We start from the raw sequence: 72,089 nt of genomic DNA on the forward strand, positions 1-72,089 counted from the left end.
CATAATAAATGGTTGAAACAGCAGGGCTTTTTCAGCCTGGGGAATACTGCCAGCTTCAACAATCTGAAGAGTTCTCCTGCAAATGACAGGGCAGACTTGTTCCATTTGCTGCCCCAGAGGTCGGAACCAACGGGTGGAAATTGCAAAGAAGCAGAATTTGCAGAATGGTTACGAGAAACTTCCTAGCAGTGGGAGGTGTTGGGTTGTAGACCAGACTGCCTGATAGGTGGTGATGCTCTCCTTTGCAAAAGGTGCTTAAGCAGAGATTGGAGGGCCACCTGTAAGAGATACCAGAGTTGCACAATACCTGCACTGGGCAGAGGATGGGTCTAAGGTCACTTCCAAACCCATAATTCTAAGTGATGCCTTTGATTCATTGAGCCCATATTCCCATACACTCCCAACTTTCCCTATTTATCAGGGTTCACCCCTTTTTTCTGGAAAGGTCCCTGGAAGTTCCCTATCCCTGGTTTTTGCCATGTTCAAACGCCAGCTGAACCACAGGTGAAATGTTCAAGGAGCCCAGGAAAGATGTCAAGCACACGCCACAATGAAACTCACCTTGAAGGCTGAGAAATCAGAATGGATGGTGGTGGGCATGTTTGGGACATCCTTTGAATGCTTCAACCTCAAGCTGAACCCATTGTTTTCAAGAAGACCTGAGAAGATGTACTCCATAGACCAATATGATATGTGTTTTGAACATGGAAACAGAACTGTGGAAACAGTGTATGTTCAGAATTAAACCCTCTTGGAAGGCAGAAAAGTGTTCTCTCTCTCTCTCTCTCTCTCTCTCTCTCTCTCTCTCTCTCGGCTTTTGGGTAGAATATTACCAACATCCTTATATCTTCACAAGTGAAAGAATTGAGGATTTCGCTTTAAGAAGAAGCAAACCATCTATTCAGACCAGGGATGGGGCAACCTGTTGTCCACTAGATGTTGTTGGACAACAGTCCCCATCATCCTTGATGGTCGGCTATGCTGGCTGGGGCTGAGGGGAGTTGGAACACAACAACCTGCAGAGAGCTGTAAGTTCCCCATCCCTGATTTTGGGAGAAGGTGGTTTTCAGAGGGGCCCCCACCGCAGCCTGGGAAAGTGAGGGAGAGAGACAATGAGAACCATATGAAACCAGGGAAAGGGGAACTATATAAAAATGGTGGAGTGATTATCTAGGGGAGGTGGCAGACAGCTGGAAGAAAACAGAAGTGAATGACAGGTGTGCCCTTGGCAGGCGTGTTTGCTGCGTTAGAGACGCTTTTCAACGGAGGGAGCCAGGAAGCCACTTGCACCATGAGTGTGGGGAAGAGAGGGAGATGTTCTGCAGCATGCAGGATGGATGGACTGAACCTAAGGGAGTCAGGTTTTTAATGGAGTTGGACTAGGGACATCTCAAGTGTCCTACCAGATGACAGCCGCAAGGAAAGAAAATAGGGTTTTCCACAAATCAAGTAAGTCAGAATAGTTTTAAGAGCCACTGGATTTAAGGAACGTAGGAAGAGCCCTGATAGAGCCAGCCAATGACCAATCAAGTCCGTTGTCCTGTTCTCACAGTAGCCAACCAGATGCCTGTTGGGAAGCTTGCAGGCGGGACCTGAGTACAGTGGTAACTCTAGTTACGAACTTAATTCATTCCGGAGGTCCGTTCTTAACCTGAAACTGTTCTTAACCCGAGGCATGCTCTTACGAATGGGGCCTTTTGTTGCCACTGCGCCACCGGCACACAATTTCCATTCTCATCCTGGGGCAAAGTTCTCAACTCGAGGTAACTCTTCCAGGTTAGCGGACTTTGTAACCTGAAGCGTTTGTAACCTGAGGCGTTTGTAACTCGAGGTACCACTGTACAATAGCACTCTCCCCTGGAAAGCGCTTGTCCGGTTCTGGACAACACAATTTAAGAAGGATATTGACAAGCTGGAACGTGTGTAGAGGAGGGTGACCAATATGACCAAGGGTCTGGAAACCAAGCCTTATGAGGAACGGTTGAGGGAGTTGTGTATGTTTAGCATGGAAAAGAGGAGACTGAGAGGAGATCTTCAGATATCTCAAGGGCTATCACACAGAGGATGGAGTAAGCTTGTTTTATCCTGCTCCAGAAGCTAAGACCCTAACTAATGATTTCAAGTTACAAGAAAGGAGATTCCAAATGTACACCAGGAAGAGTTTTCTCACAGTAGGAGTTGTTCAGCAGTGGAACCACCTCCCATAAGACTCTCCTTCCTTGGAGGTTTTTAAGCAGAGGTTTGATGGATGCTTTCGTTGAGATTCCTGCATTGCAGGGGGTTGACACTTAGGGTCCCTTCCAATTCTACAATTCTATGATTCCCAGCAATTGGCATTGAGAGAGACACTGTCTCCAACCGTGGATGTTGAACATAGCCATCCTGGCTAGTCGCCATTGCTAACTTTATCAATCTAAGTTCATGATGAGACCTTTAACCAGGCTGGGGAGGTGAGGGAGCTTTTTCCTGGCCCACATATGGTGGGCAGTGATCACTGGTGTGAACAAAGCCCAGTTTGCCCAGGTTTCCTCAAGGTAATTCACTGTGCAATCCAACTGATGTTTACTCAGAAAGAAACCCCACTGAGTTCATTGGGTTTACCAGAGAGGAATCCCCAGTGAGGCTTACTTCTACAGAAGTATGCTTAGGGATGGCCTGTGTTTTGGGTAGATCTCTCCAGGACAGGGATCACCAATGTGACATCCACGGGTGCCCATTGTCAGAAATGAGCCAGCTCCAAGAGAAGGCTTGCAGCCAACGGCAGAAAGCAGCCAGGAACAGAGAGGCTTAGATGTTAGTCAGGCAGGGGAGAGCTGGCAGCTGCAGACTTCGGCTCTTCTTGACCTTGACGGGCAAGCTGATAAGGCAGTAGCTGAGAGCAGGCAGGAACACAGCCAAAGCTCGCAGAAAGCACAAAAAGGCATGAACAATCTCAGATACAGCCTTTCAGAACGGGAAGAGGTTGGAGCTGATTCACTAAGTCCGAAGAGTTGGCGAATGGGAGGGCTGCTAGATAGGAAGCAAAACAAGAGACGTAAGGATTAGAAGTTCAATATCTTCTGTAGACACAGGAAGGAGTCTTCAGAAGGGTCATCTTGAGTAATGATACCAGAGGCTTTGTTAGAGCCATTCAGAGATATCTGTTTGTTTTTGCAATAAATCCTCCTTTTTAATTACCTATGCTTACTGTGTGATCAAGCTGGGAACCCATGTGCCCGCCAGTAACTCCTAGGACGCCTGCGAAAGGTCTAAGTGAATATCCCATCAAAAATCTACAAAGCACAAGAGGTAGTTTGCTCTTCCTGCTCAGTTCCTGTTTGCACTTGTTCAGCCTCTTCTGCATCAAACCCCCCCCCCTAAATATAAATTAGTTTGGAGATGGTATTTAACACCAGTCAGATTAAATCAAATAAACAAGGAATATTCAGTTTCACATTGGAGGGGATGCCAGGAAAACGGGAATTACGTTCACATGTGGTGGGGGATGTAAATATGTACATTTTTTTCTGGCAAAGGGTGCTTAAGGAGATAACAGAAATCACTGGGTTAAAGCTACGATGGGGTGGAAGGTTCGTGGGCTAGGAAGGACTTGTTCACAAATTTATTGACAGCTGCACAAATTATGATAGCTAGGAAGTGAAAGGGGCAAGCAGAATATAAAATGGTACAAAGAGGTGTGGGGTATAGCTATTAATGATAAATTAACATGTGCCATTAAGGTAAGGCAGGGAATACGCAGGAGAAATGATTTTGAGGAGATATGGAAGGTGTTTGTAGGATTTGTACTGTTAAAACGGAAAGGGGTCAAACCATCGCAAGAGGTGTTGAAATTTTGGGAGGTTGGATAGTTACAATGGAATGGTCTTGGTGGTGGGGTGCACGTTTAATTCTTATTTATTTATGATTATTACTTTGTCAAAATAATAAAATAAAATAAAATAAAATAAAGAAGAAGCAAAAACATGCCTCCATGTACCATTTTGCAATTCTGTCTCTTTTCTCGCTCTTTTAGATGTGCCAGCCATTTTGTGACTGGTGCCCATGGCACTTTCTCAAAATTAAAAATGTGCCCACTGGTGCCCAAAGGTTGGTTGGTTGGTTGCGCTAGTGACTCATAATATCTCCCTGTTTGTCGTCATCTCTGATGCCTCAGATCAATAGGGCGACAGAAGAGAAAGAGAGACCAAGAGAGATTCCTTTTGGACACCCTTTCCCAATCCATCCATCCATCTATCTATTTACCATATACCTACACAAACAAAACACACATAAAATGGACTGTTTCAAATCTAATAAACAGGATTGCTTTTAAACCATCAAATGACTGAACAAAGTGCTTTAGGGCAATTACAGGGGTTGTGAGATTTAGTCAATCCCTGGACCCTGTTTTGCAGTTGGGTCAAAGAGATTAGCCAAGCTGCGCAGGCAGCTTTGAAGGATAACCAGGGGGGCAAAAGGTCTTGTGTCAAAACCATGGTTCCAATTTGTGGGTCTCCTCAAAGCATTTGTTCAGTTGCTTGCGCCCACCCAACCCACACTGATCCTGTATCGCACATGTACGCACCTCTCACCTTCACCACAATCACAGGCTCAGACTGAAGCTTAGAAACCAGACTCTATTGATTAGAGCTGATTTGCTGATTTGCAACTTCTGACCTCTCGGGGTTAGATCGTGAACTCTAACCAAAAGCGAGTGCGTGCATCTGCGTGGAAGATTAACAAGAAGCCAAAGGGCTGGGGGAGGCAGAGACAGAGAGAGGGGGGTGGGGATAGTTGAAAGAAGAAGGGAGTTAAGCAAGAAAATATTTATTACCAAGCAGTCCCATAGCAACTTGGAAACCAAACACTTTGGTAAGCAGGTGAAGATGGTAAAGTGACTCATCGCCCAGATTTTGCCTGTGGGCATCACTCACGGCTGACCAGGGATCTGAGGAACCTGCAATTCCAATATGTAGGGTACGCCCACAGGGATATCCTGCTTCACTAAGAACTAGGGGTGAGGGAGAAATTCGTTTCGGTTCATATTTAAAGGCAAACTAAATTGCACTTTCCGGAACAATGCACCAAACTTCAAAATCTGCACTTCTCTGAATTTTGTGATGCCATTGTCCAAACATGTAATGTGTACAGAAACATGTACATTGGAGTATAATGACTGCATATAAATGCAGGTGGCACTGTGGTCTAAACCACTGAGCCTCTTGGGCTTGCTGATCAGAAGGTTGGCGGTTCGAATCCCCACAATAGGGTTAGCTCCTGTTGCTCCTGCCAACCTAGCAGTTCAAAAGCATGCCAGTGCAAGTAGATGAATAGGTACCACTACAGCAGGGATGTAAATGGCGTTTCCATGCGCTCTGGTTTCCATCACGGTATTCTGTTGCACCAGAAGCTGTTTAGTCATGCTGGCCACACGACCCGGAAAGCTGTCTGTGGACAAACGCCGGCTCCCTCGTCCTGAAAGCGAGATGAGCGCCGCAACCCCATAGTCGCCTTTGACTGGACTTAACCGTCCAGGGGTCCTTTACCTTTTTACCTTTATAAATGCATATACCATTGAAAATAACATGCAGAAAGAAACACATTGTATTAGGTGAAATTGCTTTGCAAAATGTGTACATTAGGCAAAACTACATAGAAAAATATCTGTCCTGGGATAAATTCACGATAAAGCACATAATACAAACTAATTTGGAAATGTGGAGAAGTGAATTTAAGATTGAAAAATGAGAATCTTGAGAGAAATCAAGTTTGACAGATTCACCCATCCTTACTGAGAACAGAGGATTACATCATTTGACCAGGCATTAACTTTGAGCTATGGCTTACTCTCAAATAGGTTATGGTTTTCAATGCCAGGGAGCCAGACATGATGTATGGAGTGAGTTTTTCAGCAAAGGCAGGCTGTTTTCCTGTTCCATTGGATAAAAACAGCCTACTAGGTCTGAGAGGGGAGAGCAGGCATCTTCCAAGTCAGAAAATAATTTTAACTGGAATCAAATTGACACCTAGAACACATTCAGTACCTTTGAGCATAGAGGGCACCTGGGCATGTGAAGAGTGCTTTTCCCTCACACCAAAACAAAGCAAAACAAAAACAAGACACCTATTCTCATTACAGAACATTATTTTTAAGGTTAAATAGTGCGACTTCCAGTTGTTATCGAGCCTCTGCAGGGATTAGATTTGCCGATGTTGTTAAACAAATTAATAACTGGCTTTTTGAAGCTTTATAGATATAGTAAGTTGTCTGGGAAGAAGCTAATACCAAGCACTTGATGTCCCCAACCGATGCCTGCAAGAAAATATGCAGGTTTGCAAAGAGGAGGTGAAAATGAGAAGGGAAAAGGCCGGGTGGTGTTTTAACATCCACCCTAATCTCCTTATCTAAAGGGCCAGCCAAGGAGGTGTGAAAGTTCACTTTCTGGGACCCACCTCTTGGCGAAAGGAAACGAAAACTCATTAGAGTGTTTGTTCTCAAAACAGGCCTCGGGCCATCTCTGCTTCGCCAGAAAACTGAGACTCACAAAGCTGATCCCCACAGATCAGCAAAACGTCCATGTTGCTTAAATGGAGGCAGATGGACTGTATCCATCCAGCGGGCCTCTCTAGGAGTGCCAAAACCCCTGAAGCTGACAGGAGTCAGGAGCTTTGGGGAAGAGTGACGGGTTGTACCCAGATTTTGACAGCTCTGGCTCTTGAGAGGGAGAACAAGGCAAGGCAGTTTTGTGCCTCAAACCGTACCCCAAAGTGGTGGCTGACAGGCAGTGGGGGTGGAATTGTGCAAAGATGCTCTGCCAACTCTAAACAATGGTCTAGGACATGGGTAAGCAAATTAAGGCCTGGGGGCCGGATCTGGCCCAATCACCTTCTCAATCCGGCCCACGGACAGTCCGGGAATCAGCGTGTTTTCACATGAGGCGAATGTGTCCTTTTATTTAAAACACATCTCTGGGTTATTTGTGGGGTCTGCCTGGTGTTTTTACATGAGTGGAATGTGTGCTTTTATTTAAAATGCATCTCTGGGTTATTTGTGGGGCATAGGAGTTCTTTTTTCCCTGCTCCAAAATATAGTCCAGCCCCCCACAAGGTCTGAGGGACAGTGGACCAGTCCCCTGCTGAAAAAAATTGCTGACCCCTGGACTCTAGGAAGAATGAGATCCAAGCAGTGCAGCCAACAATCCCAGCACACTGCCAAAAACATGTAATTGACAGGCTTCCTCGCCGCCATGAGGATGTGCAAACGTAAAGCAGGCTCTCGCCAAATAAAAATGAGCACTTTCAACATTTACATACCTTAAACTTTATCTTCATTTGAGGGTTTTTTTTAAGATGTGCTGAACCAGAAGTGGGGGAACCTGTAGACCTCCAGTTATTTCTGGAATGTAACTCTCCCCGCCTGCCCGCCCCCCCCCCACTTCCCCAGGCATTGGTCATGCTGAATGGGGTTGATGTGAGTTCCTAGAATCGTAGAATTGTAGAGTTGGAAGGGATCCTGTGGGTCATCTAGCCCAACCCCCCGCAAGGCAGGAATCTTTTGCCCAAGGTGGGGCTCGAACCCACAACCCTTAGATTAAGAGTCTTGTGCTCTACCGACTGGGCTATCCACAGGGACAACAGTCCAAGACAGGCATAGGCAAACTCGGCTCTCCAGATGTTTTGGGACTACAACTCCCATCATCCCTGACCACTGGTCCTGCTAGCTAGGGACGATGGGAGTTGTAGTGCCAAAACATCTGGAGGGCTGAGCTTGCCTATGCATGGTCCAAGAGTATCTGGAGGGCTACAGATTTCCCCATCTCTACCCTAAATAGCTTCAGTCTCATGGGAGGTCTTCTGGCAAGAGATGCATTCTCCAAATTAATGACTGTGCTGCAGGCAAGAAGGGCCTGCTCCATGAGGCTCATTCAGCAAAGCTCCAGGTAAGGGTCTCTCTCCTCTCTTTGTAGGTGTAGAATCACAGAACTGGAGAGTTGAAAGGGACCCCCAAGGGTCATCTAGTTCAACCCGCTGGAATCGAAGCAACATATCAGCTGTTTGCTTAAGGCAACTTCTCTAGCCCAGCTCAAAAAGGACTTTTGGGTTAAATTTTTGGAGTGAGAATTGCTTTTTGCTCTCTTCTGGGGTTTTCCCATTAAAAACAACAACACAGAATTTGTTTACTGCTTAATACATTCATATTGTTGATAAAAGCCAGATGTTAAACACAAATTGGGCTTAAATAATTTAATTTATAATTTGAATTATGGTGCTGGAGGAGACTCTTGAGAGTCCCGTGGACTGCAAGAAGATCAAACCTCTCCATTCTGAAGGAAATCAGCCCAGAGTGCTCACTGGAAGGACAGATCCTGAAGCTGAGGCTCCAATACTTTGTCCACCTCATGAGAAGAAAAGACACCCTGGAAAAGACCCTGATGCTGGGAAAGATGGAGGGCACAAGGAGAAGGGGACGACAGAGGACGAGATGGCTGGACAGTGTTCTTGAAACTACTAACATGAGTTTGACCAAACTGCGGGAGGCAGTGGAAGACAGGAGTGCCTGGCGTGCTCTGGTCCATGGGATCACGAAGAGTCGGACACGACTAAACAACAACAATTTAAAAGGATTTTTTTAATTAAAAAAAATCAGCAGTTAAAAAAGCATACATTGTAAAACAAAATTACATATTAAAATGCCAATCAACTTTACGTATCGGGGGTTTGAGATGCACCTGATTTATCTATTATGTTGGGTAAGTTGATGGATGCATTTTAAGTTTTTGTAGCTAATAATCCGAAACCCAAAGAAGAAGAAGTGTGCAATCCAGCATGTGAAATTCAGAAGAGGTTGAGCCAGAGATTCACTATCTACTACTGTGCCCAAGATCAATGAAAGTAAATTTTCGCCGCCACCTGAAAAAAACCCACAAGAAGCAAAAATTAATAATAAGACCAGAGGCCACAGAGAATTGCTACTAAAAAAAGGGAAAGATCATAAACAGGCAGGTTTCATACAGAAAGGGCACAGCTGGCAGCTGTGTGGCACCGCAAGGGGTGTTGTGAAATGGGATTTGTCTCTACAAGCCTCTTGTGTGAAGCCAAGAGTTTGGGCAAGGTTCTCTCTCTACCAGAACTTAATTTAAATTGGGGCTCCTTAGGCCTCAGACTCTGTTTTCAGTGCCGGATCTCAGCGTTGAAACAGACAATGGTTAATGTGGGGTAAGTGGGAGCAAGGCCCCCTCCCTCGGCTGGGCTGAGGGAACCAGCTCCACTTGGCTCCTCCTCTTCCTCAACTGTTTGCAAACAAGTTGGTCATCATGAGAACTTTGCAACTTGAAGAACCAGTGTCTCTCAGTTTGCTTGTTTCCCTCTCCCCTCCTCATCCCGTTTTCCTTTCGTGCCTGTGCTCTAGATAGTCCCTGCCATCAGATCTATCTCATTTGTTACTGGACTTACGCAAACCACTTGGGAGACTGAAAGGTGTGGTTGTTGTTGTTGTTGTTGTTGTTTAGTCGTTTAGTCATGTCCGACTCTTTGTGACCCCATGGACCAGAGCACGCCAGGCACTCCTGTCTTCCACTGCCTTCTGCAGTTTGGTCAGACTCATGCTGGTAGCTTCGAGAACACTATCCAACCATCTCGTCCTCTGTCGTCCCCTTCTCCTTGTGCCCTCCATCTATCCCAACATCAGGGTCTTTTCTCTTCTCCTGAGGTGGCCAAAGTACTGGAGCCTCAGCTTCACGATCTGTCCTTCCAGTGAGCACTCTGGGCTGATTTCCTTCAGAATGGAGAGGTTTGATCTTCTTGCAGTCCATGGGACTCTCAAGAGTCTCCTCCAGCACCATAATTCAAAAGCATCAAAAACACTTTAAAGAAATAAATAGGTTCCATTTCTTTTGCATAATCCAGTTCTGGTGTGTGTGTGTGTGTGTGTGTGTGTGTGTGTGTGTGTGTGTGTGTAGTTGCCTAATTCAGCCTTCTGCCTTCCAAACAACCTTGTGTGGACTTCAGAAGCTGGCAGCCTCTCAAAGCTTCTTCCTTTAGCCCCTTCCCCATTTCCCTACAAATCCTGGGTAAATAGAGTGGCTTTCTGCTGCCCTCTACTGTTGTTTTTTTTTTATCCAAAAACCAAGCACAGGCTGCATTTTTCATTTGCAACTAGGATTTGGGGACAAAATCTGTTTCCATTTGCATTTCAATGTGCACCAAATAATTGGTACTTTCCAAAACAATGCACAAACCAAAAGGCAGCCATACTTCTGTACTTCTCCAAATTTTGTAGTGGAGTTCTCCAACCGAAAGCACGTCTGTGGGTATGCTAGGGGAAAGTGTGCGTAAGAGATGCATATTAGTAAAAATAGCATGACATCTGGGGAAATAGGGATGCGGGTGGCAGTGTGGGTTAAACCACAGAGCCTAGGGCTTGCCGATCAGAAGGTCGGCGGTTCGAATCCCTGCGACAGGGTGAGCTCCCGTTGCTCAGTCCCTGCTCCTGCCAACCTAGCAGTTCGAAAGCACAAAGTGCAAGTAGATAAATAGGTACCGCTCTGGCGGGAAGGTAAACAGTGTTTCCGTGCACTGCTCTGGTTTCCGTGCACTGCCAGTAAAGAGAGATGAGTGCCACAAACCCAGAGTCGGTCACGAACTGGACCTAATGGTCAGGGGTCCCTTTACCCTTTACCTGGGGAAATATTTCGCAAGATGGGTATGTTGACGGATTTTCTCGAGGCCATTTCTCTATAAATAAGCAATTTGCAAATGGATGAAGGAATATTGAGGAGTGGGGAAATGAGAAGGTGAAATGCACAGCATCGTCCATCCCTGTTTGCAGCACAGCGGGGTCAGGGAGTGGTTTAATCTGCACCATATGGGATCTGTGCTTTTTTCTCCTACTAAGCACAGAGGGCATCTTCCTCTCCTGTTGTGGGCAGAGCCGGCCCACGCATGAGGCAAGGCGAGGCAGCTGCCTTGGGCGGCAGGATCCACAGAGGCAGCAGAGTTGGCCTCCTAGGAATGCATCTCCTGCTGCTGCCACTGGAGGCTGGATCTTCCACTTCCTATAGACCCCAACGCTGCCTCTATAGTGGACTCTTGGTGAACAGGAGGTGCTGCTGGTCTCCTCCCACCCTACTTCCCAATACCAGTACCTTGGTTCTCAAACCTAATCCGTTCCGGAAGTCCGTTCCAAAACCAAAGTGTTCCAAAACCAAGGCATGCTTTCCCATAGAAAGGAATGCAAAATGGATTAATCCGTTCCAGACTTTTAAAAACAACCCCTAAAACAGCAATTTCACGTGAATTTTACTATCTAATGAGACCATTGGTCCATAAAATGAAAGCAATAAACAATGTACAGTGGTACCTTGGGCTACATACGCTTCAGGTTACATACGCTTCAGGTTACATTCTCTGCTAACCCAGAAATAGTGCTTCAGGTTAAGAACTTTGCTTCAGGATGAGAACAGAAATTGTGCTCCAGCGGCGTGGCAGCAGCAGGAGGCCCCATTAGCTAAAGTGGTGCTTCAGGTTAAGAACAGTTTCAGGTTAAGAACGGACCTCCGGAACGAATTAAGTATTTAACCTGAGGTACCACTGTACCGCAGTCACACAATCTATCAATCCGTAGCTGAACTGAGTTCCACACAGTCACAAAAATGGAAAAAAGAGCCGCAAAAACAAAAACGCAAAATAAATAGCAAAAACAGACAGACCTCAGCATAACACTCACAACTGAAGTGTGGCACTCAAAACGGAAGCGTAACTCTCAAAATGGAGCACGTTCAACTTCCGAAAAAAGTTCGCAAACCAGAACACTTACAGGTTTGCTGTGTTTGGGTTTCAAGTTGTTTGAGTACCAAGGTACCACTGTATAGATCTTTATTCTCCCCTCATTCCCTTGTAAGATTTCATTATTATTATTATTTTCACCCATAATACAGTAAAATTTGAAACAGGAAAAAAGTGAAAGGGAGAACAGAAATAAAAAAAGAAAAGAGAGAAAGATGAATAAGATAAAGAAAGGAAAAGAAACATCGGCAAAAGATGCAAGAGAAGGACTTCCGATTTTCTATCTGCCGGTTATATATATAAAAAGACAATGATTCAAAACCTTCCATCCATGTGAACATCTGTCTTCTCCACTTTCTGTTAAACAATATTTCTTTTAAGCCAATGTGTCTCGGAATCATTCATTTCTTTTTCCTACGAAAAGTCCAAGATAGGTTCCCTAATTGTTAGTATTAATAATAAATGCTAACCATATTTTATCTTTTAACTTTACCTCTATTAATCTCCACCACCACCCTTACTCCATATTGGATAATACTAAATTCTTCCACCCATATCCACATCAAAGCCTCTCCATTGTGATCACACATTGCGCCAGTTTTCCCGTTTTTGTTTCTCGTTATAATCTGCTAGCTCATGTCCAGTCCCGTACGTTCCGTTTCAGTTCCTGTTGTATTTCATTTCATAGAGTCATAAAATTGTAGAGTTGGAAGGGACCCTGAGGGTCATCTAGTCCAACCCCCTACAATGCAGGAATCTCAACTAAAGCATCCATGACAGATGACCATCCAACCTCCAAGGAAGGAGAAGCCACAACCGCCTGAGGGTCTGGTTTCACTGTATAACAGCTCTTGCCATCAGAAAATTCTTCCTGATGTTTAGCCAGAATCTCTTTTCCTGTTGTGTTTACCGATAGCATCCCAATCTCTTCATCTGGGACTTTTCGTTTTCAATTCCCCCCCCAGTCTCTTTCCAGAGAGAGTACCATCACTTTAAGAGCATCATTCATTCCAAGCCAATCCAATTGGAAAGGAAATTATGTTCCAACCAAAGAAGAATGGCTGAATAAATTATGCGAATACTTGGAATTAGCAAAGTTGACTGATTTGATAAGACAAAAACCAAAAAATATAATCCAGAAACAATGGAAATGTTTAAATGATAATCTATGTAGACAAAGATTAAATGTAAAGTATGGGTTGTGTTTAGAATAGATTTATGGACGATTTAGAAAACTTATTGATTAGAATATTTGTGTGAGATTGTATGGGAAAAATACAGAATAACAGATACAATCTTGCTTAAAATGTATATAGGAAGTGCAGTGTAAGTGATGGAGGTCAATCAATGAAATTTTATTCATATTTTCATATTGAGATATTTGTAGAATAAATTTGGAAGAAATTCTTCCAACTTTCCTTCTTTTTTCTCTCTATTTCTTTTTTTTTTTCTCTTTTGTTCTTTTTTATGTGTGCTTATACATGTATGTATGTATACATGTATTTGCAATATTTTGCTTATATTTTGTAATAATTATGTTAAATAAATTAATTAATGATTTTTTAAAAAGAGCATCATTCTCTGAATTCCCTCCAGAACAGACACAAAGTACTTCCTCTCTGCTAGAAGTAAAGAAAAGCCAGGACTGATTGAAAGGAGTTGGGGCTTAAAGTACAGCGGTGCCTTGGTTTTCAAATGTAATCCGTTCCGGAAGACCATTCAAGTTCTGAAACGTTCAAAAACTGAAAACCCAATAGCCGACAGCTAGGCCTCAGGATCTTGCCCTCAGTGGAAGCTGTGTGGAATGTTTGACTTCCAAGGCATGTTTGAAAACCAAAGCAGGTACATCCGGGTTTACGACGTTTGGAAACCGAAATGTTCATCAACAGAGACGTTCGAAAACCGAGGTACCACTGTAACTGAGAATATGACTCTACAGTCACTGTTATGACTTACTAAGTCAGGGATGGGAAACCTGTGACTCTCCAGCTGTTGTTAAAGCTACAACAGTGTGGTGTGGTGGTTCAGAGCGGTAGATTCGTAATCTGGGGAACCGGGTTCATGTCTCCGCTCTTCCACATGCAGCTGCTGGGTGACCTTGGGCTAGTCACACTTCTCTGAAGTCTCTCAGCCTCACTCACCTCACAGAGTGTTTGTTGTGGGGGAGGAAGGGAAAAAGAGATTGTTAGCCACTTTGAGACTCCTTAGGGTAGTGATAAAGCAGGATATCAAATCCAAACTCCTCCTCTTCTTCTTCTACAACTCCCATCAACTCGGCTCATCAACCATGCTGACTGGGAGCTGATGGGAATTGCAGTCCGACAACATCTGAAGGTGCACAGGCTCCCCACACCTTCTCCTAGTAGAAGAGGTTAAAAAAGAGACAGAAGAATATATAATGTATATTTTAAAAATCTATATTTAAAGGAATAAATAATAATAAGTCAACAGTGGTGAGCCAGTCGTGGCTGCAGGGTCCTTGCTGGGAAGCACAGCACCAAAGCTGTTCTGGGCTAATTTCAGACCCTCCAAGTGTCCCTGTTTTCCAGGGACAGTCCTGGATTTGCAGAAGCCATCCCAGTTTCTGAGCTGATCCCGGAATGTCCCCCTTTTCCTTAGGATATCTCTGTTTTCATCAGAGAAATGCTGGAGGGTATGGAGCTATGTGACCCCCGAGCCAAGGAGATAAGTAACTATACTACCTTCTGAAGAAATCTGACGGCAGCCCTGAAAGGGAAGGTTTTTCAGTAATAATAATTATGTTTTATCGTGTTTTTATATACCGTCGTACCTTGGATCCCGAATGCCTTGGCTTCAGAACAAATCGGCTCCCAAACGATCAAAACCCAGAAGTGAGTGTTTTGGTTTTTCAATGATTTTTGGAAGCCGAACATCCAGCGTGGCTTCCGTGGCTTCCGATTGGCTGCAGGAGTTTCCTGCAGCCAATCAGAGGCTGTGCTTTGGTTTCCGAATGTTTTGGACATGGAACGGACTTCCAGAATGGATTGTGTTCGACTTCCAAGGTACCATTGTATTTTGGAAGCCACCTGGAGTGGTTGGGGGTAAGCCAGTCAGATGGGTGTGTGTAATAGTAGTAATAATAATAATAATAATAATAATAATAATAATAATAATGGAAGAGGGTATCCTATTTTCATCGGAGAAATGTGGAGAAATTTGCAACTTTAACCATGCAAGCATTGGATTTCTTAAAAAAAAATTCCATCAACTTTGCCCATGAGAGGGCAGCACCATCTCAAGGAAAGTAGCGGTGGAGGAAGAAAAGGTGAGATTCAGAGGGAGAAAGGGAGATGGGGAGAGACAGGGAGGGAGAGAAAGAGAGACTTGGACACGGGTCAAACAGGCATGCCAAGCTCATTCTGTGTAACTGGGGCACCTCCAAAAGCATCCTTGGCCATTTGCTGCTGAGCCTTCAGTCACTAATCTCAGCCTTCCTTCACTTTCTGTTTGCTCTCATCTCACTAATGTCTCAACAAATGAAACTGATATGTAGAAAATGTAACTTGAAAAAAGAGACATTGCACATACTTTTGTAAACCAAGAAATCTTTAAAAAAATATATGTTTAAATTAAATTACAAATCAGATCCCTCCAAGAGCCAAGCAGAGAACACAGAGCAAGTCCATGCAGAAGGGATCGTAGGGCAGAAAGCCCTGTGCTGAGAGGTGCCACAACGTGGTGCCCATGGGCACAGCATCACCCTCGAGGCCTCTGACTGGTGCCTGTGAAGCCCCTGAGCTCCCCATACGTGCTGCCCCCCTTGTTTGTGAGGCGATGAGGGTAGTGTTAAGTTGTGGGTGAACAAAGCACACCACACAGCAATTCTTCAAACAGCTATTGTTTATTCACAGGCCAGAACAGAACTGAACTGAAGGGTTCAGCCAGCCTGCTTATATAGAGCTCCACTACAACGCAACAGTAACCAGTTTCTGTAACTATCCAATCACTGAACGTCACTTCTATCCCTTATTTGCATATGTGGTCCCGAGTGAAAACTATCTACAGTATCCCCCTGCTGGCCCAGGGTGAGCACTTCAATACATAACAGGTAGGTACAATTTTCTCCTTTGAAAAGTGCATAGGAGGAGGAAGTTGGAAAAGCGGCGCTCCGTAACACTTCCCCTTTCAGCTCTATGTGCCTTTCGGGGTTCAGATTAATTCTACCAGATCCAGGTTTTACCAGGGAAAGCAGAGGGTGGGGGCATGTGCTTTCTCTCTTTCTGTCTCTTGGAGGGAGGGTGAAGAGACTAGAAGGAGTGATACCCACTGCAACTCACTCAAAAATCCAAATGCGATCCCTGGGCATAAACAAAAGGTTGGTGATGCTTGCGCTAGGTAAGCCTTGAACATCACAACTTGTTTTGGATCTTGGCTTCATGTTCCAGTCTCTACATTATTTTGCCCCAAAACAGCCAGCCACTCTCTCAAGCCACAATTCCCAAAGTGCAATAAAACCAATGAACTTCAAGTTGTGTGTGTGTGTTAACTGCATAACTTTCTGCAAACGTCACATGGTCAGGTTGGAAAGGAACCCACATGGGCCTCAAGGCAGGCAGTCCTTCTTCCCAGGGAATTCTGGGAATGGTAGTTCTGTAGGGGGGGTCTCCTAACCACGCCCAGCACCCTTGACAGGTTGCACTTCCCAGGATTCCTTGCGGTGGTGGTGGTGGGGAGTCATGACTACAGTGGTATCTTGGGTTACAGACACTTCAGGTTACAGACTCTGCTAACCCAGAAATAGTACCTCGGTTTAAGAACTTTGCTTCAGGATGAGAACAGAAATCACGTGGCAGCCGCAGCGGGAGGCCCCATTAGCTAAAGTGGTACCTCAGGTTAAGAACAGTTTCAGGTTAAGAATGGACCTCCAGAACAAATTAAGTTCTTAACCCGAGGTACCACTGTATTTAAAGTAGTATAATACTGCTTTACAGGATTCTTGCCCACAGTAGTAGATTGCGTGGCTATTCCCTCCCCCCCACATGTGGAATAAATAAAGACACAGGACACGAGTATTTTAAGTTAATGGGCGAAAATGGCCACAACTTTATTGATTACAGGTAAGAGAGGTATTGGCATTAGGCATTGGCCCCTAACCGACTATCCGGTCTAACCAGGAAGGGTTAAACACCAACAGGGGGAGCTACCCGAGATGCATATCCCTAGGCGCTCCCCGAGGGGTTACCGCTCGGGGGCGCGCTTTAAGCCCTAGCCTCCGTAGGTTTCGGACGAGGCGTCGCCCCTCGGAGTCCTTTAACGAACTACCCTTCAAGCATTGGGGGAGGTGATGGCGCTCCTCCCCCCCGATCTCATTTGCATGACAATACCCCCGGCCAATGCCTACCGCCATAACCGAGGAAGTTGTGACGAATTGCTAAGAGGTAGGCGAAAAAACCAAGTGGCTCACGAACCAGCCAATTAGCCAAATGGAAAAATTCCTACCCGGCCCCAAGCGGCGACCAGCCGAAGCCCATAGCAAGGTCAATGGCAAACCTAAAGGGTGGTTGGGTGGGAAATCGCGCTAGCTGCAAGGAAGAAAAGGGGCGAGCCAAGGGCTGCCCCGACCTTATGTGGCCTCTGGAAGGCCCGCCCCCGCCGCCAGCCGATTGGCTGGCGCACGGGGGTGTAACTAGGGAATCCCTGATTCCCGCGAGGCTGACGCCAGCCCCGCGGGAGTGTGGGCGGGGTCGTGAGCCCGCAACCCCACCCCCTCATGATGCTCGGTAGTGGCATAAGATCGTCATCCGAACTGAATTCGCCCATTCCCGTCCATTTTAGTTCACTGATGCCCAGGATGTCAATATTTATTCTTGCCATCTCATTTTTGACCACATCCAACTTAACAAGGTTCATGGTTCTTACATTCCAGGTTCCTATGCAATATTTTTCTTTACAGCATTGGACTTTCCTTTCGCTTCCAGGCATATCTGCAACTGAGCGACCTTTCGGCTTTGGCCCAGCCGCTTCATCAGCTCTGAATCTACTTGTACTTGTCCTCCGCTCTTCCTGAGTAGCATGTTAGACGCCTTCCGACCTGAGGGGCTCATCTTCCAACATCATAACCTTTATATGCCTGTTGTCTTTGTCCATGGAGTTTTCTTGGCAGGGATACTGGAGTGGCTTGCCGGTTCCTGCTCCAGGTGGATCACATTTAGTCGAAACTCTAACTATGACCTGTCCATCTTGGGTGGCCCTGCACGGCATAGCTCATAGCTTCTCTGAGTTGTTCAAGCCCCTTCGCCACGGCAAGGCAGGAGGCAGTGGAAGACAGGAGTGCCTGCCGTGCTTTGGTCCATGGGGTCATGAAGAGCTGGACACGACTAAACGACTAAACAACAATACTGCTTTAAATGCATAGTGCAGATGGGGCCTAAGACTCAATGGCCGACCCAGTTGGCTTCCTAATATGGAGCGGGAAGAGGACACCATCTTCTTCTCCTTCAACTCAGGCAGCAAAATGTCTTGGGGCTGGGTGACAAAGCAACTTGACTGATCCTGGGGGGGGGGGAGGGGGCTGCCATTTGCTGCCTTGCTTCGACAACGAAATGAACTGGGGTACCCCTGCCAGCATGTTATCCCCGAACAGAGAGAGAACCGCCAACCCGACAACACTCTCCTCACCTTAACAAAACAGCACTCTGCATGCGCTCATTAATAAATTTAAAAAGGAATCCTCTTATTACTCTGCATGCCTCAAGCAAGTTTTAGCACTCAGGCTGAGAGTACAAATTAGAAAAATTTTGAGAAGGGAGGGATGGGGGAAGGAGTTTTCATAATATCATATATTTCCAGCACAGTCTTAGAAGGCTGAGGCTTCAAACACACCATTTCAAGCACATTTGACACCTCCCTCAAAGGTGCTGAGAATTGTAGTTCTGTAAACTAAAGTTCCCATGGCAAAGGAGGAGAGATAGGCTTCAAACACATGTTGTGTATGCAGCCTTGTAAGAGTTGGGCTTCAGTCTGGAAACGTGTTTCCAAGAGCATGGGCTCATTTCTGGCCATGTAGTAGGGTGCTCATCTGTCCTATGTTTACGGAGCCCAGTCCTTTACTTGAAAGGCTGCCTGGTGCTAAAGAACAGGAGAGATCAGGAGCCTTGAAGCTACTCATCAGCAACATCCAGGTAACAGATGGAGCAGCCACAGAGGTCCAAGTCCTCTCCAGTAGGGATAAGATGTCTCACATTTCTATTTAGAGCAGGGGTAGGCAATCTAAGGCCCGGGGGCCGGATGTAGCCCAATTGCCTTCTCAATCCGGCCCACGGACGGTCTGGGAATCAGCATGTTTTTACATGAGTAGAATGTGTCCTTTTATTTAAAATGCATCTCTGGGTTATTTGTGGGGCCTGCCTGGTGTTTTTACATGAGTAGAATGTGTGCTTTTATTTAAAATGCATCTCTGGGCTATTTGTGGGGCACAGGAATTCATTCATATTTTTTTTCAAAATACAGTCCGGCTCCCCACAAGGTCTGAGGGACGATGGACCAGCCCACGGCTGAAAAAGGTTGCTGACCCCTCATTTAGAGTAATTGCATCGGCATTTGCAGCTATTGGCACATGCAGAATTTTGCAAATCCTCTGGCCCACCGAGCCAAGCTTGTCCCCTCTCATGCTGGCCCATGAGGTCATTTCCTCCCCCCAAACTATGCTCACCTGCCAGTCAGCTGGTGTCTCTGGGTTATGACAGCTGATAGACAGGAGGGCAGAGTTCGGTCCTGCTGGGGTCTGTTTCCCTGCTGGGAACGAACTGGCAAAGCAGACCCCTGATGAGTGGAGGGTTCAATCCTGCTGGGTGGAGGGTTCAATCCTTTCCCTGCATGGAACAGGCTGGCAGGAAGCCTCTCTCCTCCCAACCCCAACTTTGGGAAGCAGGCATGGCCACCTAGATGATTCACCCAGCTTTCCAACTTGTCCGATGAGGCTGAGGGGGGGGGGGAGAGATAAATATCTGACCCGCCAGGCCAAAATCGTGCCCAATCCCTGCAGTAAGGAGTCTGCTGGACATCAAGTCTCTGTTCAGGGCATGGAGAGAAGAGAGCAAGCTATTCCTTGGCGTGGGATGGGGTTGGTGTGCTGTCTGGATGCTTCTTTCCCTCATCCCTTCCCTCAGTGTTGTTGTGACACGTCTGAGCTGGCTGGGGGGGGGCGTGTGTAGTTTAGATATCTTGTCCCCCAAAATAGGAGCAGCTACCCTGCCTCCATCTGAGCCAGGAGCCTTTAAGCCATTATTATTATTATTATTATTATTATTATTAAATTTTGTATACCCACAGGTCTCAGGGCGGTTACAACATCACCACACAGTCAATTTCACAATCCTAGCCATCTCTAATCAGAAGTAAGTTCTGCTGAATTCAGTGGGTCTTGCACCCAAATGAGAGGGGTTAGGACTGCAATACAGAGCTCTTTTGTTCAGAAAATGAGGGAACGTGGGGTGTGGGGGTGTGAAGTGTTTCTGAGCATGTGCAGAGTATCTCTGGTATACAGCTGAAAGCTACATACACAGCGAGAGAGCTGGGCTTCAGAGGCTTCAGGCATCGTTGACTCCGTATGTTCTCATTAAGAACAGCCTCAGAATTAAGGAACGTCTCATTTCCTCTCTCATTTTGAAATTCGTTTTGAGAGGAATGAGTTAACACACACACACACACCCCATTTTCTGTTTACTATAAACCAGTCGAACCTGGTCATCACTGAACGCTTCTCCGAGCTGAAGGGCTTTTGAAAATCTCTCTTAAGGCCACCCAACAGGTGAAATGGTTTGTGATGAAATATTGCACCAGCCGCCGTCGCTGGCTCCCTTTCCAAAGTCTATATCTAGGGACCATCCAAGGGGGAAAGAGCAGCAGGTGTAATAGGCCAGCTAAAAATGGCAGACAGGTATTTGTGTGTTATTTCTGTGACCATGCTGACATAAAATTAAACCTTCCAGAAAAATAAATAAACCCTCGCCAGCTGATATTTGCCGGCAAAGACGGAAAAGCTCTGGTCAAGGCCAGTTTCGTCTTCAAAATACTGCCTCCTTCTCTGCAGTCTCATTTCTAAATTGATGTTATAAATAGACTTGCCAACATTTAGCTGGTCCTTTTAGCAAGCACATGAACAACACCCATATCTTGATGGGGAACCTATACGTCCCCATCATCCCTGACCATTGGTCATGCTGGCCAGGGCTGATGGGAACTGGAGCCCAACACCATTTTGAGAGCCACGGGTCCCCAGTTCCTGCACTAGAGTTCACCCCAAGCTTTCCCTTCAGCCTTGTAAGCTGTGATCTCAAACCGAAGACCCGCCTCTAAGCATGTGCAGAGTATTTTCCAGTCCTCGACAAGGTAGCAGCAAGCAACTCACCGCTCCCTTCCTCCACTCCAATATCTGAGATTTACAGGCAAAAGCTCCCAAATCAGAAGGCAGAGGCTGAAAACGTCGAGAGCTTAAGCAACTGTGCGGTGCAGTCTGGTTTTTATTTGCGCAATTGATGTGCACTCAAACCGAAAAGGGTTTCTGAGGCTTAGCGATGGGGCCGATTCGAAAACTCAATGAGCGCATTTATTGAAAAGCAAGAGTGATGAATTGGTTTGGATCTGGCGTAGGCTAAACCATTTGGGTTTGTATTGCCGGTATATGCTTTTGACTGATTGTCTTTGTAGCGCCGCGAAGCCCTTGGCCATATAATAAAACTTGACTAAATTAAACAACAACAAAAATGTACTATCAAGCTGTGAAGTCATTTGTAATATTCAACGGTCTCTAGAGGTGCGACGCAATTAGGCTGCAGGTAGTTTGTTTGGCTGATCTAGGAATGTTCTCTCTCTCTCTCTGTATTCCTCTCCCAGAGAGTCTTGTGCATTTCACAGCTGCACTGCAGGCAGAAATTAAACAGGGACATCTTTCTCCCCCCCCCAAAAAAAAATCTCCATGTAGGGAAAGGGTCCACCTTCTGAAATTTCACCTGGAATGCAGCTGGGAAATAAACTAAAGCCTGTGCCGTACAAACAGGAAGCTGAATCAGGTTGTTGGTCCATCTAGCAGAGCTTCCTCTGCACCAGGGATGGAAAACTGGTGGTCCTCTGGATATTGCTGACTACAACCCCCACCAGACCCTCCAAGTGTCCCTATTGGTTCAGATGGGTGGAGTATAAACAATAAAATTATTATTATCATTATGGAATAAAAGGTAAAGACCCCTGACAGTTAAATCCAGTCGCAGACGACTCAGGGGTTGCGGTGCTCACCTCGCTTTACAGGCTGAGGGAGCCAGCGTTTGTCCGCAGACAGTGTGGCCAGCATGACTAAGCCACTTCTGGCAAACCAGAGCAGCGCACAGAAACGCTGTTACCTTCCCGCCGGAGTGGTACCTATTTATCTACTTGCACTTTGACGTGCTTTCGAGCTGCTAGGTTGGCAGGAGCAGGGACAGAGCAACGGCAGCTCACCCCATCATGGGGATTCGAACTACCAACCTTCTGATTGGCAAGCCCAAGAGGCTCAGTGGTTTACACCACAGCGCCACCCGCGTCCCATCTATCATTATGGAATAGGACGTATCTATTTTCATCGGATAAATGTTGGAAGATATGCCCCACCATCCCTGTCTGGGGCTGATGGGGACTGGAGTCCTGCAATATTTGGATGGCCACAGAGTCCCTAATTTCCAATTTGTGCACTGTTTCACAGCAACTCTTCAAGATTTCAGACTGAGGCCGTTCCCATCCCTCCCGGAGGACGCCAGGGACTGAACCTGGGTCTTCTGGCATGCAGAGCACGTGATGCACCTCTGGGCTATGAGCCTTCTCAGCTACAGAACATCTGAGCCTGCCTTATACCTAGTCAAGACGGTCTCTTCATCTGATCATGCGGATCCTAACCGAGTGGGCATTATGTTATGTGCTACAACTCTTTGTGGCTTTAAAGGAGGATTAGACAAATTCATGGAGGCTATCAATGGATACGAGTCTTGACTGCTATGTTCTACTTCCTCTGTCAGAGGCAATTTGCCTCCCAATGACAGCTGCTGGGAATCACCAGTGGGTAGAGGCACTGTTGAACTCTGGCCCTGCTTACAGGCATCTCATAGGCATGTGGTTGGCCACTATGAGAAAAGGGAGCTGGACTAGGTGGGCTCTTCTCTGGAGGGCAGGACTCGAACCATTGACTTGGGATCCCTTCCAACTTTACAATTTTATGATTCTGATCTTACTGGGGTATGTATATCTCTGTAGATATACAAATTAATCAACACAGTTGCTGGCGTTTTGGGGTTTTCCCTTGGGACAAGTGGCTACGGGGACTTTCATGCTGAGCTTCTGAATTTTAAAAATGTACTACTCCACTGGGTTAAGGGCAGCCTTTGCCAAAGAACTGGAGATGGACAAGTGAAGCTCTGGATCCAGCCCAAGGGTTTATTTTTCCCATTCAGGCTATCACAAGGCAAGCCTGGTCTCACACCTTCATATAAATTATTTGAGAAAGTCCAAAGGTGGGCTAGAATCAGAGAATTGTACACAAGGGTCATCTAGTCCAACCCCCTGCAGTATAGGAATCTTTTGCCCAACGTGGGGCTTGAACCCACAACCCTGAGATGAAGAGTCTCATGCTCTACCAGCTGCGCTATGGTGGATGCCCCCATCAAGCACGGCAGACAAAACTGATCTGACTCCCTATTATTTATGTGTATTAAAACATAGACACTTTGTCACTTGCAAAAGATGCTCAACCAGGCGTGGTGATGTGGAGGGGGGGGGATCGAGGGACAAAAACACAATTAAAAATCAATGCAATTAAAAGCCAGCTTAAAACATTAAACGAGAACAGAGCAGAACCTTGAGCGGGAGGAAGACAGGAGCTCAATCAATACCAGATCAATCAATCTGGGGGAGCAATTAATACTGGAAGCACATCACATATGGCCACAGCCCAGCGGGAAGTTCTCCTGCGCAAGCTCCATTGAAATGACTGGGAGCTGTGCAAGAGCACAATTTTTCTCGGGTGAGGCTAACCTGGGAGATGGATCGGGACCCTCTGTTCAGAAGTGGGAGGCAGAAAGCAGTGCTCAGATTTTCCCTCCCAGATCCCAGGCGCTGCATAAAGTCACCCTGGGATTCAAGATGGGCAGGATGCAACCGGGATACATCATTTTAAAAATAAAAGACTGGATGTGGCAGATCTGAAGCCTGCTTGTGAGTCATACCGTCTGCCCCAAGGGCTCTTGTCTTTAACCTACACCCAGAGCAGCTTTGCACATTTTCAAAAGGTTCCCCTCTTTCCTTCTTTTATCGTTGTTTTTAATCGAAAGGTTTTCAGGGAGACAAAGGTACATAAACGTCTCTGTTTTCAGGTCAGCTGCTTTGAACCTTCCCAGACCAAGGACACAGCCTTGTCCTTGAAAACAGCTTCTGGGAGTCCGCCCCTGAGTCAGATTAGGAACTTCTCTTTCCTCCTTGCCAAGCATCACCCTGGAACAACAACACGACCCCCCAACACCCCCCCCCCGCCCAGCTTTCACATCCTAAAAGCAAGCTCCGGCCACAAGACCCTGGGGACATCGGCACCCTCCTCGCTCCCGACCTACCTGCAGCCGTTCTTCCCAGGATGCTGGCCTAACTGGGCAAGGCAGAGGCAGAGCGCAGTCTTCTCTCGGACGCTGTTGCCAACTTTGGAGCTCTGCGCTGAGTTTCTAAGTTTGCCAGGCAGGCAGGCAAGGGGTTAAGGCAGGGCTCATCGGCTCCAGTGGTGGCACCTGTCAGTGGGAGGGAGCTAGTGGAGAGAGGGAGAGAGGGAGAAAGAAAAGAGCGAGGGACTGGAGTGAGTTTTGCCAGAGTCTCCGGCAAAGCAGGGAAGCAGACAGGAGGCAGCCCCATGGAGCTCTCCAACTGCAGAGGTTGAGACAGTGGGGCTGTTCCTGCTTCCTTTTTTCCCCTGTTTTGCACATCCATGCCTGGCTGGAAGGAGGCGGCCAGATGGAACCTGGAAAGGGGAGATCCTAGGAAGCCAGAGGCCAGATTATAAACAGCAGCAGCAGCAGCAGCAGAAAGGAGGCACAACAGATTTAGCCAGATATCGATAAGAGGAGGGGAAAGGCGGAGGAGAGGCTGAAAAGAAAATGCAGCTGACACGGTGCTGTTTCATATTCCTCATCCAAGGGAGCATCTATCTGCTGGTGAGTGAGCAACGGACAAGGGAAAGGTGAGGTGGGGGGGGGGGGGGAGAGAGAGAGAGAATAAGGATAGTGGCATGCCCTTGGCGGTGCCTGAGAGCAAAGGGGCGGCTTGTGCAAAGCGCTGCTTGAAATTAGTATGTTCCAGCAGTTTTGCGGTCTGCTGCTTCCGCGTAGCACTTCTTAGCATGCACTGGGCTTTGCCTGAGCTTAGCAATTGTCCTCGCATCAACTTTGCCAGGCAGGGTCGGGGCACAGGAGATTTGGGAGGGGGGATCCAAAGGACATCTAGTCCAACCCCATAAGCCAGGACTATCCATCCATCCGCCTATCAATTAAGGTTGCCATTTTCCTTTTCTTTAAGGTCCTGATCTAGGGTTGTAAACAGGTGCCTGGTTAAGAAAAGCGTCACCTGCCAAATCTCTTCCTTAATTGCTTGTCTGTTTGAATCTCTCATTGCTTGTTCGTTTAAATTAGTTAACCACCCCGGAGGAGAGTTCTCCGGGCAACGTGCAATAAAAGTTCAAAATGAGTTATAAAAAAAATGACAAGGAATGCAGTAAAAAATATACCGCAATAAAACACAAAACAGCGCAGATTTTTAAAGATGAGAAATAAATCCTAACTCCTCCATTTGAGCGTACCTAGTCATTCAGAATGCTTGAACAGTCTTATAAAGCTATCTGATCACTTTTTATCTCATTCTGGGATCGGATTCTGCTCAATAGCAGCTTTATGGCTTTATGTCAGGATGTAGTTAAATGCACTACAGGGAGGAGAGACAGAAAGAGAGAAAGAGAGAGAGAGGGGGGGGGACAATTTGGCTATCCCTGGAACAAACACAAATACACCTTGAAGAGGCAAACAGGTTGCACCACCCAAATAAATAAGCAATTCTAGCTGGCTCAAGTAGGTGAGCCAGGCTGCAAGTAAGGAAACCACACATGACAGGGGGAGAAGGCTGTATCATATATTCATTCGCAGGCAACCTGGTCCTGGGGAGAGAAGTGCTTGCCATGGCAAGCTATCAGATCCTAAGTACAAACAAAACCCATCCTGCAAGTTTCCCCGAAGGAAACTGGAAGGCCACCAAACAAACTAGCTCTACTTATGACAATCCCTTATGGGGCGAGGAAGGCAGAACTCAGGGGAGTGAAGACTCCTCCCAAATCCAATGGGGACACAAAGGGAGGCAGCTGAAGAGAAAATAATAAGAGATGGTTGAGGTCACCCAAGTGAGCTTTCTGACGATGGAAGGATCTGAATACAGGTCCAGAGTCTGTGCCGAACCTAATCGACTCTTGGCTGGTAGCAAATTATCATTCCCCCCCCCCCCCGCAAGATGGGCAGGTTCCCCACTGACCCCTGTTTAAAACGGTTGCCAAAACTTACAAAAACTAATTAGCAAATCAGGCCTTGGAAATGGCATGGGTTCTTAAAAATGCTGCAGCAGCCTTAAGAAGCTTTGTTTCCCTATCAAGCAGAGAAGAGGCTTCCCCCCCCCCCCATGCTATCCCAATGCATGTCTGCAAGGTTCTGGTTGTTGTTGTTGTTGTTGTTTAATCCTTTGCCCGGGGCTCTGGAGCTGTGTATTCAAGAGGCAACCTTTGGTTGGCAGGAAGGGTCTAAGAGAAGACCTCTGCTTGGATGCCCAGAAGGTGACTTCTTAGATCATTGTTATCATCCCCCGGAGATAAAAACAAACACGGATTCTGAGATTCTGCATGCAGCATTTATATTTAAGAACCTGGCAGGGTGGGTTGGCATAGAAGGGTGAATAACAATTGATTTCCAGCGGGGAGCGGCACAGACACACCCTCCATTTAATCTCTGAGCCCATTGACAAACAGAAGTTATCTCACTGGAATTGTGGGTGGCCACAGGTAGCAGACCTCATCTCCTGGAGAAGATACAGTGGTACCTCGGGTTAAGTACTTAATTCGTTCCGGAGGTCCGTTCTTAACCTGAAACTGTTCTTAACCTGAGGTACCACTTTAGCTAATGGGGCCTCCTGCTGCTGCTGTGCCCCCGGAGCACGATTTCTGTTCTCATCCTGAAGCAAAGTTCTTAACCTGAAGCACTATTTCTGGTTTAGTGGAGTCTGTAACCTGAAGCGTATGTAACCTGAGGTACCACTGTACTAGGAACTCTTCCCACTGCCCTTTGGGGTACTCAAAGCTCCTACCAGCTCCCCCACTAATCATTTTGTTGTTCTCTGAACAGAGGGGAGGGGGAAAAACCCCACACATTTCATGTCCACAGGGAAACAAGCCCAGAGTTTTCTTTGGCAGCAGAGTCCCCTTAATCCCTGCCGAATTGGCGCAGACACATCTTCCTCCAAACACTGTGGGCATGGAGGCTGGCAGCTGGTCTGAACTGGGTGGCTTTGTCGCTGTGCTTGCTTCTCGCCTGGTTTCTTCCCCATCCAGCCACCCCACCCCTCATAATGTATTTTCCTTCCTCTCTTTAAAAATATTAATAAATGGTTACTCCCTATGCCAGTCAACGGGGCACTTAAAAATCCGTCTGCATGTCAAGAAATCAAATTAGGATGGTTCTGCAGTTCTCTCCTCCCTACTTAAAAACGTGATTGTGTTTGTTTGCGTTAATTACAGAACTCAGAGTCGGCAGGCACCAGTGTAGGTTGCCTATTATGGTGAAGAGAGGTTGGATAGCTTTGGCCCTCCAGCTGAGCTACAACTCCCATCAGCCCCGGCAAGCATAGCCAATGGCCAAGGATGTTGGGAGTTGTAGTCCAGCAACAGCCAAAGGGGCTATAGGCTTCCCCATCCCTACAATAAACATATAACGCTGCCTTGTCTTCTGGTGCATTCGGTCAAGTATCATCTGTTCTGACTAGCTCAGGGAGTGATGTGTTTCCTTTTCCCTGGGGAGGAATTGTGGTGATCGAAAATTCTTAGGCTTCAACTCCCATCACTCTCGATCATTGGCCATGGTGCTTGGGGCTGATGTGGGTTGTAGTCCAGCCATATTGGGGCTGGCCACTGGTTCCTCCCACTCCCTGTCCTGTACACCTTACCTGCCTCATATTGAACCTTAATCCAATTAGCAAAGTACCGTATCTACCAACTAGCATTCGCTCTCCAGAATTTTAGTGGGAGACATTCTCAGCCCAGTACCCTCCAGCATTCCTCAGATGAAAATGGGGACATATACGGCATGATGAATAAACTGTATTAGTTGATAAAGAGAGATTAACTCTACAGTGGTACCTCGGGTTACAAAATCCTCAGGTTACAAACACCTCAGGTTACAAACACTTCGGGTTACAGACTCCGCTAACCCCGAAGTCGTACCTCAGGTTAAGAACTTTACCTCAGGATGAGAACAGAAATCGCGAGCCGGCAGCGGGAGGCCCCATTAGCTAAAGTGGTACCTCAGGTTAAGAACGTTTTCAGGTTAAGAACGGACCTCCAGAATGAATTAAGTACGTAACCAGAGGTACCACTGTATTTGATCAATTGGGAAATGGTTAAACAAAAGTCCAAGCAGGAATTGAACATGCGCAGTCAACGGAAAGAGAGAATGGATGGGAAAGTATTAGAAATGAAGGAAATGTACTTTACTGTGAGCAGCAAAGGAGGGAGGGGAAAGAAGCATCTTGAAAGGGTGTGTGTGGAAAGTCCATTTTAAAATATGTGTTAAATTGGAATTGATTTGATGTTAATCTGTTAAAAAAACTGGGAAATTAATAAAAATTAATAGGCAAGAAAATAGGGACATGTTCTACATCAGTGTGCCCACTCCCTTGCATCTTCCCGCTCTGAGGCTGGGCCAGGGATGCAGTTGCAGCAGCTGAATGAAGGAAGATGGAGTGAAGTGATCAGCACTCCCTTGGTGCCCCTCACAGCCATGGCGGAGGCCTTGCAGACAGGCCCTGCCCGCTTTGCTCTCCCACCCACCACTTTCTTGATGGGAGACTGATCAACTGAGTAGTAGTAGTAATAATAATAATAATAATAATAATAATAATAATAATAATAATAATAATTTATTATTTACACCCTGCCCATCTGGCTGGGCTTCCCCAGCCACTCTGGGTGGCTTCCAACAGAATATTAAAATACAATAGCCTATTAAACATTAAAAGCTTCCCTAAACAGGGCTGCCTTCAGATGTCTTCTAAAAGTCTGGTAGTTGTTGTTCTCTTTGACATCTGGTGGAAGGGCGTTCCATAGGGCGGGTGCCACTGCCGAGAAGGCCCTCTGCCTGTAGTAGTGGGGAAACAGCGGAAAACTTTCTTTGGGGCATTCGAGTGACCCGGATCTTGTTTTTTCATAAAAACAGGAAGTGACGCCATATTGAGTGTGGCAGGATGAGGGTGGGGAGCAGGAGGCATAGATCTAAGAGATGTGTTAGAAGGATGCACAGATCTGAACTTCTAGTACCACGTTGAAACGTTGGACTGAAGGGAAGGCCCCTTGGGAATTCGGGCTCCGCGTGAAACAAGTGAGAAGCAGGGTTTTCTTGACGGTCCCGACATTTTCAGGGAAGTTGGAGGACATGCAGCCTTGCCTGGAGATACTAGGGACTGGACAGCAGGGCTTTCTGCATGCCCCCTTCGCTGATTCAGAAATACACATGTAATAAGAGCTCCAGCTCCTGGTTTATATAAAGTGGTACATCGGGTTACATATGCTTCAGGTTACATACGCTTCAGGTTACAGACTCCACTAACCCAGAAACAGTACCTCAGGTTAAGAGGTACAGAAATTGTGCTCCCGCGGCATGGAAGCAGCAGGAGGCCCCGTTAGCTAAAGTGGTGCTTCGGGTTAAGAACAGTTTCAGGTTAAAAGCAGACCTCCAGAACGAATTAAGTTCTTAACCTGAGGTACCACTGTAGAGCTTTCTTACCTTCCCAGATCTCGGGGCGAGGCCCTATGTTTGGTGCCCTCTCTCATACGGGTGCAGTGAATTACCACATAATGGAGGATATTTATAGGAGAGGACAGTCCTTTGCCTTGGAATTTTCCCATCTTTGCCTGCTTCTAGAATTTAGAATCAGTTGGAAGGGATCTTGGAGGTAATCAAGGCCAACCCACCCTGATCATTGTTGGATCTACAACACAGGATCCCTGATAGGATGACCACCTAGCCTCTGCTTAAATACTCTCAGTGAAGAAGAACTCAACACCTCCTGCTCCACCGTCAAACAACTCTTACAACTAGGAAGTCTGACACTCCACTCCACACCATGCGAAGAATCCTGGAAACTGTAGTTTTCCCCCTTACAGAGCTTCAAATTCCCAGGAACCTTCGCAAACTACAGTTCCCAGGTTCTTTGGGGAAGTAATGTGCTTTAAATGTGCGTCAAACATTCTTCAAATTTATGGTGTGTGTCTGCCCAATATTTAGTTGAAATCTGCTTACCTGAAAGGTAATCTAATTCCAGAAGGCTGTTAGTTGTTATCATGTAATCTGGCGCTTATGATTCCATATTCTGGTTCATCTAAAGTAAACAAACAGAACACAAAGAAGCATGAAGGGAGGGAGGTCTTGATCAGTCTATCGTATTTTGCATAATTGTTAAGCAGTATTGATTCTTTGGGGGGGGGACTATTTCATGAAAATAAACCGACACCCCATGTGGTTGGCAGCTATAGTTCCCATTTCCCAGCTGTGGAAACTGAGGGCGTTGGACTCCCATCAGCCCCAGCTAACATGGCGAATGGTAAAGGATGATGTAGTCCCAGCAACATCTGGAGGGCCCTGCTGAGCAGAGTTTTTTTTTTAAGAAAAAGAAAAAAAGGTTGGGTTCCTTTCTCCCCTGATGAAGTTTATTATTTAAATGCATTTTCCCAAAATTTGATACATACTTTTGCATTCTGGTCAGTGACCGAAATAAATCAATTAAATTAAGATATATACCTCTTAGAGTTACCTTTAAACATTTCATATCTCAAGACTTCCCAGTCCATCAGCTTCCCAGTCCAGTTCGATATCGATTTATTGCATTAGCCGTGGCCATAGCATAATATACATAGAAATAACAAGATAAAATGGGGGTGGGGAAATAAAAGTGGATGTCGTCCTGGGCGATAATAATAATAATAATAATTTATTATTTATATCCCGCCCATCTGGCTGGGTTTCACCAGCCACTCTGGGCGGCTTCCAACAAAACACTAAAATACAATAATCTATTAAGCATTAATACAATAATCTATTAAACATTCTTTAAACTAAGCAGCAGCAATTAAAAGTAACAGAGTGAGAAGCATTTCATCTCCTCACTTGGGCATGAAACTGTTAAAATGCCCCTCTTCCTATACACAATTACCTGGGAGCAATTTCCATTGAATTCAATGGGTCTACCTCCTGGGTTAGACATGCATAGCCCTGAGTCGTACCCGCAAATAAATGAATTAGAAAACAAAGCTCAGATGGAGGGAATGAGTAATACAGCATTCCCACCGTTTAGTCATCCTGACGACGGTGCCGCAGGCTTCTGCACACATCACCTTGCAAATATCCTGGGCCAACATTTCCCTAACCCCCACACTGTCCTTCCCCAATCCCATGCGGAGCGGGGGGAAACTAAACTTTATGGCAGAGCAGAAATAGTGCAAATTGTTCCATACCAAAGGCCCCACAATCCTATACAGTGGTACCTCGGGTTACATACACTTCGGGTTATATACGCTTCAGGTTACACACTCCGCTAACCTAGAAATAGTGCTTCAGGTTAAGAACTTTGCTTCAGGATAAGAATAGAAATCCCGCTCCGGCGGCACGGCAGCAGCAGGAGGCCCCATTAGCTAAAGTGGTGCTTCAGGTTAAGAACAGTTTCAGGTTAAGAACGGACCTCCGGAACAAATTAAGTACTTAACCTGAGGTACCACTGTACCAATGTTGGGGCAAGCAGGCACTGGGTGGATTGTGACCTATTGAGAAGCTGCTTTCTGCTGTCGGAAGTTTTGCTGCGTCTGTTTATTATGGGTCATTGTGATGGTTGTATTGCAATGTCGTTTTGTTTCTATGTGATGCTATTAGGGTTGCCATCTTTTTTCTGGCAAAATACAGGACAGGGTGGCTTGGTTTGGTGGCGATTTCTTTTAACCTTTCTGGTGCTGAAGTGACTTCAAACCAATCCATTACAATCTTTAGAAAGGTAAAGGTAAAGGACGGTTATGTCCAGGCAAAGGCGACTATGGGGTGCTCACCTTCCTTTCAGGCCGAGGGAGCTGGCATTTGTCCACAGACAGCTTTCCGGGTCATGTAGCCTAAGGTTACCAGACGTCCCCGTTTCCCGGGGACAGTTCCCAGATTTACAAATCAGTCCCCATACAAAATCCATTGAAGTTGAAAAGTGTCCCTGGATTCATTGAAAAAAATCTGGTAACCTTAATGTAGCCAGCATGACTAAACTGCTTCTGGTGCAACAGGACACCGTGACGGAAACCAGAGTGCACGGAAATACCGTTTACCTTTACCTTTATTACAATCGACTGCGGCCTAACAGGATGGCCCCTCTGGAAGTTGTCACACACACACACACGGACGCACACGTGAATTCGTAAATCTGTCTGTGCTTGGCTACCCAGAGCTCAAATACATGACCTTTCTCACACCCTTTCAGACACACACATTGGGAGAGCATCCTTGAAAGAGAAAAGACCTGAAATACAGGACTAAACCGTATCAATACAGGACGTAGCATTTTACACTGAAATACGGGACAATCCTGTATGGTACAGAACAGGTGGCAACCATGCCCTCAACTGTCGTTTGTGAGTCACTTAGAGAGCCTTTTGCCGTGAGCAATTAATACGTGAAATAAATGTGCATAGCTTGGACGGAGAAAACCAGCGTGGGGGACTGGTCAGAGTGTCGAACTAGGGCCTGGGAGAGCAGTTTCCAAATCTGCTGTGAAGCTCACTGGGTGACCTTGAGCCACTCCTTATCTCTCAGCTGGGTAAGACACCTCACAGGGTTAAAATATGAGGGTTAAAATGGGCTGGTGGGCTTCCCACACTGTCTGGGGGAGCCACCATCAGAGCCAACTCCTAGAGTCAAGGTCCCTTCGCGATTAATTCTACAGGGTGGGGCTTATACTTGCCCCGCCTCCAATCTGTTATTCAAGATGGCGCCACTGGTGGACACTGTGAGAACAGGATGCTGGAGTAGATGGGCCACTGGCCTAATCCATCTGGGCTCTTTTTTATGTTCTGATTGATTGATTGATTGATTGATTGATTGATTGAGTTTCCCTGCATGCCGCTTTTCCGCAACAAGCTGCGCCCAAGCGTTCAAAACATCTAGAGAGCAGTGGAAATACAAATATACAAAAAAAATACAAAACAGGTCAGCCGATTTAAAGTAACAAAAACCGTTCAGCAAATGCAGTATAAAGTCAATATTAGGGAAAAAATAAAACCAATATAATAAAGTTTGCAGACAATAAAGTTTCTGATCCTGGTCTTCTTGCACTCCAAGGAGCTTGGTTTAAATGCAGTTCAAGGAGGGGATATTAGATGACATATTACAGCAGGGGTCAGCAAACGTTTTCAGCAGGGGGCCGGCCCACTGTCCCTCAGACCTTGCGGGGGGCCGGACTATATTTTTGGGGGGGGAATGAATGAATTCCTATGACCCACAAATAACCCAGAGATGCATTTTAAATAAAAGGACACATTCTACTCATGTAAAAACACGCTGGTTCCCGGCTGGATTTAGAAGGCATTTGGGCCAGATCCGGCCCCCGGGCCTTAGTTTGCCTACCCATGTATTACAGCCTCCCAGAGGTGGCTGACACAGCACCAAAAGACTAATGTCAGGGAGAGCAATGATGGCAGGTCTCTTTCCCAGCCTCCTGGAAGTGCCAACTGTTGGTGCAGGTCTTATTGTTCTTATCAGGAGGAAAACTATGCATGGCGCCTTGAGATCCTTACAGCAAAGGTGAGGTATAAATTTAATAACGAATGGATGGATGGATGGATGGATGGGAAGCGCAGTTCAGTAGCAGAGCACCTTCTTTATCTGAAGAAGGTCTCAGGTTCAATCTGCTGAGTCTCCAGTTAAAATGAAAACGTCATGGGAAATGAACTTCTTCCTGGGTCCCTACAGAGCTGCTGCCAACCCCAGTCAGGACAGACAGTATAGGGCTGGATGGACTAGTGTAACTGGATACAAAGCAGCATCCTAGTACAGTGGTACCTCGGGTTACAGACTCCGCTAACCCAGAAATAGTACCTAATAGTGTTAAGAACTTTGCTTCAGAATGAGAACAGAAATCGCGGGGCAGTGGCAGCGGGAGGCCCCATTAGCTAAAGTGGTGCTTCAGGTTAAGAACAGTTTCAGGTTAAGAACGGACCTCCAGAACGAATTAAGTTCTTAACCCAAGGTACCACTGTATGGCATTAAGATAAAATATATACCAGTTGGGAGATGTTAGAGGGCAGCTGGCCATGGGACACATTTCACATAAATTTACAATATATCAGTTCTGGGGGAAAAAACCTCTCAGATGGGACTATTTGAATATTTGCAATGTTTTATGTTTTCTTTTCCCTATATATATATTTTACTCTGTTAAAAGAAAACCAGGCAGGGGGTCCCACCAAGCAGAAAATCGAAGACATTTTCACCAGAGGGGGTGGAGGTATAGAAGAGGAATCTGAATCGGTGCAATGAGCCTTTTTAAAGTGTTGGCGTTAGTGTGTGTGTGTGTGTGTGTGTGTGTGTGTGTGTGTGTGTGTCCTATTTGAGTTCCATTCCAGGCAGGCAAATGTCTTCAGATGTATACGGTACAGTAAATGTCAAATGGGAAGGGTATGCCATCTCTGTTTTAAACATCGATGTTAAAAAGACTTTGAAAAGCCAACTGGGAAGTGTCAGAACCCTCTTGATGAGTATTGATCCTTTTCTTTCATCCTCTTTCTAAACTGGTCATCTTTTACTGGTTTAGATGATGATGGTGATGAAATTTGGTCCCCTACCAAGGGCACTGGCTTGTCCTTGAGACTTACCAGTAAATAGCAGTAAGCTTCCTAACGGTGCAGCCCTTATCGTGCAAACAGCTGCGCACAGAAGCAACATGTGGAGACACTGCAGCCACCAAACGGGAGAAATTGCATACTGTGTACGACTCATACACAGGAAGGCTCTGTTTCGACTAGAGTATAGGATTGAGGCACAGAAGTTACATGTTGAGGCTGCAGTGGGCATATTTTCATGCTCTTTCCTCTGTGTGTTGCTTCTATGCACATTTGCAACAGGACAAACCTGCCTGGTGGCTTCTCAAAAACAACCGAAAATCCCACAACCGGTAAATGTCAACATTTACCATAAGAAATACACTCAGAGTTACTACATGTGAGAGCCAGTGTGGTGTAGTGGTTAGAGTGTCAGACTAAGACCTGGGAGAACAGGGTTCAAATCCCCACTCAGCCATGAAGCTCACTGGGAAATCTAGGGCCAGTCACTGCCTCTTTGGCCCAATCTAACGAAGATCATGGCCACTGGGCCCATCACCTCCTGGCAAATAGAAGAGGAAGAAATGGAGGCAGTGAGAGACTTTACTTTCTTGGGCTCCATGATCACTGAACGAAATTAAAAGACGCCTGCTCCTTGGGAGAAAAGCGATGACAAACCTAGACAGCATCTTAAAAAGCAGAGACATCACCCTGCCAACAAAGCTCTGTATAGTTAAAGCTATGGTTTTCCCAGTAGTGATGTATGGAAGTGAGAGCTGGACCATAAAGAAGGCTGATCACCGAAGAATTGATGCTTTTGAATTATGGTGCTGGAGGAGACTTTTGAGAGTCCCATGGACTGCAAGAAGATCAAACACATCCATTCTTAAGGAAATCAGCCCTGAGTGCTCACTGGAAGGACAGATCATGAAGCTGAGGCTCCAATACTTTGGCCACCTCATGAGAAGAGAAGACTCCCTGGAAAAGACCCTGATGTTGGGAAAGATTGAGGGCACAAGGAGAAGGGGACGACAGAGGACAAGATGGTTGGACAGTGTTCTCGAAGCTACCAGCATGAGCTTCACCAAACTGCGGGAGGCAGTGGAAGACAGGAGTGCCTGGTGTGCTCTGGTCCATGGGGTCACGAAGAGTTAGACACGACTAAACGACTAAACAAACAAACAATATACAGAGCTTGATTTATTAATTTAGGCTTCTTGCACATAACACATTTATAGCCCATCTTCCCCAGGAGTATCCTGGGAACTGCAATTTGTGGAAGGTGCTGGGAATTATAGTTCTGTGGGGGTAAACTACAGTTCCTGGGAATCTTTTTTTTTTTTTTTTTAAGGGGGTGCTTTGAATGTGATTTACATGCGTGGTTTATTTGCAGCCCTGGAGAAAGAGAGGTCTGGGGCTCCAGGCAGTCTACCGACCTTGCTTTCTTGTGCAGAACCTCCCTATAATAAGACTTAGGGAATGTTTAGGGAAGCTTTTAATGTTTGATGCATTACTGTATTTTAATATTTTGTTGGAAGCCGCCCAGAGTGGCAGGGGAAGCCCAGCCAGATGGGTGGGGTATAAATAATAAATAATAATAATTATTATTACTTAGCACTGTATAGCAGTTTCTGGTACAGCCCTACCTTGGTTTTTGAACAGGTTAGTTCTCGAACGTTTTGGCACCCAAATGACGCAAACCTGGAAGTAATTGTTCTGGTTGCGAACTATTTTTGGAGGCCGAACATCCGGCAGGGCTTTCTGCAGCCAATTGGAAGCCGCACTTTGGTTTTTGAATGTTTTGGAAGTCGAACGGACTTGCGGAACGGATTCTGTTTGACTTCCAAGGTACAAATGTATTCAAATTGTAATCCTAACAGCATCCATGCTAGGAGGATGGTTGGGGTGGAGAATCTGTAGCCCTCCAGATGGTATTTGGTCTTCCCTTCACCCAATAAATGTGGTCCGCAGTCAGGAATGGTGAGGTATGTCTCTGCTATAAGGTGAGACTCTATTATCCTTCCCTCTCCCCCAGCTGCAGATGGTAGGACTGAGACTGGGAGGGAAAGAGGGGAGATTGCAGAAGGCAACCCTGGTGAGTTCGTGGAAAAGGCAAGATTCAAACCAGGAGCTTCCAGATTCCCAGCTCAGTCTCCTAGCTACTACACCAGCTCTTGGCGGGTGGGAGGGTATGTCCTTGAAACTAAACCTAGTGGGAATAGACACTAAGACTAAGAGGTTCTTCCTGCCAAACCTGCTGCAAGGGCAAAACACCAGAGACTGCAATGCCTTTTCCAGCTCAACAGATAAAGCAAATACAGTGCAGTGACTAAGTTAAATACTCTCTACACTCAGGTGCAGTTTGTAAAATCCCAGAAGGAGCTAAATGCGCTCTTATTTCTCAGTGCATATGGAACTGAACTTCCAGGTTTCTAAAGATCCCATGATTTCATTCTGTTTAGTTCAGTATGGGAATGGATCAATCCATTTTGGTTTCTTTCAGCTTCTCGTTGTTCTTAAATGCAGTTCATATTTCTGCCACAATTCGTTTGGTAAAATCCTAATGATAATTTATAAGCATACTACTGCACCCCCACCCCACCCCCTGAGATTTTTTTGCAAGCAATTTAATATAATACATTTTTGGAAATTGTTTTTGTGAATATACGCACTTCTATGTACACTTTTCTTTAACTGCATGCATTATGTACACATTGCTTGGCTGGAGAACCGCATTGCAAAATTCGGAGAAGTGTGAATTTGTGGAAGGAATGCTGTTTTGGTTCACATATTGGTTTGAGCGTGTGAATTGGGCAGTTTCTCATTAAAACACAAACAAAACTGAATGTTTCCCTTGGCCCTAGTATTGATCCTGAACCGGCTGATTCTAGTAATAAAATAATTAAAAAGAGCATATGGAAACAGAATCATAGACAGATCCATTTCCCACCAGGATTATACAGTGGTACCTCGGGTTAAGAACTTTATTTGTTCTGGAGGTCCGTTCTTAACCTGAAACTGTTCTTAACCTGAGGTACCACTTTAGCTAATGGAGCCTCCTGCCACCGTGCGATTTCTGTTCTCATTCTGAAGCAAAGTTCTTAGCCCGAGGTACTATTTCTGGGTTAGCGGAGTCTGTAACCTGAAGCGTCTGTAACCTGAGGTACCAATGTACAGCAATGGAGGTAGAGGACCTTAAAGATACCTGGGTCTTGCACATCATTTTAGGGTGTGCGTGTTGTGGCTGATAAGTGATATTGAACATGTCCAAAGTACACTAATCTCTTTACAAGTTTTAGGGATGAGAGATTGACGCTGAACACACCCTGAGGCTGCTCACATTGAGCCCTGTTCAGAAGAGGATTCACAATCACATGCATGGTGGAACGCTCTGTCACAAGAGACTAGGGCCCTGTGGGACTTGACATCTTTCCGCAGGGCCTGCAAAACAGAGCTGTTCTGCCTGGCCTTTGGTCTGGACTCAGTCTGACCCTTATGTTTCCCTCCCTTTATGGTCTTAATTTATCAGCTATTTTAAAATGAGGCTGCATTTTAAATTGCATTTTAACCTGTATTTTGAATTGGTGTGGTTTTTTCCTCCCTCTCTTTTTCCCCTGTTGTTTTTACTGTGATTTTATTTTATTGGTGTTAGCTGTCCTGAGCCCGGCTCTAGCCAGGGAGGGCAGGGTATAAATAAAATTTATTATTATTATTATTTATTATAACACCCCTTCTTGGGACATACTGAAATGAACAGGAAAGAACGGCCATTGAAACAGAGTGGTTCCTTCAGGGTAGCCTTATTGAATTTCAAAAATAGCCATTGGAACATGTTAAACACAGTGTGGTTGGGTGCTTATATGGGGTGGGGGCTAGACAAGTTTTTTTTTTTTTTAATCCTGTGGATTAAATATCCTGTGGATATTTGTGGGTTGGATACTCAACCCACCTTGATGCAGTTAGATGGCCATTCAAAATACGCCATACTTTTTTGTGGGGGGGAGGGGCTATTTGTGGACAGTTCCTAACAACTAGACCATTAAGGCAGAGCAAGACAGCTGTCTCTGGCAGATAATTTTAGTCATCACGAAAAGGCAGCAAATTGATAGTCATTTAATTTATTATGGCGATATTTTTACTCCTGAGGAGAGGTGCTTGTGGGCTTTTCCACCTCAGCAGGCATTGAAGTAATTCATCTGGCCTTGGGTGCATATATACATAGAAATATTCTCTCTCTCTCTCTCTCTCTCTCTCTCTCTCTCTCTCTCTCTGTGTGTGTGTGTGTGTGTGTGTGTGTGTAGGGACTCACCCTATTTGTCTGATTGCAAAATTGTTTTAACTAAGAAATACTAATGTTTTTAGTATTATACTTCAATACCTTATGGTGAAGGGCAAGTAAGAAATCCAGTAAATTATTATTATTATTCTATTGATGTAAGAAGGCAAATCCAGCTGCTTGGGAAGCAAAATGTCTTGGGGAGGCTGTGGCCCCACATCCATCGGGTTCTATTCAGTGTAGGCCCATTGAGATGAATTGACCTCAGCTAGGATCACACTTCAAAACGACCTTGACAGATTAGAGAACTGGGCCAAAACAAACAAAATGAATTTTAACAGGGAGAAATGTAAAGTATTGCACTTGGGCAAAAAAAATGAGAGGCACAAATACAAGATGGGTGACACCTGGCTTGAGAGCAGTACATGTGAAAAGGATCTAGGAGTCTTGGTTGACCACAAACTTGACATGAGCCAACAGTGTGATGCGGCAGCTAAAAAAGCCAATGCAATTCTGGGCTGCATCAATAGGAGTATAGCATCTAGATCAAGGGAAGTAATAGTGCCACTGTATTCTGCTCTGGTCAGACCTCACCTGGAGTACTGTGTCCAGTTCTGGGCACCACAGTTCAAGAAGGACACTGACAAACTGGAACGTGTCCAGAGGAGGGCAACCAAAATGGTCAAAGGCCTGGAAACGATGCCTTATGAGGAACGGCTAAGGGAGCTGGGCATGTTTAGCCTGGAGAAGAGGAGGTTAAGGGGTGATATGATAGCCATGTTCAAATATATAAAAGGATGTCACATAGAGGAGGGAGAAAGGTTGTTTTCTGCTGCTCCAGAGAAGCGGACACGGAGCAATGGTTCCAAACTACAAGAAAAAAGATTCCACCTAAACATTAGGAAGAACTTCCTGACAGTAAGAGCTGTTCGACAGTGGAATTTGCTGCCAAGGAGTGTGGTGGAGTCTCCTTCTTTGGAGGTCTTTAAGCAGAGGCTTGACAACCATATGTCAGGAGTGCTCTGATGGTGTTTCCTGCTTGGCAGGGGGTTGGACTCGATGGCCCTTGTGGTCTCTTCCAACTCTATGATTCTATTCTATGATTCTAGTCATCTTCATGAAGTTCAATGGGTTGTATCCAATGTTAGTTCTACTCAAAGTAGACCCATTTTGCTGACGAGCTTTAGGACCATGGATTTCAACAGCTCTGCTCTGGGTCAAATGTTGTTGGATATAACCCATTACACAAGCAAGGAACTACTCTGGCTTTAATGAGTTCCCATAGCCATTCCCAAAGTAAATTTGAAAGGATTTCAATGGCACCATTATCTAAGGGGTGTGTGTGTCCTCTTGCCCTCCAGTTTGCTCTTCAGAAAACACACACCTGAACCCTGAGGATGATGGTGATTGTCATTCCACCCCCATCGTTCAGCCCGGATACTGAGGTCCAGCACCAAGGACCCTCTGGCTGTTCCCTCATGGTGAGAAGTGAGGTTACAGGGAACCAGACAGAGGGCCTTCTCCGTAGTGGTGCCTGCCCTGTGGGACGCCCTCCCGTCAGATGTCAAGGAAATAAGTGTATTTTTTGTCTTTGTTGGAAGCCGCCCAGAGTGGGCGGGGTACAAATAAATAATAATAATTATTATTATTATTATTATTATTATTATTATTATTATTATTATTATTTTATAAGCAGCTATCCTATTTTTAAAAGACATCTGAAGGCAGCCCTGTTTAGGGAAGTTTTTAATATTTAATGCTGTATTGTTTTTAACACTCGATTGGGAGCCGCCCAGAGTAGCTGGGGAAACTCAGCCAGATGGGCGGGGTATAAATAAATTATTATTATTATTATTATTATTATTATTATTATTATTATTATTATTATTATTATTATTATTCCATGAGAAACATTCACATCATACATTTAAAGCGGTACCATGCCACTTTAAACAATCATGGCTAACCCCAAATATATCTGAGTACTGGGAGTAAAATGACCTAAAACAGCAGAACCCGCTAAAACTCTGGGAGTTGAACCAGGAACCCCCAGTCACTGAGGCTGGACTCTCTAGCCTAATGAGATACCTACTTCAAGTGCAAAAAGGAATGTGAATCAGCAAAGCAGAGCCACATTTAAAGCGCTACGATAAGCACTTTAAAGAGTCGCGACTTCTCCCAAAGATTTAGGAGATTTGTATGTTGTTAAGGGTGCTCAGAGCTGTTAGAAGACCCCCTGTTCCCCTCACAGAGCTACAGTTCACAGAATTCCCTGTGGGAAAAGGGTTGATTGCTAAGCCACTCTGCGAATTGTTATTTCTGTGAGGGGAAGGGGGTCCGAACAACTCTCGGCCCCCTTAACAAACCACAGCTCCCAGAATTCTTTGGCGCAAGCCATCACGGTGGCACTGTTTTAAATGTATGACATGACTGTGGCCACCAGCAGTGGTTTATGACACGCGGCGCGACCCATTATTTCTGTCGCTTCTCAGCTTTCAAACCATTCACTGGAGCCGTCAAGCTATTAGAGGTCTTTCAATCAATTAACTGCCTGGCCTTTTACTGATTAATTGAATAAATGTTAGCGTGCCTGTGGCAAAAGCTCAGTGGTGCGCCTGTCTGAGGAAAGAGGCCGTTTCTCTTAACTGTGACAATTCAATAAACAAAAGTCGCAATCCGCCGTCAGAGGGAATGCTTCCTTTCCCTTTACAACGTGGAGGGTGGGCTGTGCCCGACTGCAGTGATACGTCAAAGCCAAAGGAGCAGCTTTAAAAGATAAAAGCAGAGAGACATATCCATAGAGAGGAGGATATAAGCTTTATTTTATTTATTTTTATTTTTTTAAAGGGAGGTTGCTGCTTATTGTTTCACTAAGCATCTTCCAAGTTGTCTTGCTGAGCTTCAGAAAAGTGTCACCCAGAGTGGCTGGGGCAACCCAGTCGGATGGGTGGGGGACCATTGACCATTATTGTTGTTGTTGTTGTTGTTGTTGTTGTTGTTGTTGTTGTTGTTGTTGTTGCTTGAAAAGAGGCCAGAGTTGTTTCACCCTGAAAAACGCCAGGGTTCAAGCCCCCCCACTCAGCCATGAAGTTCACCAGGTTACTTTGGGCCGGGCACCGCCTCTCAGCCGCAATTAATCTCCACAACAACCCTGTGAGGTGGGTTAGGCTAAAACTGTGGTTAATTGGATGTGGTGTCGGGTGGGGGAGGGGGAAGGGAAGAGCATACAAGCTTTTAGCAAGACTAGGCTCATTCCCAACACAATAAACCATAGTTTATCCTAATGTCTCTTTCCAAATGCATTTTATGCAACTTTTAGCACAGTCTTCCATCTCCCATCCAAAGTGAAGTCTAGGTAGCTTCAACTCACTTGCTAACTGTTCTTCCATGTCCTTTAGCTCTCCCTTTTGTACTTTTCTTGAGGCAGGGACCAGTCTGCCTATATATATATATATACAGTGGTACCTCAGGCTGGGACATGGGTGGCGCTATGGGTTAAACCACAGAGCCTAGGACTTGCCAATCAGAAGGTCAGCGGTTGGAATCCCCACAACGGGGTGAGCTCCCATTGCTCGGTCCCTGCTCCTGCCAACCTAGCAGTTCGAAAGCACGTCAAAGTGCAAGTAGATAAATAGGTACTTCTCCGGCAGGAAGGTAAACGGTGTTTCCGTGTGCTGCTCTGGTTCGCCACATGACCTCGAAGCTGTACGCCAGCTCCCTCGGCCAGTAAAGCAAGATGAGCGCCGCAACCCCAGAGTCGGTCACGACTGGACATAATGGTCAGGGGTCCCTTTACCTTTACATACACTTCAGGTTACATACGCTTCAGGTTATAGACTCCACTAACCCAGAAATAGTACCTTGGGTTAAGAACTTTGCTTCAGGTTAAGAACAGAAATCGCACAGCAGCAGTGCAGCGGCAGCAGGAGGCCCAATTAGCTAAAGTGCTACCTCAGGTTAAGAACAGTTTCAGGTTAAGAATGGACCTCTAGAACGAATTAAGTACATAACCAGAGGTACCACTATATATATAGATATATTCAGTATTCCTGAACTTAGGAGTTTAAACTTGCCGATTCATTAATATACATGAATCGCTCACAAGGTACAGCCCAAACTTTCACTGTCAGTTGCTCAACATCTTTCTACATGTGTAAAAAGGCCATTCAAGAAAGTTTCCATATACAGCTGGAAAGCAAAAGCCCACTGCACCTCAATGAGGCAAATCCTCTAGATCAAGCATCCCCAACCTGCGGCCCTCCAGATGTTTTGGCCTACAACTCCCATGATCCCTAGCTAACAGGACCAGTGGTCAGGGATGATGGGAACTGAAGTCCAAAACATCTGGAGGGCTGAAGGTTGGGGTGCCTGATCTAGATAACCCATTATCTGCATTCACCAAGGAAGTGCCCATGAGAACCAGCTTAGCCCAGAAGGTTGCCATAGTGCCCACTTGGCCATCTGCTTCCCTCCACATCAGATAACCAAGGAAAATGCCATGCACAGTGGTCTCCTTGGGCTGCTCAAAGGTCTCTGTTGCACACGTCCACTTCCATTCAGACTGGCTGGAGGGCAGAGAGAGAAGGCTGGCTGTAGCTGCGTGTTTGTGGATTGGAAGAGGGAAGGTAGGAATTCTGGAGCACAGAGGGGCAGGAATGGGGTGGGTGGTGCAAGGTGGATGTGATAGCAACATGGCACAGAGGGAAAGGGTGAAGAAGAGGAGAAGAAGTAGAGTTTGGATTTGATATCCCACTTTATCACTACCCGAAGGAGTCTCAAAGCGGCTAACATTCTCCTTTCCCTTCCTCCCCCACAACAAACACTCTGTGAGGTGAGTGGGGCTGAGAGACTTCAAAGAAGTGTGACTAGCCCAAGGTCACCCAACAGCTGTGGAGGAGTGGGGAAGCGAACCCGGTTCACCAGATTACAAGACTACCGCTCTTAACCACTACACCACACTGGCTCTCTAGAAGCTAGAGTCATGGGAGGAGAGCAGAAAACAGGGTGGATGGGGATTTGGGGGAGCGAAAGGACGTTGGTTGGGGCAATGGGAGGAAGGAGGAGCAGAAAAGAGTGTGTGTTGGATATTTTGGGTGCATGCTTGTGATTGGACAGATGTGGGGGTGCATGTGGAAACATGAGCATGTGCAAGAGAGTGCACAAGTATTCTGAGGGTCATTCCAGTCAATGGAGAGAGAGAAACCAGGGGAGTGAATTTACTTAGAGCTGATTTGGAGAAATTAATTTTTGCCTTCTGGGTGTTCTGGTGGACAGAAAATTGTCCCTAAAAATGAGATGGCAGGCCTCTTTGTACTCAGGCAAGCTACTAGTGTTTTGCAACTGTGGGAATGTTGTGGATAGGAGGAGAGGATATATTGATTAAATATTATCCTTCCTCTCTCACGCTAGTGAGCTTGTAGCAGAGCACATCCCCTTGTACACTGCAGGAAGCTAGTGGATGGATTAGTGAGAATCATTTGAGTTAAGCAATCCAGCCTGGCTTGTCATGGTAAATCCCCTTTAGTTCCCTCTTAAAAAAAATAATGACACAACAGACTTCTTTTAAAAGTAATGAATGTTACTTACATCCAGTTCACAGTATGGTCCTGAAGGCAGTGCTTTAGCTTGTAATAACAGTTATAGAGAAAAGTGTAGGCTCATCCTCTGTGAGGGATGAGCCCATGGGCTGCTGGCTGAGAGCCAGCAGACAGCAAAAGACGTCAAGAGAGTCAAGAGGAAGATGGCTGCATGACTAGCCCCTTGTCTGCCAGGGTCACGCCCATCTCCCTGGTCACACGCAGGGGGAGGATGCTCCAGACCAGGTGTGATAGGGAGTCCTCCTGGCTGGAGCAACATCCCCCTGCATGTCCACTCTGGACAAACAGGAAATGTTGTATTTGACTGCTTCTTCAGTGATGTTACATCCCACAGCAACTAGCCAGTCCACTGCAGCAGATTGCGGTGATGCCCACAACAGATTTTCAAATAGCCAAAGGTGCCCACGAGCCCATAAAGCAGCGCATCTCAACCTGTGGGTCGTGACCCCTTTCACAGGGGTCCCCTAAGACCAGGGGTCAGCAAGCTTTGGGGGGTGGGCTCCTCCGCCGATGACAGCCTCTGCCGCTCGCAAGGGCAGGCATAGGAACCACGCTTAGCAGAGCGGTGGCAGCACAAGCAGCGGTGGCAAACAACTTGCTCCGATGAGGGACTGCTGGAAATGTGCTCTGCCAGTTCAGCCCAGCCCCCTTCCTCATCTCGGCCATGTGCAGCCGCCGCTCGCCCATTGGCCAGGGCCTCAAACCTTAGCAGGCGATTGGCCGGCAATTTGCTACACTGGGAGGAAGGGGAGGTTCCGCTGTGGTGAGGGAGGGGGCAGAAATATCAGCGGGGGGGGCGGTGCCCCCGCCACGAGAAAAATATATATACATATACTACATGTTGTTTTTGTGATTAATCACTATGCTTTAATTATGTTCAATAATTAACAATGGAAATACATCCTGCATATCAGATATTTACATTACGATTCGTAGCAGTAGCAAAATTATTTATGAAGTACCGTATTTTTTGCTCTATAAGACGCACCAGACCACAAGACGCACCTAGCTTTTGGAGGAGGAAAACAAGAAAAAAAATATTCTGAATCTCAGAAGCCAGAAAAGCAAGAGGGATCGCTACACAGTGAAAGCAGCAAACCCTCTTGCTGTTCTGGCTTCTGGGATAGCTGCGCAGCCTGCATTCGCTCCATAAGACGCACACACATTTCCCCTTACTTTTTAGGAGGAAAAAAGTGAGTCTTATAGAGCAAAAAATACGGAATTTTTCACTCCATAAGATGCACCTGGCCATAAAGCACACCTAGTTTTTAGAGGGGGAATGCAAGAAAAAAAATATTATTTAAAGGGAGCGCAGCTCTTGGGGGCATTTCCGGGAGTTGGGGGAAGGGACTGAGGGGCTATCCCAGAAGCTAGAACAGCAAGAGGAAGTGCTGCACAGTGATCCGTCTCGCTGTTCTGGCTTCTGGCTTAGCCACACAGCCTGCATTTGCTCCATAAGACGCACACACATTTTAGGAGGGAAAAAGTGAATCTTATAGAGTGAAAAATACGGTAGCAACGAAAATAATTTTATGGATGGGGGGTCACCACAACATGAGGAACTGTATTAAAGGGTCGCGGCATTAGGAAGGTTGAGAACCACTGCCATAAAGGAAGGCAGGGGAGCGGGTAAGTCAAACAACAACAACCATAAGAAAAGGCAGTGCTTTAGGACATCATGATCTCATCTTGTTCCATGCAGGTGATTTGTGGCCAAGACGAGGCAACAGAGGAAGAGGAGGAGGAAAGTGGGAAGTCGCCCAAAGAGCAACCAAGATCCCGGGTACAAAAGAAAAAAAGCCAGCTCTCCTTGAAACCTTCTGCAGCCCAATCTCACTTCCAGAACACCAGTCTCCTGGAGTTGGCCTCCAACAACGCCCAAGAGTTTTGGGACATCTTAGAGAGCTTGTCCAAGCACAGCCAGGGCGTGCAGCCCCGCGGCCGGAGGGACTCCGTTGGCAACCCCGGCCGGCTCAAGAAAATATTTGGCTGGGGCGATTTCTACTCCAACATTAAGACGGTAAAGCTGAACCTCTTGATCACAGGGAAAGTGGTTGACCACGGGAACGGCACGGTCAACGTCTTCTTCCGGCACAACTCCACCGGGCAGGGAAACATCTCCGTCAGCCTGGTGCCCCCCAACAAAGCTGTGGAGTTTGACCTCGAACAGCAGATCTTCATCGAGGCCAAAGAATCCAAGATCTTCAACTGCCGGGTGGAGTACGAGAAAGTGGACAAAGCCAAGAAGACCACCCTGTGTACTTATGACCCTTCCAAAACCTGCTTCCTGAACCACACGCAGAGCCAGGTCTCCTGGGTTTGCTCCAAGCCCTTCAAGGTCATCTGTATCTATATCACCTTCTACAGCATAGACTACAGGCTCGTGCAGAAAGTGTGTCCCGACTACAACTACCACAACAATGTTCCTTATTACCCCTCCGGGTGACCACCTACCTTTCCCATCTCAGAAGCGTCCTGTATCCCAAGTACAGCTTTGATTTGGGGTTGGGCAAGGAAGGAAGGGGTGGGGCTGCAAGCAGGGAGGAGGACCTCTGCAGCACCAGACACAGTGGCAAAGCCTCCAGCATCTGCTGAAAGACAGGGGGGTTGGGGGGGGAGTTTGAGAGTACCCAAGCAAGCATACCATCCTGGAAACACCTTTCCCACCTGCTCACCCGTCCGCCAGCTTTCATGCATTCGGGGCTAGCCCAAAACATGCAAGTGCTCCAAGTGGGAAACCCAAGTTGCGCTCCTGCCCCCGTCCCTACTGTTTAACAAGTGGGACATTTCCTCCCAGCAGGGATTCTGTTGTGTGAGCCTCAAATGGGGCTTGCGCAGGAGGAAACCGCTCCCTGCTCCCAGACCAAGGCACGGCCTCTCCGTTCCTCAGCCGATGGGTGTCGTGGTCTTGTTGCTGAGCAATAACATGCAGAGCTTAGGGGAGTGGGAGACCAGCCAACCAGAAGAGTCTCTTAGAGGGAATTTGCCTGGAGGCAGAGTCAGTGTCCAAAGTCAGGTCCAGTCCTAGGGTTGGGAGAGCAGCAATCCACGTGATCAGATGGTCCAGGGGTCAGGAAACCTGAAGATCAGGAGTCGAGATGAGCAGCAAGGCAGGGCCAGGAACTACAAGTGCTGTTTCTGGCACCTGACTGCTGCTGGAAGCTCTGCTGAAGAAGGCTGAAGCCAGCAGGTTCTCATCAGCACCTTCTCCTGTATCCTGGAAGGCTGGTCAGCTGCAGATGGAGTCACTCTGCCTTCTCCCCCGTCAGGCTGCCGTTCAGGTGAAGCTGGCTCCTGGCCCATGATACTGGGCGGTGGGAGGGCGCCCAGCTCCAGCAAAGGGGACACTTAGGAGCTCACTTTAAGCTCCTTCAAAGATACATCCACCCCACACCTGAAATCACATATGATGTCAGATGTGGGGTGGATGGTTTCAAGGGGAATGGACTTGCAGGCCAAATTGGGATTCCTGGTGAGCCACAGCTGGCCCATGGTCAGAGGTTCATCACCCCTGGAATAAAGGATGGGTCAGATCACTTAGTTTCCTAGTCTGCTGACCATAATGGCTCCCAAAAGACATCACTTCGGGATTCATGTCCCTTCACCCACTGGATTGGAAACAGGAAAAGTGGATTGAATTACTAGAACATTTCAGGTTCCAAAAGGGCCCTTGCTGAATCATACACCGTCCATTCAGTTCCCTGGTATATAGATGGGAGAGCCTGGCTTCCCCTTCTTTCCCCCATTTAATTTTCCCTAAGCCGCCCCCCTCCTCTGACCTTGTTAGGGCCAAGTCCTAGCCACCTTGACGGATAAGGTTTTCTAGCAGAGGCCTCTGAATACAATTTATCTGCTTCCATAGAATATCCATCAAGCAACCAAGGGCTTGGGGGCTAGAAGCAGCGCAGGAAACAAATGCGACCCAAATAAATTAGTAGCGCTGTCACTCCATTTAGAAGAAATCTCAGTTCGCTTAGTACACGGAACATAAAACAAATGGTCGGCATTTGCATAAAGCCAAGTGGGATGGAGGCATTGAGAGGTGGGGCAGGGATCACAGCGCTCTAACTCAGATCTATCACCCCCGGGGGCCCGGAAACCCCAAATCTAATTTCCGTGGTGATGAGAAGAAAGCAAGGAGGAAGCCAGCTCCTGATTCTGCATCCTCATGCTGTGCTGGCAAGTTGGCAATTTCCACTTAAAGGAAGGCATATGCTTCCTGCTCTCGTATGCCTACTAGAGAGTATGCCTTTTCAAGATTTTGCCACCCTCCTCCATTGTTGCTGGGTGATGTTGCACAGACCACAGCAAACACCATCTAAGGTAAAAGGTAAAGGACCCCTGGACAGTTAAGTCCAGTTAAAGGCGACTCTGGGGTTGCAGCGCCCATCTCGCTTTCAGACCGAGGGAGCTGGCGTTTGTCCACAGACAGCTTTCTGGGTCATGTGGCCAGCATGACTAATCTGTTTCTGGCACAGCATAACGCCCTGACGGAAACCAGAGTGCACAGAAATGCTGTTTACCTTCCCGCCGCAGTGGTACCTATTTATCTACTTGCACTGGCGTGCTTTCGAATTGCTAGGTTGGCAGGAGCTGGGACGGAGCAACGGGAGCACACCCCATCACGGGGATTTGAGAAGGCTAGTGGTTTAGACCACAGCGCCACCCACGTCAGGGGAAAAGAGGGACACGGGTGGCGCTGTGGTCTAAACAACCAAGCCTCTTGGGCTTGCCGATCAGAAGGTCGGTGGTTCGATTTTAGTCGAATTTAGGTTGGACTTAACCGTCCAGGGGTCCTTTACTTTTAAACACCATATAGAAGAGGGAAACAAAATAACAAAAATTCTTCTAGTAGCACCTTAGAGACCAACTAAGTTTGTTATTGGTATGAGCTTTCGTGTGCATGCATTAAGGTATCTGAAGAAGTGTGCATGCACACGAAAGCTCATACCAATAACAAACTTAGTTGGTCTCTAAGGTGGTACTGGAAGGAATTTTTTATTTTGTTTCGACTATGGCAGGCCAACACGGCTACCTACCTGTAACTAAAAGCAGGATGTCTCCTTTGGCTCTCCAGATGTTGAGGGACTACAATTCCCATCGGCCCCAGTCAGCAATAGCCCATGGTCAACAGCTGGAGGTGCCACAGGGACCCCATTTTTGGTGTAAGGAACAAGCCAGCCATATTAGAAGAGGCATCCCTCCTTCTCAGAGAAGGAATAAGGAAATGCTTCTCCCCAGTTCTGTCTTCCTCTTCTAACGCGGTGCCTGGTGTCAGGGTTGCCTCCAGGAAAAATGACAAGGTGGGGCATTTGCCAGCCTCCCCCCCCCCCCCGCCAAGACAAGCAGAAGGCCCACCACCCTCTCGGTGCTACCATTTCTAGCTGACACAGAGTATTCAAAAGAGCAGTTGCCTACAAGAACTCAGTTTGCACAACTCAACTCTACCAGGTTAGGAAGGCAAACTGGAGATGCCATGCCAACCCACTGGAGCTCGTGTGGTCTGCTGCCCTCATCTTTTAACTACATGTATTTTATTTTAAAACCGCCCTGATTCTATTAAAATAATTAATGGACTGGGTGCCACAGCTCTATAAAAGACCTATTATTATTACTATTACTATTATTATTATTATTATTATTATTATTATTATTATTATTATTACTACTACTACTACTACTACTACTACTAATCCTTCACCCTAAGATCCCAGGGTGGGTTACAGCATTAAAAACAATATCAAAAACAACTTAGAACCATAAAAAGAAGGTGGGTCCTACAAACATACACCTCTCAAGTGTTAAAAGGCAGGAGAAAGAGGTACGTCTTCAACATTCTCTGAAATCTGTATAATGAAGGCAACAGACGCACCTCTGTAGGGGTTGCCGTAGAGCAGGGATGTCCAACGGTTGATCGTGGGGTGTTCCTGGTCAATCGCGTAATAGTGATGGATTGACTTCCCCCCAAAAAAGCTCAACAACTTTGGGTCTGACTCCCCAAGAAATGCTCCACCACTTTGGTCAATCCAATGGGTAGATCACTGCCAGTGTTTTTACAGCAGGAGTAGATCACAGTCTCTTGGGCTTTGGACATCCCTGCCATAGAGAATGTCTGCTCCTGGACCACTGCCACTCCGAGTCTCTAAGGGCAGAGGAAGCAAGAAGAGGGCCTTCTCTGTGATCTCAGCACCCGAGAGTTAGATCAACTTGATTTAATGCTAGCAAAACCCAAACACTATTGCCTTTGAGGGCGACCAGGTAGCTCGGGCTCAAAGATTTGGCGAAGTCTCTGGCAGAAGGAAGTGGCAGCACAACCGCTAAGAATGGGCCCCTCTGTATGCTCTTAGACTTGGCTCAGAGCATCCCCTAGGAGCACATCCTCTTTCTCGCAGACGGATTGGGAGGGACCACGAGGGAAGCAGGCGCTCCACAACCGAACCAGATCGCAGGCAATGGGTGCAGCACAGTGCCTGCCCAGGACAATCACCGAAGTCTCTAAAATTTGTATTCCAAAGGAAGCTAAAAGGAACATGACGTACCGAGGTCCCTCTCCCATTATTTCCAATAGCAGCTTTCTCTTTTGAATTGTTCTGTCCAGGCCACCATAAGCAACCACTGGTTGATCTACCACTCACTTAGGCATCTTTGGAAGCTAGCAAGGCTGCTTTGGGGGATGCCAGCCTCATGTACTTAGAATCATAGAATCATAGAGTTGGAAGAGACCACAAGGGCCATCGAGTCCAACCCCCTGCCAAGCAGGAAACACCATCAGAGCACTCCTGACATATGGTTGTCAAGCCTCTGCTTAAAGACCTCCAAAGAAGGAGACTCCACCACACTCCTTGGCAGCAAATTCCACTGTCGAACAGCTCTTACTGTCAGGAAGTTCTTCCTAATGTTTAGGTGGAATCTTTTTTCTTGTAGTTTGGAACCATTGCTCCATGTCCGCTTCTCTGGAGCAGCAGAAAACAACCTTTCTCCCTCCTCTATGTGACATCCTTTTATATATTTGAACATGGCTATCATATCACCCCTTAACCTCCTCTGCTCCAGGCTAAACATGCCCAGCTCCCTTAGCCGTTCCTCATAAGGCATCGTTTCCAGGCCTTTGACCATTTTGGTTGCCCTCCTCTGGACACGTTCCAGTTTGTCAGTGTCCTTCTTGAACTCTGGTGCCCAGAACTGGACACAGTACTCCAGGTGAGGTCTGACCAGAGCAGAATACAGTGGCACTATTACTTCCCTTGATCTAGATGCTATACTCCTATTGATGCAGCCCAGAATTGCATTGGCTTTTTTAGCTGCCGTGTCACACTGTTGGCTCATGTCAAGTTTGTGGTCAACCAAGACTCCTAGATCCTTTTCACATGTACTGCTCTCAAGCCAGGTGTCACCCATCTTGTATTTGTGCCTCTCATTTTTTTTGCCCAAGTGCAATACTTTACATTTCTCCCTGTTAAAATTCACCTTGTTTGTTTTGGCCCAGTTCTCTAATCTGTCAAGGTCGTTTTGAAGTGTGATCCTGTCCTCTGGGGTGTTAGCCACCCCTCCCAGTTTGGTGTCATCTGCAAATTTGATCAGGATGCCCTTGAGTCCATCATCCAAGTCGTTGATAAAGATGTTGAAAAAGACCGGGCCCAAGACAGAACCCTGTGGCACCCCACTAGTCACTCTTCTACTTGCCAGTAGCATCAACCAACATGGAGAAAATGGGAGGTGAGGGGGAAGGACTTGCCCTGATGGCTCTGCCAGGAAGTGGCTCTTTGGTCAATCTAGTGCAGGGTTTCCCAAATCTGGGATCTCAAGCTGTTTTTGGACTACAACTCCCATCATCCCTAGCTAGCAGGGCCAGTGGTCAGGCATGATGGGAATTGTAATCCAAAACCAGCTGATTATGCAGAATGTGAAATTTGTAAGAGAAGAGGGGAAAACAAAATTTCAAATGTGAATGCCTGCGCCTTTGGCTGGGTCAGTTCTTATGTGGATTTCTATTTTGGATAGCGCCAACTCACATTCAGTGGGAAGAATCAGGGTTCCACCCAATCCAAAAAGAGAAGTGTTTGGGCTCCTCAAATAATTAAAAATTTGAAACACACATTGGGGAAAAGTTGCCAAATTCGGTTGAAATTTTATAGCCAGCATCGTGACGCTCTCCTGACATTCACTGATGTTGACAAAATGTCTCCACTATTGTGCCCTGGAATCTGAGCGCATGGGGGTCCACACAGTTGTGTCCGCATTACCAGGTTGTTGGGTGTGGTTCTCTGTCATTCACACATGCTGGGTGAGTGGGGAGTCCACACCCAGCACAGCAGATCCACCCATGGAAGCCTATTCCCAGGTGGGTTTTGGGGTTGCAGGGTTGGATCAATGGACTTCGATGCAGAGGAGCAGGGTTTAAATCCTAGCTTCGCTCTCCAAACCCACTGGGTTGGCATAAGCAATTCACCCTCTCCCCTGCAAACATTAAGGACCTACCTCAGAGGATTGTTGTGATGATGGATGAGAGAAGGATTATAAAGCATCCGGTGCTATAGATATATAGTATATAAATGTTTCATAAGGGTTCCTTCTCTCCCGCCTTTCCCAAGTTTCTCTGCTTGTCTCGTTGCCTCACCACCTTTTGCTTTCTCCCGCTCTCTTGTGCCAGATCTTTCTCCCTCTCTTCTGCCTACACGTTGCTCCACACTTTCCTCTTTCCGATTCAAGGATGGCCACGTCTCTTTGCATCATGTATTTATTTTTAATACTGCCCTTGAAATGGAGAATAAAGTTTCCCTCTGCATTATGGAGGGGCACAATGATGAGTGGCTTCTGGTTTTGTTGTTAGATTGCAGAAGAATGTCCTTTTCTCTCCACTAATAACTCTAGAAAAGGGAGGGGTGTCGATAATAATAATTATTATTTATTATTTATACCCCACTCATCTGGCTGGGTCTCCCAAGCCACTCTGGGAAGCTCCCAACAGAATATTAAAAACACAATAACTTCCCTAAAAAGGACTGCAGTCAGATGTCTTCTAAAAATCAGATAGTTGATTATTTCCTTGACATCTGATGGGAGGGCGTTCCACAAGGCGGGCACCACTACCGAGAAGGCCCTCTGCCTGGTTCCCTGTAACCTCACTTCTCGCAGCGAGGGAACTGCCAGAAGGCCCTCGGTGCTGGATCTCAGTGTCTGGGCTGAATGATGGGGGTGGAGACACTCCTTCAAATATACAGGACCAAGGCCATTTATGGCTTTAAAGGTCAGCACCAACACTTTGAATTGTGCTCAGAAATGTACTCAGTCACTCAAATGCTTCCTTGAACGAACAATCCCAATGGCAAATCAGTGACAGACATGCTCGCTAATCCAGTTACCACCCCCTGCGTTTAAAAGCTCCCCAAAATGATGGTTTGTGGTTACAAATAAATACAGTAAATGGACAAAGGTACCAAAAACATGCATGACCTCATGAAACACCACACATTCCACACTACTTCACACACTAAACGCTCGCTTCCATCTGAGACTCGGGAAACACCGTGACAGGAAATGAGGCCGCCATCGGGGGTAGCAACGGAACTGACGATTCACCGTGCTAGAGAAGAAACTAAAATTTTTAATTTTTTTAGTTTCTTCTTCCGTTAGATTCACAAAATGTTTAGGGGTATGCGTGCCCCCAGAAAAAAAGCACTAACAATGGCTACCAAATTCTAGCTGGGCTTCACCGCCATTTCTGCATAGCATTCCTCTTGGCCAACTTGGATGGCTACCAAAGAGGATCAGGCCAATTTGTGGAGGGTATCATCGCCAATAGCTACTAGCCATGACACACGAGAAGATAAGGAGAGGCTGCTGGATCAGGCCAATGGCCCACCTAGTCCAGCATCCTGTTCTCACAGCGGCCAAGCAGGTGGCTCTCCCCGTCGGTACACTGTGGCTTCCAGCAACTGGTATTCGGAAGCCATCTTGCCTCCAGTTGAGGAGGCAGAGCACAGTAACCATTGTTAGCCCTCTCCCCCACAAATTTGTCCAATCCTCTCTTAAAGCCGTCTAAGTTGGTGGCCGTCAGCACTTCCATTGGGCAAGGTGGGTTTGATTTAAATCAAATCAATTTAAATCATGATTTAAATTACTAGTCAGTAGGACTTGATTTAAATCACTAGGCATGAAGACTTGATTTAAATCATTTTTTTTTACAGAAAGATTCGTTCTTGCTGGTATAATCTTCATATTTACAACCAGATGAAGGTTTCATTTTTGGAATAAAAAATTTTCAGAGTAGTTTTTTTCAGTTATATCAAAAATTACGGATGTGGTCATACTATTCGAAATACATAGATAATTATGAAATTACTGTGACGTTTAATAAGTTAACTGTTTATATTTGGACTGTACTTTATTGGAAGGAGAAAAATAATCATTTCCTTAATAACAATTTAAACAATTTATGTAACAAAAACAATAACATTATAGCATATATATCCATGTTTGTTAACTGATGTGGTTGAATGATTTTTTAAAAAAACACACAAAACAACTTAGATTGAGTTTTAGCACACATGAAAAACTTAAAACAAATCCTTATTTCCCGATGAATAGCCTTTGGACCATAATGTAACTTAAATAGAAATCTATCTTTAGAAAGATATTTCCTCCAAAAGCATTTTATTTTAAAAATCTGATTTTAAAAAAATTAATATGATTTAAATAAAAAAAAAACATTGATTTTTATCCACCCTGCCATTGGGACATTAAAAGGTGGCCAAAAGCAGCCCAGCTAGTATGGTTCAGAATGCTGCCGCCACCAGGTAAGTCTCTCTGGGTTGGACGAAGGTGGTCCGTAAGTGTATAGTTATTCCAAGGGGTACCCTTAAAACTGAAGCAAAGCCTACATTTGAGACCCTAAAGAGGAGAGTGTCTACTGCTGACCAAGGATTTGCATACTGTCAAGGCATTTTGGTTTATAAACATAATATATATGGCCGGAGGGGGTGGGGTGCGCAGGAGGAGACAACTGGCGAGGGGAGGCAATGATTTATAAGATCATTGTCACAATCCAATTCCAGAGAACGGCAGAAGGCTGCACAGATGCTCAGACACCGTGGCTAGCTCTCAATTGTGCAAAAGCAACTACACGGGAAATGTATTCGCTTTCGGATTTGATGTGCATTATGCCATTGCTGTCAACGTTTCCCTTTTTTAAAGGGAAATTCCCTTATCCCGAATAGGATTCCTCGCAAGAAAAGGGAAAAGTTGACAGCTATGTGAAAAGTACAAAGAGGGAGATGGGAAAGCAATCGCTCTCTAAAGACAAGAAACTGGGCCAGCCAATGAACTTTGCAATGGAGAAGACTTAACACAAAAATAATTTTAAAAATGTAAGGTGAATCCTACTGGATTATTGGTGCTTTTTTTAAAAAAAAAAAAAAAAAAGGTGCCAGACCTCACCATGAACACCTCCCTCGTTCTCTTAGAATGACAATAGAGCCCACTTGAGAGGCGAGTTACAGCTGGAAAAAAAACGCTGATGATGATGATGATGATGATGATGATGATGATATTATCTTATATTTATTTTGCCTTTTTCCCCTGACAGGAACTCAAGGCAGCTTACAGATAAAAATCAGAACCTTTAGAAATATTGGGGGGCGGGAAACAATTAAAACTATATACACATATAAAATCTATTAAAACCGTATCAATTATTACATCAAAAACAGCACAGCAGCATTAAAAGCTGCCGGTTCCCCCAAACCTCTTTGGAGCAAGAAAATCTTCACCTTCCGACAGAAGCACAAAAAGGAGGGGGAAAGTCTAAGTTCTCCAGAGACTGAGTTCCAAAATCTGGGAGCAGCCACCAAGATCAGGCTGGGTCAGGCCAGAGGCCCAACTAGTTCAGCTAACCCATACCGTCCAATTTTTTTTCCAAACCCCAAACTGGGACATGCTCCTGGGCGAGTCACATGACCTATGCCTCACACTCACCCTGAAAAAGAACACTTTTTTCGGGATAAGAACGAGAGTAAAGGTAAAGGTAAAGGGACCCCTGACCATTAGGTCCAGTCGTGACCGACTCTGGGGCGGCGCTCATCTCGCTTTATTGGCCGAGGGAGCCGGCTTACAGCTTCCGGGTCATGTGGCCAGCATGACTAAGCCGCTTCTGGCAAACCAGAGCAGCGCACGGAAACACAGTTTACCTTCCCGCCAGAGTGGTACCTATTTATCTACTTGCACTTTGACATGCTTTTGAACTGCTAGGTTGGCAGGAGCAGGGACCGAGCAATGGGAGCTCACCCCATTGCGGGAATTTGAACCGCCAACCTTCTGATCGGCAAGTCCTAGGCTCTGTGGTTTAACCCACAGCACCACCCGCGTCCCTAAGAACGAGAGTACAGCACCCAAAATGGCCACCGCATGGGGAGGGGGAGAAAGGTATGCCCTTTTTTTCAGGACACTTGACAGGTATGCTAACCAGATGTCTGTATTGGAAGCCTCAAAGCAGGACCCAAGTGCATCAGCAGTCTCTCAACCTTAGGGTTGCTATGCATCCAGAATTTCCCAGACACAGCCAGCAATCGCTGAAACGTCTGGGAAAATCTGGACATATGTCAACCCATGTCAGCGGTGTCATTTTTGGTGATTTCCCTTTAAAAATAGCTCAAAAACTTCAATTTTGTCTTTTGGAAAAAAGCTCAGAATTTTGAAAAAAGCTCAGTACTTTTCTGGATTTTCACTTTTTGAAATATGGCAACCCTACTCTACTTGCAATTCCCAGAAACTGTTATTCAGAGGCATCTAGCCTCCGACATTTCACTTGGCCTACAGAACTTGTTGCCCAGGGATGTTGTCGCGTCTTCTGGCGGTTCACCAAGAAGGGACAGAAATTGCCATGGTAGGCAGAACATGAGTGATTTATTGGTTGGACTTTGAACAGCTGCTCTCATGAGTAATTCTACCATTTTAGCATTTGTTCAAACAGAGTCCCATTTCTCCCACTGTTAGGGAAGGCAATCAATGTGAAAAGCAGAGCAGTTCTGTTTAGAGAATTCAATCCCCCAAGCTGATGTGATTGGTACATATAAGCTGAACAAGCTATAGCTTAGGGCCCCACTCTCTTGGGGGCCCAAAAAAAATTAAAGGAAAAAAACCTGGATGTACACTTCCAAACTATAAGATAAAAAAACAAATAAAATAAAACCTACATATAGCAACAGTGTTTTGTGTTGTGTAGGCTCCTATGATGTAAGTCAGGCTTCCTCAATCTCGGCCCTCCAGATATTTTTGGCCTACAACTCCCATGATCCCTAGCTAGCAGGACCAGTGGTCAGGGATGATGGGAATTGTAGTGTCAAAACATCTGGAGGGCCGAGGTTGAGGACGCCTGATGTAAGTAATGGGCCCCCAATCATTTTAAGTTAGAGCTTAATAATTATTTCACTATTAATATACTTTTTCTTAATTGTATTTCACTAATAATATACTTCTTCTTCATTGTATTTCAGTTCAACAATTACTTTGATAAAATACATATTTTATTATGTGCCAGTGGCTTTAGATACCTATGAGGTCCATAAATTACCATATAGCATATATTCAACACAGAAAACAGCAGCAATTTGTTGTTGGCAAAGGACAGCTGGACATAGAAAGGGCCCCATTACCTTCAGTAGCTTAGGGCCTCGTCAAACCTAAATCCGGCCCTGGACCGAGCATCTGTGAGGAGAATGGCTTGTCACCTTTAATGGTGCCACCGACTTCCATTTGTACTGAGCACCCAAAAAAGAAAACAAGGGTTGGACACAGGGCAGTACTTTGTTTACACATCTGGAATATAGGGCTCCTACTATAAATGCCCCCAACTCCTAGACATATGGAATCCTAACTGCATTTCACACCTTAATGCACCTTTTTTCTGCACCTTAACGCTGCCTTCTCTAAAGGGGGGGACGGGACACGACTGTCATGCCTGCAGGGGTGCTGAGAGCGAGATACAAAGTACAAAAGCAGCAGTCTTCCCGGGATGAAAAAGAGCAGTAAACCTAAATGCAGCAAAACACATTGCAAAGACTGAGAGGTATATTAGGGTCTGGGACTCACAGCTCATTAGAGAGAGAGAAAAAACTGACCTGCTGCCCAAGAGGGGCGAGAAGAAGAGACAAGAGAATTTGGTCTCCAAAATTGAAAATGTCAGGGCTTGATTGCCTCTCTGCTGCTCTGATCACACTATAAGCAGGGGGCGAATTTACTTCCATCTACAGAATATGATGCTTGCCAGTTTTGCTAATAAATAGATTCCCTCGTCTCACTAGGAAAAAGAGGGGGGGAATTTCCTCCTCTAATTTAAATTTAATGAGCCTCAAAAGCTTGAGCCTCCAATAACCTTTGCTCCCGCACATCCAGAAAACCAGCCACTTAGAACAAACACCCAAGTCAAATCTACCATGCTTAGCTGTTAACAGCGAAAGGGAATGGGCACATCTGCCCACGCTGCAACCATCTGCCTGGCTGAACTCCGCATAAAGGATGAGGAGAAGGAACAGAAATCAGAAACAGCCAAGAGACCAAAGAGAAAGATGCTTGTGTACAACAGATGACTTATTTTTGCGCGGGCAGAAAAATAAATATAATTACTCTGAATGCAAAAATAAAAAATAAAAATCATTTTGTTAGACCAGATATTATATCCTATGCTCTCAGGAAGGGGGTGATCCAGGGGGGCATGTTTTGGGATCTGGTGCAGGGCCCAGTTGTCCTTCCTTTAAAGAAAGGGGCTAGCAAAGGCGCTAGTCCTCAAAGCTACTGAGAAGAGACCGAGAACGCGTAGATCACGTCCAATCAAATCTCAGAGCCAGTGGGTGGTTCAACAGCAGTTTCAGTTTCAGTTTCAGCAGTTTCATCAAGCCTTGGCATACTGGGGTGTGAACTTTGGGTCGCCTTCATTCAACTGACTTAGGAGAAGAACCATTGAAGTTAATGGCTATTCATGCCAATGGGTCAATTGCAAGCACATGTCCGTGGACCTCAGTCCTCCGTTCAGTTGTGCAGAACTAAAGCAATGCAGAATTAAGTACAGAGAAAGCTGCCTTATACCGAGTCAGGCAATTTGTCCGTCTCTAGTCCAGCAGTTCCCACACTCCGATGGTCCCCTTGAAAATCACTGATGATCTTGGTGAATCCCTTCAGACTTTTTTCCTGCCTCTTGCAGCAGTTGCAAGGCACTGTGCTAAATGCTGCATGATTTTTATTTGCATTTGGATTGCTGCTTCTATTTCCTGCACATTGCATTTCGCTGCCCTACAAGAAATAAAGGGAGCAATAAAACACAATAAAAAAACAACAACATGGATATTTAAATGCAGTCCATAGTTTGGGAAGCCCTGATTTAGTCCAATACAGTCCACACTGAGTGGCAGAGGCTCTCTTGGGCAGGAGCATCAGTTCTATGGAGCCTGCATGGGACGCGGGTGGCGCTGTGGTCTAAACCACTGAGCCTCTTGGGTTTGTCGATCAGAAGGTCGGCGGTTCGAATCCCCATGATGAAGTGAGCTCCCATTGCTCTTTCCCAGCGCCTGCCAAGCTAGCAGTTCAAAAGCATGGCAGTGCAAGTAGATAAATTGATACCACTGTGGCGGGAAGGTAAACAGCATTTCCGTGCACCCTGGTTTCCGTCAAGGTGTTCCATTGTGCCAGAAGCGGTTTAGTCATGCTGGCCACATGACCCGGAAAGCTGTCTGTGGACAAACACCGACCCCCTCAGCCTGAAAGCGAGATGAGCGCCCCAACCCCATAGTCGCCTTTGACGGGACTTAACCTAAGGTTACCAGACGTCCCCGTTTCCTGGGGACAGTCCCCAGATTTACAAATCAGTCCCCATACAAAATCCATTGAAGTTGAAAAGTGTCCCCGGATTCATTGAAAAAAATCTGGTAACCTTAACTTAACTATCCAGGGATCCTTTACCTTTTACCTCTATGTGGCCAAGGTGCATTTAGCCCCCTCAGTATCTGTTGGGAGGGGGCCAAGGGCCTTCAATATTGAGGGGGTGGAGGAGGCTGAGCATGGAGCAGAGCAAAATGTAGCTCCAATGTCCAGTTCTTCCTGAGTGTATGAGAGGAGCCACCGGTCAATGAAGCCATGTAACACTGGGCTCTGCCTACTCCTGATGATGCGACGTCCCATGCACAGTGCATGCTGGGAGCATGACATCGCACAAATGTGATACGCATTGATGTCACACACATGCAATGCATCCTGGACCTCTTCAATCTTGGGTGCAAGTCTGATCCTGGGTTTAGGGCAGAGGGTCTTTCCCATCACCGGTTGACTGATCCGTCCAGGGTGAGATGCTAGAGACTGAATCTAGGACCTTTTGAACACAAAACAGGTGCTCCACCTCTGAGCTGCAGAACAAACAATTTCCCCCGGATCAATCATCCGCCCGTTAACTGATTGAAGTTAATTAAATGCAAATAGATGTGCATGTTACCAAAAACTTAATATAGGTGGATTTATGAGATACTGAAGCGAGAGAGATAACTCAAAAGTTTTAACAAGCAGGGTTGTTTCCACTCACTGCTAGAGAGAAGAAAAACAGCCCCCTTTAATTTCCCCCCTTCCCTACTATAACACACCAAAAAGAGACAAGGGCTCTGCAACATCACAGCCTGCAACTGGGAGGCAATAAGAAGCTTTTTTTTTTTTTTTTTTGTTAACCAGGACTAATAACCCATGAGATCTTAATTCACCATCCCCGGCGATTAACTGCCAATAAATAAATAAACTGCAGCTCAATTTATTCAGTTGATAAATCAGTAGTAGCCAATTCAAGCTCGCAAGTTCTAATCATCTTAGGGCTCAACCATATTGTTGTTGAGCATGGACTGTAAGATTCCTGAACCTCCATTAATTCTCCTCTATCCATATGGTGGTCTCCTCCAAATCACTACCTTCAAACACTTTCTCCATCCTGCAATCCAGATTTTCTCATACATCAAAAGCAAGAGGATAATAGTAGTAGTAGTAATAATAATAATAATAATAATAATAATAATAATAATAATATATTATTTATACCCTGCCCATGTGGCTGGGTTTCCCCAGCCACACTGAGCGGCTTCCAGCAGAATATTAAAAATACAATAACCTCAAACTTAAAAACCTCCCTATACAGGGCTGCCTTCAGATGTCTTCTAAAAGTCAATTAGTTGTTTAGACTTCCGGAGGCGGCGCCTCCGACAATGGCGGATTCCCTCTGATTCAGAGGGAGACAGCTCCACAGAAATCGGGTCTTACCGCTGCAGCGAAGCGGGGACCCTTTCAAAAACCGCAGGCGGAAGAAGCCTGCGACCGTGGGACTCGGCGGGCACCGTTTGCGCCCCCCTGTTTGGCAAAGGAGCCCCACAAAGGGCTCCGGAGTGAGACGGGGGTTGGCGCGGTGCTGAGAGTCAATCGCTACTTCTGCGGAGCGAAGCTGCACAGCTGAGGTCAGAGAGCGCTGTCCTTTTTCCTATGACAATTCGGATTTCAAACAACAACCCGTGAGTAGGACAATTGAAACTTGTGGATTAAAATTATACCCTTGAATTTGAGCTGAGACCGGAAGGTGCAAATAGGAAGTCCGCCTCCTGTTCTTTGTAGAAAGATCAAAGCAAAGACTTTACAAGCTAAAAGCCGTAAATTGACAGCCTGGAATTTCCTGCTCTTTTAATCATCAAACCCCCCTGGACAGCAGGAGGAAAGGGGGGAAATAAATAGTGACTTTTTTTAATCCTGCAGAGAGTAAGCTAAGAAAATAAGCCTTCACTGTCCCTAACCTGGGGACGAAATGAAAGGAAAGAAACTGCTGGTGGTGCATACAATTGGAATACAGGAAAACTGACAGATAGATTTGGAAAAGGAAAAATAAGTCCAATGCTGCCTTCTGCCTGTTTGTTTTATATTGAAAGGAAACAAAATATCTGAAAATTGAAAGTAACTTTATTTTTTCTTGTTGGATACATTTTAAAATGGATGTTAGAAAGTAACTACACCCCCTAGAGGAAGTCTGCCAGTGCTTTTGTTTTACTCTACAAAGAGAACATAGAAGCTGGGAAAATTAGATCGTGGGACCAGCTCCCTGACCTGGACAGAATGATTAGAGAGGAAGTTTTATCTGCCCTGGACAAAATATACGATGTGCTGCGACAGATGGATGAGAAAGTGTCTCTTATGAATCAAAAGATGGACTACATAACAGCTGCAGTCAGCAAGGAGGTGCCAATGGAAAATGCAGTTACAGAAACTGCACAACAATCTATCCAGGAAATTGATTTAGGGCAAGTGCAAGGGCAGAGAAAGATGGAGGAGGTTACGAATGCACCATACAAGACACAGAGTCTTCAAGTCCTACATGACCAGAAGCTGCAACACTGGGTGATGGAATTTGGAGGACACTGGTTAAATTGTGGATTTAAGAAAGCTACTATCTCTAGTGGGCCTGTGAAACAAGTGGAAGACTACTTTTGGAATAACTATTCTTTGGATTACAAACTAAATATTGGGGAGTGCAACACTGGAGAATGGGACAGCTGGATAAAAGGAAATGAAGAATACTACTACATAGAACTCTCCGGAGATTGGCTCACCAAAGAGAAAGAGAAGAAAATGCGAAAGAATCCAACAGGGAACAAGGATGTATGTAACTACAAACAGAAACAAGAAAACCTGCAGAGGGGGCTTGGAAGTGACCTGAGAGCCTCAGACATTAGAACACCAGACTGACAAGGATTAAAGATTTAAGGACTGACATTTTTCGGAACCAGGAAAAGGGACGTTGGAGAAGCCTAGAATGAGAAATGCTTTTTGTAACAAATTTATATTTATGGAATTAGTGTAATTCTAATGAAATATTAAGAGATGGTGGAAAGGAAGTAATTGGTTTTAGCAGAAAGGTTAAATATGGTTTAAATTTAAGAATTTTAAAGATTTGAGGATAAGATAAAACTAATGAAATTAACGTAAGAAAAAATGAAATGGTTTGAGTAATAAGGTGAAATAAGAATTTGTAAGAATGGTTTGACTATAAATGAAAATATAAGGTAATACTATATGGGGATATATAATTAAGGGTATGACAAGAGGCTATGAATTTGCTGAATTAAATTTTTAAATGGAATACAAAGAGGGAGGTGAGAGGAAGTCAGGAAAATAAGTAAAGGAATGCTGAGAATTGGAAAAGAGAGAATTTTATTTTTCCTTTTTTATCTTTTTGTTTTTTGTGTGGAACTTCTGATTTTTGAGTTTTGTAATTTTCTTTTGTTTTTTGTCTATTGATGTCTATTTTCTTTTGTTATTTCTGTGGTCCTTTTTTCTTGAGAAAACTTAATAAAATATTATTTAAAAAAATAAAAATAAAAATAAAAGTCAATTAGTTGTTTATTTTATTGATGGAAGGGCGTTCCACAGGGTGGGCGCCACTACTGAGAAGGCCCTCTGCCTGATTCCCTGCAACCTCACTTCTCACAATGAGAGAACCGCCAGAAGGCCCTCGGAGCTGGACCTCAATGTCGGTGCAGAACGATGGGGGTGGAGATGCTCCTTCAGGTATACTGGGCTGAGGCCATTTAGGGCTTTTAAGGTCAGCACCAACACTTTGAACTGTGCTCAGAAACATACTGGGAGCCAATGTAGGTCTTTCAGGACCAGTGTTATATAGTTTCAGTGGCCGCTCCCAGTCACCAGTCTAGCTGCTGTATTCTGGATTAGTTGTAGTTTTCGGGTCACCTTCAAAGGTAACCCCACGTAGAGCGCATTGCAGTAGTCCAAGCAGGAGATAATCAGAGCATGCACCACTCTGGCAAGACAGTCTGCGGGCAGGTAGGGTCTCAGGATATTCCTGGATGGCCTGCAAAAAGCCTCTTCCAATTTATAATCCCTCCCCACTGACACATTACCAAAAGGTTAGGAACATAAGAAGTTACCTTACAGCGTGTCAGACCATTGCTCCCACCCAGGTCAGTGTTGTCTACAAGTGGCCGACAGCAGCTGTCCAGGATTTAAGGCAAGGTTTTCTCCCAGCCCTATCTAGAGATGCCAGGGGCTGAATCTAGCACCTTCTGCAAGTGAAGCAGATAGTTTTCCACTGACCTATGACCCTTCTCCATCTGCTATAGGCTACATCTGATTAACCTGCAAGTCTTGCACAACATATCGGCATTGTCTCTGTAATATAGATTTTAGCCTGCGACATCAAAACATCGGCAGAGCAAACATTTTTTAAAACAATTAAAAAACAGCCACCACCAACCTAGACTCAAATTCTTGAACAGCTGCAAAGTGATATTTAGAAGCCAAGATGGATTATAACATTGGTTTTTAACAGCACCTAGAACAAAGTATCTATCTATCTATCTATCTATCTATCTGGCTGAGCCTCCCCAGCCACTCTGAGCAGCTCCCAACAAAATATTAAAAACATGTTCAAACATTAAAAACATCCCTAAACAGGGTTGCCTTCAGATGTCTTCTAAAAGTCAGATAGTTGTTTATTTCCTTGACATCTGGTGGGAAGGCGTTCCACAGGGCAGGCGCCACCACCAAGAAGGCCCTCTGCCTGGTACCACCACTGAGGAAGCCAGGTCTCTGGTAAATCCCTTTTTCAGGTGTGGTTATTTTGTGTTCACGTGTCTTCATTTACACACCAGAATTCAGACTTACCTGCACCCCATCCAAGAAGTCACTTGCATAGCATTAAGACTGACATCTGCCGGAGTGATTCTGGAACATAGGTGCACATACCCTCCAACATTTCTCTGTTGGAAAATAGGGACGTCTATTATTATTATTATTATTATTATTATTATTATTATTATTATTACACCCCATCCATCTGACTGGGTTGCCATAGCTACTCTGGGAGGCTTCCAACATATATAAAAACATAATAAATATTTTTTTAAAAACTTCCCTATACAGGAATGCCTTCAGGTGCCTTCTAAAGGTTGTATAGTTACTTATATCCTTGGTTCAGGGGTCACATAACTCCATACCTTATAACATTTCTCCAATGAAAATATGGACGTCCTAAGGAAAAGTGGGACATTCCAGGATCAAATCAGAAACTGGGACGGCTTCTGTAAATCCAGGACTGTCCCTGGAAAATAGGAGTACTTGGAGGGTTTGGGTGCACACTAGAGATATTGAAGAATCCCACCGGAAATGGAAATGTGAGCAGAAATTGCTGCAATTCAAATGTTTGTTGAAGGTCAGGAATAGAAATCATGCCAGCAAATATGAGCAGTCTTTGCTATGTCATTGGTTTGCTTTAAAAAAAAAAAAAAAGTCTGCAAATGTTATGTACAGTAGTACCTCGGGTTAATAACTTAATTCGTTCTGGAGGTCTGTCCTTAACCTGAAACTGTTCTTAACCTGAGGTACCACTTTAGCTAATGGGGCCTCTTGCTGCCGCCGTGCTACCACCACATGATTTCTGTTCTCATCCTGAAGCAAAGTTCTTAACCCGAGGTACTATTTCTGGGTTAGCGGAGTCTGTAACCTGAAGTGTCTGTAACCTGAAGCATCTGTAACCCGAGGTACCACTGTATATAATTACATTATTGCCTGCATTGTTTCTGACACTTCCTTGTCATCAAAATGCAGCCAAATTAATCATACAATTAATTTCAGCCATAGCCGATCGTGAGGTGAACAATGTCGATTTTAGCAGAACTGTAGTGGAATGCAAACAACGCTGATTGTGATGAACAGAGGACGGGATGGAAAGCATAGCCTCTTACCCGAGTGCACACTCACAATCTTGAAAACAATTATCCGGAATGCAGGTAGCAGAAAGCAGGAACCGCCCTTGGTGCAGAAAGCAACAGATGGGCAAACTTTGGGTTGGCAGGATCTTTCTTGTTTTTCATTGACTTCAACCAGAGCCAGGAGCAAAATAGGAAGGTAAACATGGGATTGCAGAAAAATATGGCTGAAAGCATATGCTCAACCCTGGAACTTGCTTTCAGCACCAGAACTCAAGATCAATACACTCCCATTTCACCCCAACATTTCAGCAGCCTAATTTAGGTGAGGGAAAGGGTGGGTTTTCTGTTTTCGGTTGGTGCTACTGCTACACCATTCGGAGTCGAAAGTCTTTCCTGATCTACTGCCGTTTGTCTGGAGGTCTACCAGGACATCCCAAGCCACCTTCTGTCCACCCCGGAAGAGGGACAGCTGGAACGTAAAGGAACTTGCACATCTCAGAGTAAGCCAATCTTTGATTATACTGGGGCAAGACAAAGGATAATTCTCCCATCGTGCCCTGCTTGTGAGCTATCTAGGGCCATCTGGCTGTCCGCTGTTCTGAGGCAGCTCTGGAATATATGGACTCTGGATCTAATTAAAAAAAAAAAAAGCTTGTTTGAGCTCCTCCCTGAATAAGAAGCTGTTGCCAAAGCGATATGTCACATTTGCAGAGAAGAAGAAAAATATTATCCGCCTCCACATCTGGAACTTTTTTTTCTGTTTCTGCGAAAAGGGCAAGGAAGAGCAGGGCACTGGTGGGTCCGCCTCTGCGTGCCTCAAAATTGACGAGACCCCTCTCACCTCTCAGAGGGTGGAATTGGCTAGCCGCCGTCTCTTACTTTGCGCCAGTTTGCCTGCACCTATTCCGGCTTGTGCAAACTGACCCTGAAAGGTCACTTCCCCCAGAGAAAATGCTAAGAATCCTTATTTGCCTCCAGCAGAGAGGGTTGTGGGGTTTGGGGATTTTTTGCTTTCTTTCTTTATTACTTTCTCACACTTTTGTAACATGAGATTGCAAATTCGTGCGGCATGTAAAACGGGGGAGCGGCCATTTTGAATTCTAGTGAGGGACTCCCGACCGAGAAATGTTGCTACTTTATCTAACTCATTACTGAGGAACCTCTTTTGGCCTGAGGGCCAAATTCAGATGTAGCTAACATTCCGAGGGCCACATTCCAATGGTGGGCAAGATCAAAGGTGGAAGTAGGCAATGGCAAAGGCAGACAAATATTCAGGGCTTTTTTACCAACTCGTCGGTACTCAGTTCCAGTACCTCTCAGGAGGGCATCATTGCCATTATAAGAGAACATGGTAATCGTTCATGCTGAGTTCCGGCACCTCTTTTTCTAGAAAAATAGCATTTCTATAAATAATAAATAGTTGTGTATTTCCTTGACATCTAATGGGAGGGCGTTCCACAGGGCGGGCGCCACAGTCAAGAAGGCCCTCTGCCTTGTTCCCTGTAGCTTCACTTCTCGCAGGGAACTGCCAGAAGGCCCTCAGAGCTGGACCTCAGTGTCTGGGCTGAACGATGGGGGTAGAGATGCTCCTTCAGGTATACTGGGCCAAAGCTGCTTAGGGCTTTTAAGGTCAGCACCAGCACTTTGAATTGTGCTCAGAAATGTACTGGGAGCCAATGTAGGTCTTTCAGGACTGGTGTTATATGGTCTCAGTGGCCACTCCGTCACCAGTCTAGCTGCCACACTCTGGACTAGTTGGAGTTTCCAGGTCACCTTCCAAGGTAACCACACATAGAGCGCATTGCAGTAGTCCAAGCGGGAGATAACTACAGCATGCACCACTCTGGTGAGACAGTCCGTGGGCAGATAGGGTCTTAGCCTGTGTACCAGATGGAGCTGGTAGACAGCTGCCCTGGACACAGAATTGACCTGCGCCTCCATGGGCAGCTGTGAGTCCAAAATGACTCCCAGGCTGCGCACCTGGTCCTTCAAGGGTACAGTTACCCCATTCAGGACCAGGGAGTCCTCCACACCAGTCCGCCCCCGGTCCCCCCAAAACAGTACTTCTGTCTTGTCAGGATTCAACCTCAATCTGTTAGCCGCCATCCATCTTCCAACCACCTTCACTGCCTTCACTTCAGCTTCGCCGGCGTGTGATTGAATCCCACCCAAAAGCAACAACTGTCTGGAAGCGCCACAATGAGGGAATTTGTGGAAGGGGGCGGGGAAGGAATTAGGGAGAATGCAAAGCAAGCTTAAAAGCAGGAGAGGGAGAACGAGATAAATCAGCAATTAAAATGTTTTCAGCCCCTGCAGCTGCACTGCCCAAACCTGGTCCAAAAGTCCCATTAGATGCCAAGGGAGAGGGGAGGCTTCAGTCCCACAGGGGTGCTGTGCTCGTAACACAGTGTCCCGAAGATAAACCTGCAAACCTCCTCAGTGGGCAGAGAAGAACGAGCTTTCCCTACTTGATAGATTTCTGTGTGATCACCCATCTGCTCTGCTACCAGCTTCTGCCTCTCCTGGGACCAAGGAGGAGGGAAGGAAGCCTGGATACGGTTGTGTTTTTGGGTTGTTGTTTTTTAAAAAAGAGGCCTGTATATAGAGCTTCCCCTGCCCACCTCCATATGCCCTGAAGCAAAAAAGGAACAAGCTTTATCTGTTTAACATGTATAAATAATTTGTCACGGCCTTATCAAGAGATGCTTTCATATATCTCTGTACTGCAAATTTTCCTATCATCTGTCTGTCTGTCTGTCTATCTATCTATCTATCTATCTAATCTATCTATCTAATCTATCTATCCAGTGCTTTTTTTCTTTAAAAATGTTTAGGGGTACTCTCATTTTGACTCAAGAAAATCACCATTTTATAGTTCAGATCAGGAAAAATAAATACAGTGAATGGACATTGGGGGTAGCAACAGAACTGACAATTGACTGTGCTAGAGAAGAAACCATTTTAAAAAACAAACAAACATATTAGTTTCTTCTCCCGTTAGATTCACAAAATGTTTAGGGGTATGTGGACCCCTGTGTCCATCCCCCCCAGCACTGTGTGTATGTATGTACAGTGGTACCTCGGGTTAAGTACTTAATTTGTTCTGGAGGTCCGTTCTTAACCTGAAACCGTTCTTAACCTGAGGTACCACTTTAGCTAATGGGGCCTCCCGCTGCCGCCGAGCGATTTCTGTTCTCATCCTGAGGTAAAGTTCTTAACCCGAGGTACTATTTCTGGGTTAGCAGAGTCTGTAACCTGAAGCGTCTGAGGTACCACTCTATCTATCTATCTATCTATCTATCTATCTATCTCTATCATCTATCTATGTCTATCCAATATCAGAGATTAGGAAACTGCCAAGATGGAAGAAATCAAGAAAGCAAATATTTACCAACTTGGTTGTCGGTGCTGAATTTCTGTTTGAATCAAAGAGAGGAAGACAACCTTTTATTGCCTTAAAACAAACCAAGAAAGAAATAATAAAGAAAATTGGCAAACAGTTATTAATTACTGGAAAAGACTCAGGCAGCTGTAAATATCGATTGCGGATTTTAATATGCAACATCTGTGTTTTTATGAAGGACGAATCGCTGAGTATTATATAATTTTTTTATAAAAAGAGTCAAGCCGTGCAACACTCGCCCCCCACCCCCCGCTGCATCCTCCAAATCAATGGCAAAGTTTCCACTGTATCCGCACATAGACATTCTGCCACAGGCAAGCTGCCAGGAACACATTTTTTTAACCACTGCTCCAGCATCTGCTCTTCTTCCTGCTTGTCTTCTAGCTTTGACCTCAACGGCCAGAAAGATTTGGGGTCAGCTCACCCAGACATCTCATTGAAGTTTCTTAGGAAAATCAGAGAATCGTAACGTCGGAGTGGGTCCCGTTGGACATCCAGCCTGATCCTTCTTCGGAGAAAGACTAGGAAGCTGTGGGTGCCTGATTATCGTCTTCCAAAGCAACTACAGTGGTACCTCGGGTTACAGACACTTCAGGTTACAGACGCTTCAGGTTACAGACTCTGCTAACCCGGAAGTAGTACCTCAGGTTAAGAACTTTACCTCAAGATGAGAACAGAAATTGCGCAGCGGCAGCAGCAGAAGGCCCCATTAGCTAAAGTGGTACCTCAGGTTAAGAACAGTTTCAGGTTAAGAATGGACCTCCAGAACAAATTAAATTCTTAATCTGAGGTACCACTGTACTCTATTCTGAACTTTAAAATGGGAAGCATAATGCTCCCAAGGGGAGCGTGGTATGGAGGGTGCCCTCCCAGGTGCAGGATAGCTGCTTGGGTGCCCAGAGCGGTGCATGCGCCCTGCAGCCAGGGGTAGAGTGAGCCACTCACGGAGGTGGAGCGAGCCACCCATGGCGGATATTCGGCACACTGCCCACCCACAACTCCCAAGCCCAAGCTGTCAAAGCGAAGAGGGAAGGGGAGGAATGTCACCAGCAAAGCAGCGCAGCTCCCCCCCCCCTTTACCCCAACGGCTCGGGGTAGGTTTGGGAGTCGCGGGTGGGCGGTGCACTCGATGTCAGGAGTTCAGCTTACACTTGAGTAGGACCCTGGCAGAGACACATCATAATTAATAATAATAATAATAATAATAATAATAATAATAATAATAATAGAGATAGATAGATGATAGATGATAGATAGATAGATAGATGATAGATAGATAGATAGATAGATAGAGAGAGAGAGAGAGAGAGAGAGAGAGAGAGAGATGATAGATAGATAGATGATAGATGATAGATGATAGATGATAGATGATAGATGATAGATAGATAGAATTATTTATACCCCACCCATCTGTCTGGGTTTCCCCAGCCACTCTGGGCAGCTTCCAACACAATATTAAAATGAAGTAATGCATCAAACATTAAAAGCTTCCCTAAACATGTCTGCCTTCAGATGTCTAAAAGTCTGGTAGTTGTTGTTCTCTTTAACATCTGGTGAGAGGGCATTCCACAGGGCGGGTGCCACTACCGAGAAGGCCCTCTGCTTGGTTCCCTGTAACTTCGCTTCTCGTAGTGAGGGAACCACCCGAAGGCCCTCAGCGCTGGATCTCAGTGTCCGGGTAGAACGATGGGGGTGGAGACGCTCCTTCAGATATACTGGACCGAGGCTGTTTAGGGCTTTAAAGGTCAACACTAACACTTTGAATTGTGCTTGGAAACATACTGGCATGTTCTCTCTCTCCTGGTCGATCGTTCAGGAGCTTCAGAAGCTTTCTTCAGCCTGAACATCACAGCGACAGATGCCAACCGAAAACGACACACTTAAGGATCTTGCATGACAGACCTCAGCATTTTGGCTAATCTACCTTTATTTACATATAAACACACATGGAGCACTGCAACATGGCTCCCTCTCTCTCTAGCATCAGACAGCAAAGAGAAAAAGAACAAAGGACAATAGTCCCACTTTATGGAACACAGTAACACAAACATCCTGTTTCCGTCACTTCCCACTCTGTGGAGTCAAAATATACCATGTCATGTGAAAGGCAACAATCCTATGACTACAAACATGGAGCAGGAATTCTGACACTGAATGTCACCCCCTTCAGTAAGAGCACCCAGGGAGGGCCACCCCCACCTCCCCTTCCTAT

The 72,089-nt window shown here is 45.7% G+C and overlaps 1 protein-coding gene across 1 annotated transcript; it reads left to right on the forward strand.

The window, feature by feature from the left end:
- The first annotated feature begins 24,588 nt into the window (after positions 1–24,588).
- Positions 24,589–49,287, forward strand: NXPH3 (neurexophilin 3). Its single transcript, XM_081838233.1, has 2 exons — positions 24,589–24,941; positions 46,449–49,287. The coding sequence occupies exons 1-2, from the start codon at positions 24,885–24,887 to the stop codon at positions 47,190–47,192; spliced, it is 801 nt and encodes a 266-aa protein (XP_081694359.1). The 5' UTR covers positions 24,589–24,884; the 3' UTR covers positions 47,193–49,287.
- The last annotated feature ends 22,802 nt before the right edge of the window (positions 49,288–72,089 follow it).

The sequence above is a fragment of the Podarcis erhardii genome (assembly GCF_964252035.2).
Source record: "Podarcis erhardii genome assembly, chromosome: 13".
In the NCBI taxonomy this organism is placed as follows: Eukaryota; Metazoa; Chordata; class Lepidosauria; order Squamata; family Lacertidae; genus Podarcis; species Podarcis erhardii.

Excerpts from the sequence above, each read along its gene's own strand:
- NXPH3 (XM_081838233.1), top strand. The coding sequence starts at position 24,885 with ATGCAGCTGACACGGTGCTGTTTCATATTCCTCATCCAAGGGAGCATC. Across the intron at positions 24,942-46,448 it reads AAGGGAGCATCTATCTGCTG|GTGATTTGTGGCCAAGACGA; the intron begins GTGAGTGAGCAA and ends TGTTCCATGCAG.